At 40.0% G+C, this 72089-nt stretch overlaps 1 protein-coding gene across 2 annotated transcripts; it reads right to left on the bottom strand.

The window, feature by feature from the left end:
- Positions 1–26362: 26362 nt before the first annotated feature.
- ANKRD10 (ankyrin repeat domain 10) lies at positions 26363–63820 on the bottom strand. 2 transcript variants are annotated; one of them, XM_082278559.1, is made up of 6 exons: positions 63527–63820; positions 57508–57660; positions 49237–49328; positions 34494–34729; positions 30906–31001; positions 26363–28021 (listed from the first exon to the last, which is right to left on the bottom strand). In XM_082278559.1, the coding sequence occupies exons 1-6, from the start codon at positions 63725–63727 to the stop codon at positions 27537–27539; spliced, it is 1263 nt and encodes a 420-aa protein (XP_082134685.1). In that variant the 5' UTR covers positions 63728–63820; the 3' UTR covers positions 26363–27536. The 2 variants fall into 2 exon arrangements, with proteins under 2 accessions (XP_082134685.1, XP_082134686.1); XM_082278560.1 differs by having other exon boundaries at positions 26363–28003.
- Positions 63821–72089: the final 8269 nt, after the last annotated feature.

Genomic DNA, 72089 nt, shown 5'->3' with positions numbered 1-72089 from the left:
TAAACGTTAGCAAGGCTTTTAATGTTGTCTCCCATCATATTCATGCATCTAAATTTGGAATTTGTAGTCTGAATGGGTGCGAATCTAGACAGGTAAGCAGCTCTTTGGATGGCTGGGCTCAGAGGACCATGGTTAATGGGTCATATACCTTCTTCCTGGGAGCCGGTCACGAGTGGAGCGCTGCAGGTCTGTCCTGTGACCTGTCCTGTTTGACACCATTACCCTGGAGGAAGTGATGAAGAGCCCTTTACCTTGACAAGGCTGCCAGTGTCACCGAGCTGGAATGGTGGTACCATCAATAGGCTCGATGCTGCCATCCAGAGGGACCTGGACAGGCCGGCGTGGGCGTCAGGCAGGAATCTTGCACAGTTCAACAAGGACAGCTGAATTTACGCGGCTCTCCAGAAGTCCACAGGGAAACACGTGCTAACTCTTATTTCAGAGATAAGAATCCATTGAAGCACTGGAGACAAGCTTGTTATTTCATCCGTGGGGATCAGCACCATAAAGAAAAAGCAAATAAGCAGAGTAACCCCATTAGCCCACGCTTAAATGATCCTGACACAAGTTTACAGCTCTGCAAAATGCCTTGTTTGGTTTTTCCCTTGGACAAAGATATTCCATGGTGATTTCTGTCAAATACAAATGGATGAAAATATATCACCAGCTTTTCTAAACCTTTTCCTTAATTGGGATGAGGGAGAAGGGAATCCCTGGATTATGTAATTCATTATGTAAGTATTTATGTTTTAGTTTTGCTGTGCCTCAGGCAAGTTCACAGCTCCCCACATCTTGTTTATGATAAATTTTAGACAAATTTAAAACTTGACAACTATTTCAGGCTGCTGTATTTTTGTTACTACTTCAGCACCTGGAAGTGAACATAGCTGTTTGAAATGCTCACAGTGGCAACAAGAAGTCCCATGCCAGAAGACTACTTCTGAGTTTCTTAAATAAAATTCCACAGCAATGGGATTTTCTGAGCTTAGCCATCCATATGACTGGAGCAACATGGTACTTGTCTGGTCTTGGAGTGGTGTTTTCATCATTGCAATTTTCTTTCTATATATCCTGTAACTTAGGAAACAGGAGATTTCCAGTGAAGATACCATATTTATCAGAAAGGAAGGTGAAATTTTTCATGAAAAGGGTGAGAGAAGAAAGCATAGAATTGCACACAGGCCTATATTGTGGATTGTGAGCTGATGCCTCTGCCACCCTGCCCTCTGTGCAAGGTGTGAATTCCCAGCCTGGAATGGCTGTGCTGGCTGCCTCTGTGATTTCTGGAGGTGTGTGGTGGGCACAGCAGCACCACCACACCTACCCAAACTACGGTGATGTTATAGGCTACAGGAAGAAATGAAATTTTTCCAATGGAGCTGAACCTGGTCCAAGAGACATCTATGGGACGCCACTTGCTTAAGTGCACAAGGCTTCATGTCCTGGGACCTGAAAGACTCAAGCACTGGTGATGCATGTCCACTTTTGTGTTCCAAAGTGTGTCTGAGAAGTTGGGGAGGGGGTCCCATACAACAGGTTTATTTAGGTGCACAGTTGTGTTTGGGACTGGTTTGGGAAATAGTCCTCTGTAGCAGCAAGATGTTCCTGGACATTATGTCTCACTTTTGCTTCAGGATGCCAGAAGAGAGGTGCAAGTGTCTGGCAAAGTCATGGAGCAGGAGACTTTAATCCTGTTGCAAAAGTAGCAGCTTTGAGCCTTGTGGAGGGTTAGCATGAGCCAAGGATGGAATGAGCAAGTCCCTGTCCCTTTGTACGCCCTGGAAGGACATGGGGCAGGGTGCTCCAGAGGGTCATGGGGTCATGTCCAGCCCCAGACAGCATGTAGACCTTCAAGGGATGTTTTTCTTGATTGTGGTAGTGTGCCTGTGAAGCCACAGTTTATTGGTTTGCTGCAACTTATCTGCTTTATGCTAACAGAGAGCTGTTTCTGCAAATTTTGAATTTATTTAGCCCAAAGCAAGACCAGCTAGTTCTCTTGTGTGTACTGGAAGCCTACTGTAAGAATCAAGAGTGAAGATGAACATAAATGAACCCAAAGAACAGATGCTGCCGTAGAAGACTGGGAATTGGGACTAAACTGTCATTCACATGCACAAGCACAATTCCTACTGATTTCATATCTTACATCTCTACTATCTACACACACAGTGTCTTGTCACCCTGTCGTTGCTATCCTTTCCATCTTCTGTGACCAAATTTGCTGTCAAATAAATTCCTACAGTTTTCACCAAAGCCAACTGGAATTTACAATATGTTTTATATTATATTGTAAGTAGAAGTCTTGTTTTCACAAGGTTCAGTACAACTGGGAATTCATTTTGTTGTATTAGCATATCTTGATTTTTCACAATGCAAATGTTGCTGGGCTTTTATGAGATTGGACACATTAAATTGCTCCTTATGATTCCCTCTGTCATCATGAAATGTCTTGCTCACAATAACTGGGTAAGTGCAGATTTTCTAATCATACTATGGGGAAAGTAAAAGAAATCTGCTAAACAGACCAACAAGGAAAATAAATTGGTGTCTGTAAGTTGAAATTGCTTGTTAAAATGTTAAAAATATTTATGTAATAGGATGGTGGCACTTTGAAAATGTGACTGTTTACAAAAGGACAGAAGCAGAGATTGAAGTAATATGGATAGAAACCTTGAGACACTCATATCAAAACACTTCTCTGCTCCTGTGTCCTGTTACCCACTCGAGCAAAGACCTGTCTGCATTCACCTGCCTTACATCAGATCCACTTCCAGGATCAGCATCAACACCTCTCCAGTTATCACCATGTTGTGATCCAAGACCTAAATTTCCACCCTGAAAGACCAGACACTGACCTGACCTGAGCCATGCTGCTCAGGGAATCCCACACCTTTTCCCATGATGCCATCCAGGGAATGGCAGCTACCCCTCTGCTGAAGTTTGCAGCTCAAAGCCAGACCTCTGTCCAGAGCAGATTTACCTGCAGTCCATGCTGGGCCCATGGAAGTCCCCATTCACACACAAAGAGAGTCTGGAGACACCCAAAAGGAAAAGCTTTTGGCTGCCCCCAGTCCCTTCCCATGGGGCCACCCACGCTCTGCTTTGCAGGAGCCAGATGAGTAAGGGTAGGTGAGGCATGGTGACTATGAGCTCTATTACACATTTTCTTGTCACTTCCCCAGCAGACCCTGTGTTTATCTTGCAGATGATGAGCTGATCCTTTTGGCAAGACAGTGAAGGAATGGCATCAGGAGCTAGGGTAGTAGCACTAGCGTGGTCTCTCCTCCCCATGGTGCAGGAATGAGATCTACAAGGGTTATGTCTTGCTCAGCCTTAAGGGAGATATGAAATAAAAGAGACAGCTAGCAGCTAGTAGCAGAGAAGGAGAAGGAAACAAAGGGAGATTTAAAAAAAGGTCTCTGTGAGTGGAAAGTTGACACCAGGATGCTGGTGTCATGTGGGATCTCTGCAACCTGGGATAACCATTGATCCAAATGAGTACATGTACTGACTGGAGCCTGGTTCAGCTGGGCAGTGCAACTGGTAAGCTAATTAATTGCAGGCCAGCTTTCCATGATGTAGTTGTTGGCTACTGTTGTAGACACATAAATTTTTTGTACAGGGATTTTTGTTTAGGTTTTTTTTTTGTCTGTACTAGGTATTATGTAAGTTTTTTCTCTCTTAGAAATAAGCAAATCAGCAAACATGCAGTATTAGAAAGGGTGCTTTAATAGAATGTGAATAGGTCAAGGTTTAAATGAACCGGTCCCCCTTTGAACACTGATGTTCTCAGTCCATCTTTGCTCAAGCAGCTTCTCACACTAAGTCTTCTCTGAAAAGTGCTTGGAAAATAAAATTTTAAAAATAGCACCAGTTGGAAAAATTGAAATCTGTATTTTTAGAAGAGCTGAAAAATATCAATACTTGCTTTTAAAGACCAACAAGTTGTTATTTGAGAATTTCCAGTGTGGTCTGCAAAAACAAGTTTGTCACACCATCCCTATGTGAAAGTGAAGGCTGAAGGAGACAGGAGGTATCAATGGGTTCAAGTGTCACAGCAAGCTGATGGAAAGCATGGATGGAGCAAACTGGGAACTTGTAGCACGTTCTGAGGAGGGCAGAGCAGAAGGTGACATTTTGGCAGCCAATGTATCTTTAAATGGGGCTGTGGTTACTATTCCTCTTTATCTTAAGGTTGGCTAAATTTCAACTCTGTTTTTTTATTATTTAAAACACTGTTTAGCAATCAGGACACTTATGGACAGGGGTGGCTGGCAGCCCTAGGGAGCGATGCCCTGTCTGGGGACAGTTTCTCCATGCACACTGCCCAGCCTTACCCATACAGGCAGACATCACCTGCCCTCCTCATGTGGCTGTGGCTCTCCTGCAAGGAGTGATGCTGCAGTAGGGGGCACCTGGGAGAAACCACACGCTGCTGGGCTCTGGGTCTTGGGTTATTTGTCATCTTGCCTGAAGCCTGAGCTGCCAGTCCCTACTCGGACACCTCCGTAGCTTCACTTTTGTTTCTGCTCCTATGAAGCCTTTTATTTGCCTCTTTCATATTCTTGAGAAAGTGGCTAAATTAGAATAGATTCAGTAAATTGCACGGATAATGTGCAGCTTCAGTGACATGGCCTGAAGCTTTTATTGGCAACTGTTGTATCTTACTGCAAATTCTCTTTTGCACATTATTCCTCCCCACTAGGTTATGGAGAGGTTATTGCTGAGGCAATAATTTTCTCATGTACTTGTTTGTGATTTTGTTCTTTCAGCTCATAGGAGAGAGAAAATCACTGTCCCAAAAGGATGTTCAGAGCCAAGTGCCCAGCTTGAAAGTGTGATGCAATTTTGGTATGGGGAGAGTGTGAAGCAGGAATTGCCAGGTGAAATTCCCCTATCTGTGCTGTGCAGAATTCATAGCCCGAGGGATTTCCCTCAACATTACCTTTAATCAGCAAGAATTTTTCAATCCCTTGCTTTCTGCATTAGCAGCACATGGACAGGTGTTTGGTGTTCGACCATGACTGCAAACAGTGACCACTAGGTGCAATCCTGCTGTTTGCTCATGCTGAGGAGGATGGCAGAGCTGATTCCTGCTTCCCCTCAGGTTACTTCATGTCTCTGACCACACTGGGAGCACAGCCAACAGTAGGCAAGAAAAAAGTACTGCCAGCTCAAGATATATATACTTCCCAGTTTTTATATGGTAGAGTAATGTAAAAAAGACTTTTGACCGGAGATCTACATTTTCAAGAGTGGCTACAAGCTTGGGGATGTAGTTTTGCAGGATGGTCAGAGCAGAGCTGTGCGTCTCAGAGCTGGGATCACACCTTCTAGCAACCAAGCAGCACAAGTCTCTGCTCACATTTAAAGTTCCTTTACTATATCAAAAGACATCCAGAATTTTTTCTAGGTGTCTCTGAGTTATGCCAAAGCTGCCAGTACCTTCACTGGACCCAGTCACCTGGTCCACCTTGCACCTCCTCAGTGGATTTAATCTCAAGAGGCTTTTCCAGCCTTAATGAATCTGTAATCCTTATTTTATTCCTCAGTTTGATGAGCCCTGACATCCTTCCAGGGTGACAATCCTGAGCACTTAACAAATACATTTCGCCAGGACACTTGGTGAAGAGGGTCTCGTGTGTGTGTGTCTGCTCAGGGCAGGAGGGAAAAGATGTCCTCAAGGATGGCATGTCAGATGCTTCCTTGAATGGCAAATTACAATATTATCTAATGCTTATTAATGTTCTAGGTACAACAAAATAAATTGACTAATCTATCCATCTATTCTCTGATGAAAAGCTACTTGTTTGGACTGGCCTCATTTTCTCTTTGTCTGCAGCTCTCTGATCACATCCTACTTAATTTCCTCTTCCATCGAGACACCACACATCCAAATGTGAGTGTTGTTACCATGTTCCGCCTAATTAGTTATAATCATCCTTGTTGAGGGAGGCTGAATTCAGAAAAGTCCAGTAAAAACTGATTATTTTACCCCTCCCCCACGATTAGCCTTGACTGTCAGGCTAGTTTTTGTTTTTACAGTGCCAACCACAGCTGGTAAAATTTCCGTAGCTCAAAGGCCGTCAGTAGGGACAGCCAGCATGGAAAGCATTTGACAGCTTCTGAAGGAGGGTGAAGACGAGCTTGGGCACCATCCTCCAGCTGGAAGAAGACAGCAGAGACCTTGGACCAAAGCTTAGTATATGGTGTACTCCTTCCAGAGTGGTGTTATGGAATTTTATTTACAGTACCTCAGGGGTTGCACTGCCCACCTGTGGGAAACCATGCCACCAGAGATTTTAGGAGCTTCCAGACAAAGAGGTGCCTGGCTGGATGTTCTTACAACTGTTGCTTTCATGTGGAATTTTCTTGCACTGATATATTCCTTCCTTTCTTGGTTTCTAAGTTGTTGCCCCTCCTGAAAATATTTTTGCAGAGGTTTACACCCTGGTCTTGATGGAGCCTTTTCTGTACCTATGCAACCAGACCTCCACATGAGCAAGGAGCCCACACCAGGCTGGCATGGAGCTGCTGACCCTGTGGGCAGACACACCATGGATTTTTGCCCTTGGATCCCACTGTGAAACCAGGCTGATAGCCAGGCATCCTACTGATAGATGTTTTCTTGTAGAAACAGCACATTGTCTGATACATAACTGCACCCTTTGACCTCATGCATCCAATGTGTGATTGTGCCCTGGGTTGATACAGCAGCTGATCCAGCTCCAGGTGGATCCAGTGCTGCTCCTCAGGAAGGCACACTGAAGCCAGCATCCCCTGCTTAATGCTCTCAGGCACATGGTGTGATTCTTCATGCTGTCTTATGTAAGGACAGGATTTAGACTTATGATCCTTGTGGGCCCCTTCCAGCTCAGTGTATTCTATGATTCTGTGATTCACTTCTGAGGCTTTGGACACTTAAGAAGCATTGGACTTACAGGGCAAGGCAGCAGCAACTCTGCTGGCTGTGCAAGGCAATGACACGTGTGCAAACTGAGGGTCACATTGTAAAGACTTTTCCTGGGATTCAGGAAAGCTTTGTAAATGAACCATAGAGAAAAATGACTAATTTTTCAGAGCTCACTGTATATAAAGATGACATTTACCCAGAGAAGACCTCTTTCCACAGCATACAGACGTCTGGAATACACTGTTAGATTGATCCCTTGTAGCTGAAAATTACCATTAATGTTCAATGCCACACAGACATCTTAAATTATTAATGGAATTCCTGCCTGAGGGTAAACATTGTAGATTCACATTCTGAGATCTTCTAAGAGCTCTCTGATTGCTCACAACTAGGGCTGTTAAATACAGTTATTTGCTTTATACATCTTAAATGGATCAATATCAACTGAAGAAATATCAGGGGGATGGAGAGGGAGAGTAAAGGAGTAGGAGTAAATCTACCATCAATATCCCTTGTGTCTTAAGGGACTTTTAAATCTGACTTGAGGTTTTGTCCCTTAACTCCTGTGGAGCAGTTTGGGAACCAGCCCCAGACCTGCACACTGCGCTGATATTCATGGATGTCTCACGGGCTGTTTTCCGGGGTACCAAGAGTCTGCAGTTTATGAAGGGGGAAGAAGAAGACCACGCATCCACACATGGCCCTGGCAGCAGGGATGCTGTCCTGGCGAGTCCCATAGCTCTTGGTCACCCAGAGAAATTATCTTTGTGCTTTCCTCTCCTTATGGGAAGTTATATTTTAGTCCTGGATATGAATAGCTTGTTTCTAAAAAGACACACCACTAGAGAAGGCACACAGGGCTTCAATCTGCTCTTTGCCTTCATGCTACACCTTTATTGGGCAGCTGTTTCCACTACTGTTGATCTTTCTACTCCTGCCCCTTTGCCAGCTTCTTAAAGCCAACTGCCACAGGGGAAAGGTCAGGCTGAGGTGGAAGAAGCTGCTTTGCCTCCTTTCCAGGCTCCTGTTTCTCCTGTTCCTCCTTTTGCAGCTGTCTTGGGGTAAGGTTTCGTAAGACAGCCCCCTGCTGCCAGAAGGGGGTGGTTCCCATCCCAGCCCCTGGCCGAAGTTCCTACCACCGCCTCTGCCAGGGATGTCATGCACCAGGTTCCTCTCTGAGCAAAAGCAGTGGCCAGGTTTTGCCATTTTGGTAGGTGAATGGGCACAGGAGAGGGTCTAAGTAGGTGCTAGGCATGCAAGGGAAGTGGTGGGAGTAGTGGGGCCAGCACAAGTGGGACCGACTCCCTTTTCTCAGCCATGGGCAGCTCTGCCGGCTCAGCTGGGCATCCAGCTTCAGCTGCAAGCAGCAGCTCAGCTTTCTTTCTGCAAGTGCTTCCCAGGTGCCAGCTCTCTCGAAGCAGAAGGGAAGAGCCCTCGGGTTCAGGCAGACACACGCTGTGTGCTGTGTGAGGGTGCCAGGTGCCCATGCTCGCAGGAGAAATGCCAAGGAGAATTTCAAGCCCTCCCTTTTGGCAGGACGGTGCTATTTGCTATTACAGACTCAGTCACGCAAAAAGAGGAAAGCTTCTCCACACAAAACTGGCACAGAAGCAGAGTGCTGAAGCTTTGAAAAATACTTTTCTTATGTCTGGACCCTGAAGTATTCATTTTAATTCTTGTAAGCAAAATAACTTTCTCTCCAGGGAAAAGAGAGACCTACCCAGCTGTTTTCTTTTTAATCCAGGCTAAACCTGTGAAGGCACTGGCATATCCTTTCTCATATGAAGATCCATCCTGGCTGGATTAACTCATACCATTTCTATCTATTCCATTCAATCCACACATTTCTCCATGCAACCCTGCTGCCCTCTGACTTCCCAACAACGTCAGAAAACTTCAGCACTGAAGTGAGGAAAATGGTGATTTAGTATGGCCTGTAGGAAAAAGGAGAAAAGATTCTTCTAACACTGTGGAGAGAACTGTTGTTACATTTGATGCCCCATTTGCCACAAACAATATCTTAATACAAGCATGTTTCACAATATGTTAATCTTAAATCAAGCATGTAATTATTAAGACTGATGTAGCACACCTAGAATCACAGCACAGTAATTAGTCCTCAGAGTGTCATTAGCTTAGAGCATTTTAAAATGAATGGTGACATTCAGAGATATCATAGGGTATGTTCACAATTCCCAAACAGTAAATCAGGTAATTTCATTCATCCCAGTGTCAGGAAACCTGTGGTCTGCTAAAGTACACACAAATGTATTTAGGATTTGAAAATGAGAATTAATTAATAAGACACTTGGGTCTGGAAAGATTGGATGGAATTTCAAAGTTAACATTTGAACCATACATTAAGTGGATCCTGCGTCACTTTGCAGTGTGGTCTACACATGGTGAGCAAGTACAGTGTAAGGCTCAGAGGTAATCAAACAAAAAAAATTTAAACCCCCTCCAACAACAACATTGCTTTTGATGGAATGACTTCTCAAAATTTTTAGGAGGTTAAATATCACACTGACAAAGCCTGATCATTCCAAGCTCCCCAGGAACCAACACCATAAGGAATATTGATACCACAACATGTTTTTGAAGACTGAAAACTCAAATCTGACCCCTGAAGATGTATTTAGCTAGACTTGACATTCAGGCCCAGAAGGCCATGCCAAGTCTTTTGAAAGTCCAGGACGTCGTTTTCAGCCGGCTGTTCCTTCATTACAAATGCACAAATGCCATTCAAAGTTGACCTAGAAAGAATTACATGACACTAATATTGCAACATGAACCCACCTCCAGGAGATGTTGCGAAGCTCTGATTTTCTCTACTACATTGTAGTAGTAAAGCTGAAGTTCAGAAGGGGCAGTGCAGAATTTTGTTAGCACTGGAGTGCAAAAGCTATCTGACATAAGGCAGGAAAATCCAAAGCTGTGATATTTCTGCAGTCTACCAGGGCTTCTAAAATAACTACCCCAAATCCCCCCAAATGCTCAAGCACTTTGAGTGTATCACAGTCCCTAGTGTGGATATCAAGGTCAGCAAGGTCAGGCTAGTAACCACCATAAAGTCAGAGGTATTGCAAACACTTTTCCGACATGCACGTGGTCCAAATCCTTCAGTGGCATAAATCAACCTGAGTAGAGTCAAGGAGGTAATAAATGGTCTCCTTAAATGACAAAGCCCTCCGTGGCAAGTCACTCTCCATCAGAGGCATTTCCAAGGGCCAAGGGCTGGCTGCCAGGACTTCTTTGCTAGGCAATGCCTGAGCAGAGGGCGAACAGAGTTTGTGGGTGAAGGCACTGCACACGCAGGTTCAGGCATTGAAGTCCTCCATGTGTATCAGGACTCCCATTTCATGTGCCCCTCACTTATTTATTACTCACTGAGCATTGAGCATACTCTTCTCAGCTGTGGAAAAGCTGCAGATTTTTGCCAAAGACACTGTTAGAGAAAATATTTCTCCTTTGGCTATCACTTGATATTACTAGCTCTTACACTTGCCAGATGACTTATGAGAGAAACATCACTGTGCCTGGCATCCTCCAACACACTTGCTGAACTGTATGCACTGTTAGCCTGTCCCAAGGCATCCTGTTCAGCAATTTGCTATTTCTGTAAGGAACATCATCACCTCCTGGCTTGCTTTGAGATCACTTTATTGCTAGACAAGACTCAAAATGGAAATAAACCAGGTTTATTTTTATTTATTTTAAAGTAAAATGTTAAACAAGTGTAAAGTGCTAGCCTGCTTACTAAAGACTATACCTGCTGCCCATCCTGTGTTTTAGCTGCTCTTTTCTCTTTAACTGCTCCCCCCGCTTGGCACAGCTTTACTTCAAACAATATATTTTTAGCAAGGAATCCTTTTCTTAACTTTTTTATTCCTGTTTGCACGGGGACATTTTATGTTTTCTCTTGAAGTACCAAAGCATGTGGCTTTACAAAAGTGGAGTACCTCCATGTTGTGTTGATATGTTGTTACTAATTAAGTATCTTTTAAATGTGAGCTGTTTGAGTAGAGAGTCCTTGATCTCCCAGTTTTTCATCTATTTACCCTTTCTCTTGAGTGTCAAGCAATTTGCAACCATCAGCTGACTTCCTAACATTTTACAAATCACACATACAGAAGGAGCCCTTGGGGACAGCACTTTTTTGTCTTCTCAGAGATGATGGGAACCTTTTCGTGAGCTGCATGAAAATTTGCCACTTACAGAGTCTAAAATGCCTGACTTTGACACACTTCTATTAGTGTGGTTCGTGTGGTGCCCTCAGTATCTGCAGGGGCTGCATATGACTGTGGTGTCACAGATGTCTGACCCAACAGGCCAAGTGCCAGGGGATTCTCTGGCAGAGCACTGGTGTTTAAGTTTTGTGAGAGAAGCACACTTCAGGAGAAAGTAGAGAAACTAATGGAGTCACCAACACAATGAGCCTCATTGTTTCATTTCAGCTTTTTTGTCACCAGTCTGATCTTGATCTCCCTTGGCAATTTTTTCGGATTTCTCCTTCTGAAATTGGTGCAATAATAGGCTAGTGAAGACCTAACTGGTGAGTTGTATTACTCCAGCCCTGACCTTTAAAATTCAATGCTAACATGGTTTGAGGCTAGTGAACAAAAAAAGTAAAACTATTTTTTATTTAAAGGGATTTTTGTCCCTCTTGCACAATAATCATTCCCGCTAAAGTAATAAAAATTGAAGGATCTGCAGACCTCTGTCTTATATCGAGTACTGAGTTCAGAATTGAGTTCTCTAGCCCTCGGATTAGGCTGTAGGAGAAACAACAGGCAAAAAAACCCAGGAGTGGGCAAGCTGGTCTGTCTGTGCTGTTACAGACACAGGGTTAACAGTAGTTTCCTTACTCACTTGGTAGCTTCATCCAAGTGAGAGTAGCTCAAGAAATGCCTCATGCTTCAAGTGTTCCCCCAGCACTGGACATGCAAGACCAGGTATGGGCCACAGACACGTTTTCTGTCTCAGTGCTGCACACCAGCTGGGTCCAGGAGCAAGCGGTGTGTGATGTGTACAGGATGGAGATGCCATATTTGCTCTGGGCTGGAAACACCTAGAGGTCCTGCCTTATGGAAAGCTGGTCTCCACGCCCTGTGGTGAGTCAAGAGCTGGAGGAACAGGACCATTGGTATCTGTGTCCTGCACATCCTGCCTGAAGAAGCAAGGGGTTCCTCCCTTTATCCTGACAGCCCAGGAGGCATACGAGGGAGGTGGGCTTGCAGGAGAGTCCATTTAGTGGGTAATGTGCTTCTCCGGGTTCCACCCCATCTCTGATCAGGCTGCCCTTGGACCAGTGACACTGCGAAGCTGTGGCAGACATTTCTGAGCAGTCCCCTCTCACGTCTGTCTCAGCTCTCTCTCGTGCGTTTCTTAGGCCACAGCTGCAGAAAGGATGGGGGTCTGACTGACTTTGTGTGTGCACAAACACGAGCTTCTGTGGCATGTCTGCCCTCACAGGGTGCTCTGTGCTGCCGTGGAACCAGTGCACTGTCCTCCCTCAAGTGCCACCTTTGGGGTTTCACAGCAGAAGACTGGCAAGGCCACCACAGGTTATTGGGGCTGACAGTGTAGAGGTGTTGTGGCTCTAAGGGGGATGGCCTCAGCTCCAGCATTTCCAACTCTCCATCTCCCTTGACTCCCCCAGTCCTCCTGCTCTGCTCATAAAGAGGAATCACCTGTCAGGCTGATGACCCTCAGGGTGATAACCACACAGTCCTGACCCGTGTCAGTGACCAGCTGTTGCCGTCTTCTTTGGGCTTTCAGGGCTTTTCTAGGTGAGTTCTCCTGATGGCTTTCCATTAAAACACGCACAGTCTCCCTGTTAAGACAATCTCCCCAGGTGTAAAAGCATTTCTCAAATGTTACAGCAAAAGGCATACAGGTGACACATTTACACCAGGTCCACTTCATTTCAGGAAGGTTATGGAAAAATGCTGGGTTTGCTCCAGGCAGAGGCTCTTCCTCTTTCCTAACAAAGCTGTAACTCTGCCTGCAAAGAGGCATGTGGTGAGGCTGGCTGTGGTGCCTCCCGGTACAGAACTGGGCAGCCCGGAGTCTCCACAAAGCAGGAGGAATGGTCCTCCTCTCTCAGGGATGAGACTGTTTCCCCTTGCAGACCCAGCGAGCAGGAGCCCACCCCTTCTCAGCTGCGATAACCGTGTGGCTGCACAGCCTGTAGCTCACTCAGGCACAGCTTTCTCAAAGGAGGCTTTGTCCTGCCTGAAGGGAAATGCCCAGCTCTCCTCCTAGCAGGGCCACTGATGTAATACCACTTACCTATCCTGGTAGAAGTGACCTTCTGCTAAATATTTGTTTAGAGCTTGCATTATTTGAGAAGGGCCAGCTCCATGTAGTTTCCTACCTAACAACTGGTGCAGATTTTAGATTGTGGCCACCTTCTGGTGCAGACTGACCATTTTCTGAAAGGTCAGTTCAGGCCAGTGGACAATGCTGCCCTTCCTCCTCTATGCCCCTTTATCTAAGATCTTTGAGGAAACAAGGATACAGAAAAGCTTTAACAGTACCTTTAGAAGTAGGGATATAAAAGTAGAGATAAATAAGCAGCTGAAGAGAGGATATGGGTGAAGTCTGAGAGAAATTTGTGTTGTGACCTACATTATTCAAAATACTTGCAAGTGATGTAGGAAGGAAAGCATCCATCATGAGGTGGGAGGGTTTGTTGGTCAGACAGTCATGGGTTTGTTCAGGTTGGAAAAGACATTTCAGGTCATTGAGCCCACCTGTTAAAGCAGCACGCCATGTCCACCACTAAACCATGTCCCTAAGGCCACATCTGCAAAATTAACCTGACGTATCTGAACTGTGACCAGCTGCAGTTGGTTGCAGAAGAGCTCATGGTACCAATTAACTGGAAATAAAGGCAGAGGTGAAAGCTGCTTTACTGCATTCACGATAGGTCACATAAGGAAAACAATCTTAACTATGTACACACAGGTATTGGTGGGCTCTCTATCTCCTCTAAACGCGTAAGAATTATCTGGTAGTGCCTTGAGAACACCATTTCAGTGTTAAGTAGTAGAGAGACTCTTGGTAAATACTAGGAAAATAAGGGAGCACAAATCAGCATGCATCGTTACACTGTAAATTTATGATGCATCCTCTTTTCATATGCTGTCATCTCATCTCAAAAGGTTATCATGGAAATGGAAAAGAAGTACAGGAAATAACAAGAATTTGCAGTATAGATCCACTTCAAAAAAGTACTGAACAGAACGTGATTCTTCTGCTTGGGAATTGGATGATTAGAGAAAGTCATGAGGAGAAATATGATGTTTCTCTACAAAATTGTGTGCTGCATAAGAAAATTTATTCACTGCTTCTCACAGAACTGTGGGTCACCAAATGAAGCCACCAGAGACAGCAAATGAAAAGGAGCACTTTTTCATGAAAATTGAATTTTCACGAAATACTGGTTTTTTTTGAGCTCATTGGCAAAGGATGTTCTAGTAGTCAAAATTATGAGGAGGTTCAAAAGTAATGAGACAAACTGATGGAGAGGAGGAAGTCAAGAGATATGGAAAACTGGTGTGCAGAGACACACTCTGGACCAGCGAGCTGAGCAGGAGCTGATAGCAAAGCCAGGCAGCAGCATCGGGGGCTGCCACAGCAGGAGCACAATGAGGAGCTTTGGGCAGGTCCCCTGTGGCCAGCACTTGTTGTCAGAGCACATCTGGGCAGCAGCAGTTTGGTGCCCCAGCGCAGAAAGACGTCGATAACCCGGCGTGAGGTCACCCCTGCAGTGCTCAGGGCTGGAGCTGGCCCCTGAGCAGAGGCTGGGCTGGTCCAGCCTGGGCAGAGACGGCCTCGGGGGCACCGCACAGACAGCCCGGAGCCCGTGCGGAGGGGAGCGAGAGGAGGCAGCCAGGCCCTTCACAGCCAGCGTGGACAAGGCACGGCAGCAGGGACTGGAATGAGAGGGCTTCAGGCTGGGCGCTGAAACCTTTTCCGTGAGGACAAGCAGGTCCTGCACGGGGAGGCTGGGCAGGCTCCATCCTTGGGGGATTATGAAACCTGGCTGGGCAAAGCCCTGAGCAACCTGGTCTGACCTCACAGCTGGCCCTGCTTGGAGCAGTGGTGCATGAGGCACCTCCTGAGGTCCCCTCCAGCCTGAATTTCCCAGTGATCCTATCCTCTTATCCTCTGATTCTCTAATCCTAATTCCTTTAGGGAGAAATTGTCAGAGGTCAGAAAGATATATGGGGGAAAATATTACACTGAACAAGATTCCCCTGATTTGAACTCAATGTATCTGTTTATTTTTAATGTGTTTGTACAAAGAAGTAAATGTAGACAGTAAGAAAAAAAAAGTAAATTTTATAAAAAATGGAGCACAATTCTGGGCATAATAGAGCACATGAGGAGAAGCCCTGAAGCCTGACAGTGACCTGAGCCTTATGACAGTATGAAACTGTAACTGCAGTTGATTCATGTCTACCCTACGGAGCTATTTCAAGGAAGAGAAAGTAGTTTAAGGCATCCACTCTGTCTTGTACATCTTCAGCTGGTTCCTTTTGCAAGTTCCTATTACTCAGCCAATCAATCACTCCTGCCCTGTGGCTGCAGAGGTGTCAATGAAAGCCTTCAGTACCCTACATGGTCCTGAATGCACTCAGTGGTGTGTCAGGCAGAGATAAAAACAAGCTCAGACCTGTGTTCCTAGGCTGAGTTTGCAGGTTTTGTGGCTGAGAAGATGTAGCACAGGTGTTTTCCAGAGTGACCCGAGCTACTGGATCTGTAGTGCAGAAAACACAGAGGTGTTTTTCACTTAATTTCACACAAGGCCATTTTTCACCTGATTTCAGCCCATGTTTTGGTACTGAGTGAATTCCTGAAAGGATTGCAAGTGGAAACTACAGTGAAAGAGCTGTTGGTCTCTTGGAAGTCCCAGGGTGATGTTTCACAAATGTCCATGGTGCTGGGAGGCTGCAGCTCACCTGGTGCAGAACAGTTGCTGTATGGACTGCGGGGTGGGAACAGTGTGAGAGACATTCCCAGCCATTTCTTGGTTACAGAGAAATCTCTGTGGTGTTCAGCAACATCCATCTTCTTATCTTTATATCTTTTTAGCTTTTTATAGGAAGGACAAATCAACTCCTCCATCAAGTACTAGGCAGATGCTGGCAAACTGTTGTTTTGAGATAGATGTGTGTTCATGAGTCATTTCATGATGCATATTCATTTTACCCTCAGGTAAATTTTACGCACAAGTGGGCTTTCCTGGGCAGAGAAGAAAACCTTGGTGACATTGCATCTGAAATCTAGACCTAGCACTGCCATCACAGAATCACAGAGTCACAGAATGGGTCAGGTTAGAAGGGACCACAGTGGTCATCTCATCCAACCTCCCTGCTCAAGCAGGGCCATCCCAGACCACATGGCACAGGAGTGCATCCAGGCAGTTCTTGAATATCTCCAGTGAGGGAAACTCCACAACCTCTCTGGGCAATCTGCTCCTGTGCACCATCACCTTCATGTAAATAATTTCTTCCTTCTGTTCAGGTGGAACTTCCTGTGCACCAGTTTGTGCCCATTGCCTCTTGCTTGGCACTGCTGAGCAGAGCCTGGTCCATCCTCTGACACCCTCCCTTCAGATACTGACAGAGATTGATGAGGTCACCTCTCAGTTGTCTCTTCTTGAGGCCGAACAGGCCCAGCTCCCTCAGCCTTTCCTCATAAGAGAGAGATGCTCCTGTCCCTTAATCGATTATCTCTGTAGTCCTCCACTGGACCCACTCCCGGAGCCCCATGTCTCCTTTGTACTGAGGACCCCAGACTGGGACACCATTGGTTGCATCCTAATCAATGCCTTGTTCCACTTTGTGTAAGAGCTGAGGAACAGGCTTAAAGCATCATATTTTTCTATCCCTGAACAGCAATGCCTGATTTCCTAGGGCAAGACATCACCCTTTCAAATTAATTGATATAGATATTTCCAAAGTTTGATGCTACAAATCAAGCAAGAAATTAATTTCAGAGTGCAGGAGCCCTATACTTTCTTTCCCTCTCAAATCAGTTGAGCTTCACTCAACAAGTTTCTCTTCTTTTCAATTACAGTTCTCCTGTGGTAGAAAATAAATTTGTTTCAAACGCACACGTTTCTCTTCTTTTCAATTACAGTACTCTCTCAAGTAATTTAATTTCTTTCAAGTCTTCAATTCACATACAACTTTCTCCCCAGAAAATGTATACACCTGGTAACAAAAATGCATTTCAGGCTCTATTTTTCTATAGAGGTTTTAGAAGCTGGGTTTTGTCTCCATTACTTTTGAATTGACTAAGGCAGTTCGGCAAGAGATACTCATAACACATGAAAGCTACACAAGCGGGCTTTTGTATGGGTCATCTCCTTTGGTTCCAGCAGCTGCCATAGTCCAGCCACAGGTGGGACTGGAGTGCTGAATGTCAGAGTTCAAAACCTTACTTCAATAAAAATTTATTCACTTTAATTTGCAGCAGTAGCTGGTGTGGTAGTGAAACCCAAGAAGGGCTCATCATTAGCTGCTGTGGGCTGATATTTATCTCCATCTCGTCTTCACCGAGTAATAGAAGATGTGGAGAAGGACAGGGCTTACGATGAACATGAGGTACGGACAGAGGGCTGAAGGAACTGCAGGTCAATGACTTCCTTGGAGCTGAGGCTGTGATGATCTGTACAGTCTCTGGTTGCTCTGGGACAGGTGTCATGAAAGACTGGAGGACAACGCAATCTGCCAGTACTTGCACTCTATCCCTCCTGAGAATAAACACAGGACTGAGGTGACCATTTGGCTATAGTGTTCCACATGTGCAACACCATATATTCAAAAGGGGAAAGGTGGCGAAAAATGCCCATAAATTCATTACAACAAGCACTGATTTAAACTGCCCATGTAACAATAAGGGGTTCAGGGACTGAGGTGGTACATGGCCCTCACTTAGCGTAGCAGAGATATGTGATTGGACTCTGGGATATTTGTTAATTCAGCCAGTTGAGTCAGTAGCTTACTGAACAGGCAAGAATATTTCTCTGATGCTTTACTACAGCCACCTGTCAGAGGATGGGTAGAGCAGTCAGTAATCCACAGAGATCCCCAAGGAGCTTTCTGCTGCCTTTGTTCGCTTAATCACGGCAGAGAGTAACAATGATTCAGGCTTTCATTAGAGCTGTATGAGGGTTATGAAAGTGAGAGACAGCTCTCCTGAGTCAGCTCTCCTGAGCTCCAGTGATCTATCTCTACAGCTTGCACGTGGGGACCGAGCTGCTGTGGTGTTTTCACTGCTCCTGCCCATCCCATCCCCTGGCAGGTCACCAAGCAGGCAGGATCGCTCCTCCCATGATGCTGGGCAGGTCAACCTCAATGCCTGTGGCTTCTGTCTTCAGACTCCTTAGCTAATAGTGGTTTATTTCTCTCTGGATTTGGCTTTTATTGTGCGCCCCAATTGACACTTGCTGTTTTTATCTATTGAGTCTGTATTTGATGAGATTCTGTCTTTTTTTGTTCTTTCCTTTTTTTGTTGTTGTTGTTTTGTTTGTTTGTTTGTTTGCTTGGGTTTTTATTGATAGTTTCTCTCTCCCCATTTCACTTTGGTTTCAGATCATTCAGTAACTTCCTAGTTCTATAGCTCTGACCCAGGATCTGGCATAGTACTCAGTCTGTCTCTTTGCATATACAATACCATTTCTTTCCTTACAAAGGCTTGTTTTCCTAACAACTAAATTGTGCAGAGAGGCCCATATGTTTCCACAGCCCATGTGTTCTAAAGCATAGCAAATCACTATTTGGAAAAAGTGCTCTGCAGTCCCTTGTGCAAGCCAAAACACACTCCTTGGCATGATGTCTTTCCCATTTACGGTACAAAGCAGTCTCAGGGAGAAGGTTCTCAAGAGGGCACCAGAGCTGATGTGCACAGCAGAAATACAGGTGCAACAAGAGACCAACTCAACCAGTACACTCAACGTGTAACAATCTGCAAGACAGAAACCTCCCACATTTTAGATGCTACACAAGGCACATGCTGAGCTCCCCTTCCTGCAATGTGCAATGATTAGACTCCTTTAGAGGTTCCTAAGTACACTGAAACCCACCTCTAGCCATTTGGAGCAGACAAGGGATTGTGTGGGAGCGCATGAAATGTTTGCTGGGGCTTCATTAAATGCCTTCCCCACTTTGCTTTTGTCCTTTCCCATTTTCATTCTGTGTCAAACATCAGTTCACACAACTGTCTCTCAATTTACTCCCCTCGCCATTTGAGAGGGGACTTTGTTCTCACTGCACCAGCACACCTCCTTGAAAGCCTCGGTAGTGGAAATCACGGGAGTAACTGGAGCTTGCTTTTGATCTGCCACAAAAAACCACCTACTCTCTCCTGGCAGCCGTGGCTTCTGCTGGGTAGGGGAGCTGCCCCTTGTTAGCAGCCCCAGGCAGGGTGAGGGAACATCTGCTTGCTGCAGGCAACGGTGACGAAGGAGCTGTGCTGCATCTTGCTAGGAAGAGCCAATGGTTCTGCTCACCTTTGGGTTCAGACACAGGGAAGGGACAGAGGAACAAAGCAGCTGTTGGAAGGGTTCTTCCAGCCTCTTAGCTGGTTGTCCTCTATTTCAGTCCTGTTTGATCCAGTTAATCCTTTTCAGGTGGGAAACTGGATGTGGAATCTGCTTCTCACTCCAGTCTTCCTGTAGCGTTTAGGCTTCCACAAAGCAAGGAAGCCCTTTCCAGGACTGAGACCTCCTTCCCATCCTTCCTCCTCCTGTGAGCTATGCACCTCCATCGCTGCAGTTTGATATCCTATGTATTGTTTTTCCTTGTTTTGGTTTGGGTTTTTTTTCCTAGCAGATTTGGAATAATCAGTTTTGGTTTCTCTCTCTCCCTCACTTTGCTGGTGCCTCTTCACTTTCAGTTCTAGGGTATTGCCCGAGCTCTGCACACCCTCAGGGAGAAGCAGAGAATCCAGGGTGGGGTGAGAGCAGAGCTGGAAATAGTGTAATGATGGGTGGGGAATCCTACACATTTGTGTTGACTGAGAAGCCAGAAGGGGGTCTTAAAATGAAATCTGAGGTAAAGAAAGGATTTTTTTCAGACTGACACATTACAGGAGCAGAATGTGGAGGAAGACTGTTCTTAAATGTATAATAAATCAAACTTTTCTAGCAAATAATCACAGTGGGACACAATCTGTAACATTCAGAGTATCTGATATTTTCAAACAGGTTCCTATGGGAGAACATGTAGAAGAGGAGAAACGGTATCTCAGTGTTACTGCCACTCCATGTTGGAGCTGCTGTTTTCTGAACTTCTTTCAGGATGAAAAGAGGCAACCATGCTCATGTTTGCTGTCTTCAGTCTCACACTGGCCAGCTGACCTGTCCAAGAGGTCACCTGTGCATAACTCAGTTCTTTCACTCTGCAAATTGAGTTCAAGGGATGATCTTATTCTCCAGTCTCTGGATTCAGCAGGATCATTCCCTCAGCTGTTCTGCCTTTTACTATTGGGGTCATGACAAGCTTAACCTCAGGCAGACTACCAAAGACCCAATAAATAGGGCTTGTTATTTTGGGCTTGGTGCCACGCTAACCTGGTTATAGAGCTATCCAGCTGGCACACATCTGGCTGGGGCTGCACAGTGCTGGTCAGAGCAGCTTATCAACAGCGTGTTGCAGCCAATGTGCCCACCCAGTCTGTGCCATTCCCAGCAGGGCAGGCATGGCTCCAGGGACTGGGAGGGCTGCTGGTCCTGGTGTGGAGAGTGATCTGCCGGGGGTGAGGGCCACTCTGCCACTGCTGGTTTACTTCTATCTGGAACCTTGCATCCTCCACCCCTTTGCCCCTGCAGGCCACATGACAGGTCTGGCACAACAATTCTACCCTGCTGATGGGCAGGGGCTGCCCGTGTTAGGAAAAGCTGGATTTGCAGACACCCTGAAAATGTAAAGGTGGGTGCTGCCACTGTAGTTCAGATCCTTGTTCCTTTTCACATCAGCATGGATAATGGTGATTCTTTAGCTCTAAAACAGCAGCTGGAATACTCCTACCTCCTGTAAAATTGCCATCTACCAGATGTACAGGACAACAGCCCCATTGATGGAGGCAGCACTGCTCATGTAGAAAATCACTGTGCATTCAAAAAAGGGGTGATCAACAACGTTGTACTTGATCACTGTCACAATGCCAACCTGTACCTGCAGGATGATGCTCCAAGATGAAGAGTGAAGATCTATCTGGCAAATGGTGACAGTTAAAGTGTAACAGCGTCCAATCCATCAGCTAATGGAAAACACATCTGTGATTTATCAAGACTAGAATTTCAGCTGAAAATGCAGACTTGAAATATTAGTATGAATATAGTCCGATAAATAAATCCCTAGGCATTTTATCAGATGTGTTGTATATAAAAAAATCCTAAGAATTTTTCACTTCCTGGAATTTATAGGATTTTCTGGTTGGACATCTTAGAGTAGGAAGAATTGCTTGACCTCAGGAACTACCATTTAAGTAAGTGCTTCTCTACATCATGCATATACTTTTTGCTTGGTTCTTCTTACACTGTGTACCTACTTGACTTTCATAATTTTTCTTTTTGGTACTGATTTTTAGAAAATATTTGTATTATACTGTATGTCAAATATAAAGTAGAATAAACTCAGGTTCCAAGCTACATAGCTAATATTACTGACACTTGATTCAACTCCCAACACCTTTTAGAACAATGAGAATAAAATAAAAAAAACAAATCTCCACTTCTCCTCCCCATACAAGACCTGGCAAAAACTGCAGACACTAAGAAGTTTGTGGTTGCCACAGGAGAGCACAAGTATCTTTGGTGAGATTGAGCTGCCAGCTAGCACTTACAAAAAGCGCTTGACCTTTCAGTGACATCGAAAGGAGAACTCTACTAATACATGGTATTTCCTCTGTAGTAAGGTTACATCCTGCCTTTGAAGCGAAAGAAACTCAGACAAACTTATCTTTCTCCTTTAGCTCACAGTTATAGCTGGCAAGAAGAAATGTAATTAAGACTACGCAAATTAGTTTTGCGTTCAGCTTCAAGTACTTGGTTATTTCCCTTGTGGAACACTGCTCAGATCAGTGATGGAGCCAGGGCACTTGTCCTCAGTGTCAAATATGTGTCTCCCCTGATTGCACTTCAGTCAGTTGAGGCTAATTCCTACTGCTTTGGAAATGGTTATCAAGTCCTGTATGTGCAGCTCCATCTCAAGGAAACAAAGAGAAGTTACTCAGTAACACTTTTTGGTAAGAGAGATGATGCCCAGCTTTCATTCTCATACCACAGGTAACAGTCATTATCCTTTCTGGGGGGTGGGGTACGACGTGAGTGTGGCAAAGCTTTCAAATTGGGTATTAATAATGTTCATAACAGAGCCAAGTAGGTAGCTCTTTTATAATTCATTGCAGTGTATTAAAAAAATTTTACAGCCAGATATGCTTTTAAAAGAAACCATCTGCCTTAAACCAGAGTTCTTTTGATCCTTGCCTGTGAACAACTAGGCACCAATATGAGACAGGAAACTCTGGGAAAGGAAGGAGAGGTGTGAAATGTCTGGGAGTCATTAAGCAGTGCAGCAGAAATGTAGTTGCCAGTTGCCAGGAATAGTAAATCCTGCTTACACAAGGCTCTTTTTTTCCCCCCCTTTTCCCTGATTCAGCTGGGTCTCAAGGATTTCCTGCTCTGTGAATCTGCATTCCCCAGTCCAGCAGCAGCAGCAAAAGGGATGCTCCCAGGGTACCACCTTCCACTCCTGCCTCTTATGCTTCAGCCTAATTGCTGCACAGCACTGTCCAGCACAGGAAGATGCCACTTCCATTCCTTTTTGTCCGTGTAGGACACCCACAACATTGCCCCATCCCCAGGCTACCTGACCCCAAACACGGCATCCAGGACTTCCACCCCCTGCAACATCAAGAAATTAATTTTAGCTGTACCTTGACACGAAGTCATATTTGGGATTTAGGGGCAAATAACAACAGCAACAACAAAAAACCACAAAACACCCCAAACTTAAAAAATCACTTATTAGAGCGGCAGAGAAGGTATGGGATTTTTTGTCACAAAGCCCCCTAAAAGCACAATTTAAAAGAATTTCACCAGGTTAGTAACCAGCCTGGAGAAAACAGATCAGGGTTTGAATACACTAGTGGGAAGTTGCAGCATGTGTCACATGTAATGGCACAGCAAGGGAGGAGTGGTCCAGCTACTTCACCCTCTGCTGCTGCTGCCCCACATTCCCAAACCAGGGGACATAAAGGACATACTGCACTGGCTGTGTCAGCATGGAAACACAAACTGGGCAGTTCTGTGCCGGAGGAAGATGGTTTTTCACTGGCTGGGAGAGAGTGGCAGTACACAAAACAGGTGGAGGTGTGTGCAAGGCTGTAGTTCAGAGTGTGTGCTACTGATAACAGCTGTACTGTAGGTCGGCTCTAGTGTGGGGGACAGCAAGGAATCCTTTTCCATCTAGGTGTGTTTTGTGCTCAGGACTTATTTCCATGTGTTGTGAGGCGGCTCTTTTGGATGTATTACATTTGTAAATCGGAATGCCAAGAAGCTCCGTAGTGATTTGTAACTTGGATATAAAGACGAAGGTGAGGTTCAATTTCAGACTGCAGGAGGATGAGAGTTTGTTAAAGCAGTGAAATACACAGTATTACAGAGTGTCTTTTGCTAGCTTACAGAACGAGAGCCTGATCAAGCACCAGGATTTGATCAGTAAGATACAAGACTAGCAATCAGGAAAGTTCAAAGGGTGTGAAAGTATTTGGCTCTTGAAGCCAAGCAGCATCTCATCGTAATCTAATACGTATCTCAAATGAAAGCCTTCTTTCTTCACTGTTAGAAGTTTGGACTAGATTTTATTTGGAATCGGGGGATTGTTAAAAATATTAAAGATTGTAGCTACGTAAGAAGTAGTGTAACACTTCCCTTTCCCTCTTGCAATGCTGCTAATTTTAACTACTCAGTCAGAAGTACTCTGTATCAAAACACCGCCGGAATTTGTACTGACTTGTATTTCTGCCAAAACTCTGCAAATGGTTTTGAAAAACAAAATAGGAAAGGAGCTACACTGAGGGGGAATTAGGGCAAAAACATCTGCATCAGCCAGAAAGAAATAAACTGAAAGTTCATACAAAACAGAGTCAAAGAGATAATGAGGAAGATGGTGAGAATAACTGGTTAGTGAATTCCATATGACATTCGCAGTGGTGCTATCGAGTTACATCTGGCAGATAGAAAGAAAACTTTGTTTTGGACAGCCATTTCCAGAACCAAGATAACAGTAAGACAAAGCAACATCTAAAACAATGTTCGCTTGATGAAAGCCTTGAAAATTCTAGACTTGGACAAAAGGCCCAAGTATGAACAGTCCTTCAATACTACCACCCTTGCCAGACAAAAAGCCTGTGAGACTTTAACTGCAGGTGTTTAAAACCCAGCAGTCTTTTCAGGAATTGCAAAGCACAGCTTAATGGCTCAGCACTGTTGTCAGCAGAATCTGAGACTTGGTAACTCAGGCCTGAGGAGGGTTTGCGAGCTCTGCTAGGCTTCTCCGACTACCTCAGCTGGTCTAGCACAGCAACCCCAAGGAAGTCTTCTGTATTTTAACAGCAAGATATTTAAAAACAAGGCCTCAGCATCATCAACAGGTACATGTGCCTGCCCACGGCAGGGGATTGGACGTAAATGACTTTTAAGGTCACTTCTAACCCAGGCCGTTCTATGATTCTGTGATACAGAAAGATGCAGCCACACCTGGCAGAACTCATTCTGTGCTTGACAATTCTTTACTTGGCAGTTCAGCACAGAAGTGCAGCTGGATCTGCTGAGCTCATTACTTTTATAACTTCATTGCTCATATGTATCTCAAATTACAGGACAAACTGAAAACCAGAAAATTCCAAGTAAGCATGAGAAAATTTTTTACTGTGAGTGTGGTATGGGCTCTCAACAGCAGCATACACTTGGGTATGTATTCACCAACCTCAACCACATGGGGATTCTGTGATTCCCTATTTCATGTTCTATTGAAAATTTATGGGATAATTTTAAAAAAAGACTTTAGATGGCCTTTGCAGTAAGTAAATACATTGTCTCGAAGAGCACCTGCAAAAATGCCATCCTGGAATTCTTATCCTTATTTGATGTTTTAAAATTGAGACACCTCAGCTCTTACCTGAGTCATACTCTGTCACAGAGTTCTACTTTTGCAACATTAACTGTAGATGAAGACACACCCAGGGGACACACACAGTGCATCTACATCTTACGGCCCTCACTGGTCTTCTCCACTTAATCATAATTTACCAGTTGATTTAATGGGGCCTGACAACAGATACAGACCTTGGAATCTGTCTATCAGCACGTGGCTGAACACACAGGTACGCAAGTGCTTTTTAAAATAAAGCTGCAAGTTCTCCCTTTGAATTTGAAGTACAATGTCTTCCAAGGTATTTTTAGGTGAAAACATGTGAAGAGCAAGTGCATGAAAACCAAATGTACACAGATTTTATAAATCTTGCCTTATGAACAGAGTATAAATCTTACCATGCTAAAATTATGTACCTAACATTACACCTTCATATGCCAATTTAGTTGTACCCCAAGCGAGCCCTCTAGGGATCAGTTTACAGCCATGAAGGGAAGATGGCAGCGCTTACTATGAGTTCCTTTGATTTATTTGAAAAAATACAAGAAAGCATGTGGAGCAAACTCAGCAAATACTAAGATCCCCAAACCCAAATTCTACAGCAAATGAGAGTTGCTGTCTTGTGCCAGTTCAATGGCAATGGCACATGCTCCTCTGGGCACTACACCAGCAAATTAAACCATCTAAAAACAGGGCCTGGGTGCAGTCGTCCAAGCACAAGCAAGTGGTTAATATGCATGCCAGAGATCTCATCTCAGGTGACACTCAGCTTTCACTAACGGTCTTTTTTTCTTTTGTCTCCAGAAGGCACAGAGGAGTTTTGCTGGTCTGGCCAACAATCTGCAAAAGAATTGGTCAATTTTCCTGTCAGTGCTACTTTCAACCTGAATACACTGTGAGCATCTTGTGTATAGTGAACCACATGGAGTGTAAAGGCTATTTCAAACACTGACTTCTCTGCAGTCAGTAGCATTTTGCTTAAAAATGTTTGAATGAGACTATACAAATTTTATTTTTTATTTATAGACAGGCAATATTTTAACCCAGTATTTTTTGAGCTGAAGGCTGATATGACTGTCATACACCAAATATCCAGTTTGTGTTTCTGTAATTCAGTCAAGGACAACTTGTTGGGCTGTTTCCATTTGCTTTCATATACTGACAAAGAGAAATTCCACAGCAGCACTGAGAAAGATTATGAGAATTGTGACATGTAACTTATTTAACGCTTTCTTGACTTGCCGCTAAATAATAACATCTGAACAAAATATTCAGATACAATGTAATATGTTTATTTTTTTTTAAAATCCAATTTGTAAAGGTCCCTTTTTAAACAAAACAAGAACAAAAAAATCAACACAATTCAGAGGGCTTATCTCATTTATCATATTCTTCCCCACTCTTCACTTATAACACAAGCAGCAACTTATAGTATTAGTGCTCATATAGTGCACTTATATGAATTTTGATTTGTGTATTAAGCATTAAATACAATGTATTTTCTGTGAGCATAGCCCAGAGTACACAACATTACATTTTCAAAGCATATGTTAAAAAAAAAGACAATAAATGTATATCCAAGACAGTCAAACTCAAATATTTTGACTTGGCAAATTCTATAACGAGTAACAGCAATTTTCAACTGCGTACAAAGCAGAACAGTGCCAACATGCCTCCAGTCTGCGAGCTATGGTAAAATATCAAGCACACACATAAAGGAGAGAAGCCAAAGAAACCCACCACAGAGCTAACCTGAGGCACACCCAACTGCGACCAAACAAAGGCAGCCCACTTTCCCACTCTGTAATGCAAAGAGCCCAACAACAACAGAAAGCACTTCTACGCTACAGAAAGTGAAACAGCAACTTCTTCCAAATTTGTCTCTGCATTTTTAAACAAACTTGTTTGTAAAATTTAAAGATGAACATCTAATTATACCAAACAAATGTACAAACTATAAAGTCAGAGAAGCTCCAGAAGATTGCCACTTTCAACCTTGCATAGTGAGAGCTGGCATTGATATTGCTACCATAGCTTCAGCAGAAGATACGGAAAAGAAAAATCTTTACCTCTAAGTGATGCACATACATAACATTTTCTTCACAAAATTCAGTTAAACTTAATAAAAGGGAAACAGCTCTAAAAAGGGAAAGATAGTGTTCACAAGCTTAGGAAAAAAATACAAAACCGGAACATTCCATAATAAAAAAATGAAAACAATAAACATTCCATCATGACAGCACCTATTTTATCACTAAATAAGCCCCATACATGCAACAAACTACAACTATTGTATAAGGCTGTCAAATTAAAGGTTTACTTTTTATATAAACAAAGTGTAAAAATAGCAACAAGTTGCAATCTTCAAATTTAATGCTATGTGAGGATTCTGTCCCCCTAGTATCATTTGGTAGCAATTTCAATATGCATTTGATATAAATGTCATTCACCTAGGAACCGTGGTACAAATACATTGTGCCTAGGACAGTATTGTCATATCTCTGCTCGACCTTGACAGAATTGGAATGCTCAACAACACTACTGAGTTCGGGGATGCTCTCAGCAGTATCCCCAAAACCATGATAGTGTCCATAGTGCAAAGTATCTCCAGGGTCTTCCACCCATGAGGGCCGGTTAGAAACACAGCTACTCGGGCTTCCATTCAGGTGGAGAGATCCACACATATCGGTGGAATTACTCATGGCTTTTTCCGGTTCCTCGGTGCCGTTACTGGCATGAATTCGATGCCTACTGGGAGAAGTTACTCCAGGAATGACTCCGTTAGGTGTTAATGCTAAGCACTCCTCACGCCTGGCATCCATCCCACTGAGCTGTTGTGCGGCGGTGAAATCCAAATGTCCATTGATGGCACATCCATTTGTCAGTGCATTCAATATGGAGCTACTGCTATTCATATCTGCATTAAGAAATACACCTGTCACCAACAATTAAGAATAGATTGAAATACATCAAAATGTCTCCACTATACTTCACTTACTTAAAAAATGCTTCCATACACAACTTTGAAAATAAAACTATCCTTTCTTTATAACAATGCAGGTAGTTCCAAGTAATGAGATCTGACCAGTAAGTTTGTGGCTTGGATTGTTATGTTGAAAATGCAACTATCTATCTACATCTGTTTTGAAAATAAGCCTATGTTAGTCTTTGCAAAGACAATGTGAAATTCTCCGATTTTTTTTTTTTTTTCATTTAACTGTATGAAATAAGTGCAGCAGACAACATTCTGGGCAGTGTATTCAAGGGTGGAATAAAAGGCATCTTTCCACCTTAACTGTAATGCCCTCTTGGGATGGAAGATTATGTACATACAAGAAGTGAGTATCTGTGAGAGGGTGAAGAGTTGTTTTTTTTTTTCATTTTTCAGCTGTGATTTAACTGTGGCTTTTTTTTCTTTTTAGTTGTAACTCTCACAGTACAGTATGCACTGAAGTAAGACAAACAGAGAAATGGTACATTGGGGTGCTAATATAAAATGTTTTTAAGTTCCTTTATTCAGAAAGTACTTCAATGTACCTAGCAGCTTGCTAGATAACATACTGGGCAGGTTTGTATTTAATTCTACATTTATAATAGCATGTGTACAATCCACATGCAAAATGCCATACAATAGCAACAGCAGAGTGCACAGAAGACTAAAAAATACTAGTAGTAGGAAACAAAATTCTAAAAATGTGCATGCAAAAATCACTGACAACTGTTTTGAAACAACTTCCCCTTTGACGTTAATAATTAGTACAATAGGTTTTGTTTCCATGAACAGATTTCATCAGTCTGTCTGAAATGCATGTTTTTGCAGTGGTACTCAAAAGTACTAGCACAAAAAATGCATGATATGTTCCACCTTAAAAATATAATTTATGTCTATATTGGTAAAGATGAACAAGGCAAACATAGCAACTACAGAGCTATGTGGTGACATTTAAAGATTTTACATTCTGTGATTATCCTTGGATACAGGCACATATGTTTATGTCTCCATGAACGCATAAACCCATGTGCAAAACAGGATTGCATTTACTGCGTGTATACAAATTAATTCAGTTAATTTAGTCTGTTGGCAACTTCCCACATTTGTAAAACACTGGGTTCCCATTTAAGTGACATGTAATGAGTACCACTGTCTGACAAGGAAAAATCTGGAGTTTTGGTTCTCTCTCAGTCTTTTGCATGGCTATTATTTGAAATACAAATTACAGCACTGATACTCCACAGACACCAATACGTAACACAAGAAATGTGTCCAATTTGTAACTCCCTGGATGCACTAACTGGAGTTTCCTGTTTAGTCCCTACATCAGTTAAAATAACCACATCAGCTAAACTCGCTAACCATGAATTCTCATTAAAAGTGGAAAAAAACCCCCACAAACCCATCAAGACTTCAAAGTTAATACTTCAGTGATGAAAACGCACAGAAGGAGTTTCATATTGTGTTTATTAACTGAAAAGTGCAAAATTTTAACTGTTTAAAAATAAACCCTTATAGGCTGGTTTTGCCAAATCAAATTTAATAAATCTGGCACTTCTATTAGTTAATATGCAAAAGTAGGTAACGAATAGTTCTAGTGATAATTATAGAATGTTATCATTGGTTAAAAATGAGCACCTATAGTAATAGAGTAATAGAGTATATTTATGAAAAAAAAATTTTTTTCATAAATAAGAACACTTAGTAATTATCACTGGAAAATATCATAGTCTACTTCTAAAGTATTGATTATATATATGCATATATATTTATTCCTAATATATTAAAATCTATTAATTATCATTCCCTTTGTTGAATTGGATCTGTGGTAAAAGCATAAACATACTTCTGGCAGAAAAAAATTGATAAATAGGAAATTCATTTCTGAATGTAGTAACGCACTATTGTAGTAACACCATGTCTTAACCACAAAGTGCAAAAAAAGCTGACCCCAGACAGTTTAAATCAAACTCTATACACATCCTGGGGTTACCAAAAGCATCTTGATTAAGCAGCCCTTAAAAAATCTAGAGCATTAATATTGACCAATCCTAGTAACATTTTTGACTGTTTCATGATGATTGGTACAAAACACAAAATCTGTTTTCCAAGGTACACTAGTTCCAAATAGTAAGGTTAAAACTGTGATGTCTAATCTTCAATTTACATTAAAAAATCCCGTAGCAGGATCCTGCACTTATGTCATTGTGTCTGAACAAATTCTGAACACAGGATATATGTCCAGACTATTCTCTGTAGTATTTGTTGCACTGTTTTGAATATAGTTTTGTCACAACACGTTATTTTCAAAGCCAGGATGTTTCCCTATCAAGTCTTCTTACTATCTACTCAATCAAAATTAAATGAATAATTTAACTTATTTCTGAACTTCCTTTAACCCAAAATTATAGTAACTAGAAGCAAGGCACAACGTAATACAAGCCTCAGGTTAAAAGTGAACAGCCATCATGGACTTCTGTTTACCTGAAATATTAAGAAATGACTAATAAACTTCTCTTTCACCATTACAATACATTGCATGAAACAGCTAATTTTCAATACCTACTAATCCCCCAATATAATGGGTGTTAACAGCAATACAATAGTTTTCAAGACTCCAGACAACAATGTGCAAAAATAAAGGACTAAGTTTTATACTTAAATTAAAAATAAAACGCATATTGATTCTTGCAACGACAAGGAGTTTGCATTGCAGAAACAGTGTATATTTCAATTTCTTTTGGTCCAACAGAAGTACTCTCCTGTTGTTTGGTGTCTTCAACCATTTGAATGTTGTTGTAGTTAACAGGAAACTGTCCACTCCCACCTGATACAACAGCAAACTCTCTATCAACGTGCATATTGTCAGCATCGTCCTCAACTCCTCCATTCAGCATGGGTATTAAGCCATCGAAACTGTAAGCTGACAAAAAGAGAGTCATGTTTAGCCATTAGTTCCCACTTGAAAACTCAGCCAACAAAAAGATGAGTACTTCCATTACTAAAGCAAAAGAGAGAATTACCAGGGTACCTATTAGACTTTGCACCCACATATCAAAGTTCCTAGTCTGATGTACAAATAGGTTAATAAATAGAAATTTAAGTTACTCATATTTAGGCTTTACAGGTGATGTGCCCAACTCACATTTGCCTACTGTAAGTCTAAACTGCTCTCTTTTTCACTCCCAAGGGTCAGGTCCCAGTAACCCACCCTTATCCATACCAGACTGCTCCAGGGATCTCTTCATAGAGCTGAACAAGCAGATCTGTCTTCTGAGAGAAGCTGACAAGTGGTTAGACTGCTGGAGGGAATGCTTTAATAAGCACGATGGGCTTGACTTCACTACTGCTTCTTGTATCTACCCAGAGCACTGCTCCAGTATCATTCCAGCAGGCCCTGCCCGGCTCTCACGCTGACATTAACACGCTTTCCTGCACACACTGCACACACTCGTAATACTATGTTATAAATGCCTGCTTTGGTGGACTACAATTCAGCTCCCATTACCTTGGGCACGACCAAAATTTTCATAAAACACTCATTTTTAAAGAACCTTAAGCTCTGAAGTGTTCCAGGGCCAAGGAGATCACTGAGGGCCTAAATCACGTCAGGGCCCTTGGATCAGCAGGCTTCAAATTACCCTAAACCAGGAAGGGAAAGACATTTTCTTTTAGTTACCTAGACGAATATGAAAGTGCAGTTTCATTTTGCTCACTTCCAGGGTGCAATTCCAGGAATGCCCTCCATCACACCTCACACAGAACACCCAAAGCATCTGTGCTGAGGCTCGTGACACTGAGACACTGGTTGTGAGCAGCACACACAGCACAGGGCACAAGTCAACCTGCTGAGGGCTGGACTAGAGGGGCCAGGATCAGGACTGACATGAATACAGCTGTGTGTCCAGTTGGCCCAGTGTGCATCATCATCATCACCATCTCTGAACCTGTGCACCACCCTCTGCTGACCCGCCCAGGAAGCAGGATGAAATTTCTGGAATTGATTTCAGAAAAATGAACATAAAATCCAGTTTATGTTTTTAAGTCAAAATTAAAAGTTATTTGGCATATATCCTGAGAGTGCTCACCAATTTACTTCTGTTAATTACACTTGAGTAATTAGTTTTTATCACAGTGTACAGTGTATCAGCATTGCCTAATTTTGAGGTTTAAGCCTTTTTTTAATACTATGGACTTGTTAGGAGATAGACCTGTGTGCATATAAACAATTGCAAGTAATGTTTATCCACTGCCCAGTTTAGTTATTCCAGGGCACAGCACACCTTAAGCATTTATCTTCTCTCAACTCTAGTGCTTACAGGTTCTTGTAAGGGACGTATGTTGTCACAGCAAGTAGTTTTTTTCAAAGCACTGAATTGTTCTGATTTGGGGTACGGGCATCAAAATCTGACTCCTCCCTGCAAATACAGGTTGCCTTCACTCTCTGAACATCTGGAATCTCCTGTGCAAATAGTCTTTGAAGGACAACAGACCAGTGTGGTTTTAGTAAGTTTAAAATTAACACAAAATTGGGCTTATTCTTTACAAAGGCCAGCTAAGCACAAAGATGTACTGGTACCACCTCATTACTCAGCTCTGTTGTTTACCAAAAAGCCTCAGGAACAGTGACTCATTCTCAGTGCAACAGACTTTTTACATCGATGCAATAGTTATTACTGATGCTGATGTCTCTGAGGGCAAACACGTCAGATTAGAAACTGCAGCTTCCGCAGCTGGGATGCGTCTCTTAGTTACTCCAAACACCTTCAAGCAAAAGCAGCAAAGCTTTTGCATTTGTTTGTGAAGGTCTTAAGAAGTCATACTGGTAACACTTTCAAAAATTACCTACTCCAATTCCTTTTCCAACATTTCTGTAATTGCTCAGGAGCACTCATTCACTTCAAGCATTGTCCATTTGCTCAATCTAATTTAGGTACTGGACCAGCTCTGTACAGTGAAAGGTAATGCAGATACTGCTACTTCATGGCAAAAGAGAGAACATGTGTAGCCCAGTGCCACCCCTCCAGACTGTGGGGAAATGCTGCCTATCGACTGAAAGAGACAGCTGCTTAGGAACATTCAGATGGAGCAGCTCTTCAAAATGCAAGATAAATTAACCTGACTTCAGGTAGTGCCTCCTGGTAGCAGATCAATGGACTGAAAACATCTTTCTGTAGTTGTTATGGGCACTTGTATACCGGGCAAGTTCTCTTATCCTATGTAGCGACCTGGGAAATACTTACTCCTGAAGTCTTGTATTTAACTGCACAGGGACTCTTCTCCATAATGAAATTTATCATTTAGACTAGCTACATGAAGCAACATATCCTGTTTATGACTGGCAATGGAGTACCCAGTTACAGTCTCTGATCCTGCTATAGGCAAAATGGTGTCTGGGTAGCAAGTACTGAACAAATACTAGAGAAGATATCAATGTGATTTAAGTTACCCAGGTCATATTTAAAAACATGGTTTAGGTCTCAATTGCCCTTGCTATCTGGAATTAAGCACTGTTTAAGCCCATTCTATTTGGCTCACTGAAAGTCACATATGTTAGAAAGTGTCTTCAATGAAGACCTACGAAGTCCCTTTCCTGATGCTAAAGAAAAGCATCCTTTAGCATCATTAGGAAAAAGGAGGTTTGAGTTCAGAATTACTCCCTTGTTTTTAATAAGAATTTAGTGGGATGACCAATAGAAAGGAAGAAGATAATTCTCCTTAATCATTTTACTCAAGGTGTTCCTAAGATGTAAAAAACCATTTCTACGTAGAGCTACCAAAAGGTATCTTTAGGTTCTACTACTCCATTATTCCTGGCAAAGAAGCAGTATCCTCAATTCAAGGCTGGATAGGAAACCTTAAGGTTCATTCTAGTCTAACACCCTTCTGGTAAGATAGCAGTTCCCCTTGGAAAACAATCCTGGAAACTTAAAGAATGTTAACTTACAGACATAACCCCTCTAGATTTGAGAAACCTTTCTGCATTCAATTTCTTCCATCCACCCTACCTAGCAGTTTCTGAACTGTGAATTAATCCCTGAAGAGAAAATTATCAGAACATCTGGGCATCTCTGTGAATCCATGGAATGTTATTTGACCCTCCTAAAGCTGAAGAAACTGAGGAAGGAGTAGAAGCTAATTTCAGCTCCTACTCCTCTGCGTAAATATTCTTGGCATCATACAGCTTTAACACTTTCTGGAAATAGAAATTTCTGAACATGCCAAGATGATGATAGCAAAAACTGGGATCTTGCAGCATGGAATAATTGCACTAATCTGCTTCTTGTATTAATATGTAATTTAGATATGTGAGTTTGTCAATAATACTCAACATCCACTCCAAAAGGCTTTAAAATGTTTATTTTCCTTTCTCAGCAACAGTATCAACCCATCCCTTTTACCTCTGGGGTCTCACCTTCTGTTCTAGCCTTCTTTACTCCAGCAGACTCCGTATCTTCAAAGGATCTCTTTCGACTTGTCCCACCACTGAATGGATTGGGACCTGCATTCTGATGAACCCCATTTAAGGTGCCATTGCTATAGAAACGATTCAGGTGACAGTTCTGGAGGTTCAAGAGAAACTGGGCACATTCTTGGAAGCCCTGGGTATGTGCAAGGTCTGCTGCTGTCAGGCCACTGGCATTTCTCAAGCTGTACAATACAAAGAAACTGGATTACACTCATTCATCAGGCTAGCTGGCTGCTGCTGCTGCCCTTACTGACTATCTATCTGCTGGTGATGAGAGAAAACATACACTTAGCAAATTTTCCATTAAGAAATTAGTTATCAATCTTAGTTTTATAACTAACTTAACTTTTTGCACATATATCTCACTTCTAAGCAAAATTTGGGAGACAATACACTTTTAAATAAAATCAATATACTATGTGCCTTAAACCATCTTCCTATTTAAACTTCTCAAAATGCTTTATTCTAAAATAGTCTGAAGTAGCTGACCTTTACATAAACTTCAGACTAATTTAAGTGTCGAATTTTACCATCTTCTGCAGTTTATTCTGAAATCTATTGCTTTAACTTGAGCAAGAGATCAAATACTCAAAACAAACTTAACATGACTTGGCAATTGTCCATGGCATTCTGGTTTCTAAGGTAACAACAACATCACCATTCTTCCTAACAACAAAATATATACATATATAGTAAAAGATAGATAGATAAAGATGCTATACTTAGGTATGCTTTGCTTATACTTTCGTTTCTGGTTTGTTTCTCATTTCAAAGTGTGTGACATCATAAGTACTAGGACTTGCTTTGGTAATTTCAACTAAGACTTTTCTGTGCACAAGAGAATGGCACTGGATTTTGCATATTCTAGTGCATCAAGGAGGTTAGGAATGAAATCAGGGAGGATATGTAGAGATGTAGAGGTTTAATTTGAGAAAGTGCTGTATCACATGCACTTACACAAACATACAGGATACCTTATGCTTAGCAATTTAGGCTAACTTCATAAGGAACAGCATAGAAGTGAAGACAAGAGGGCCAGGAATGACGAAACTAGATGGTGAAGCAAAAGATGCCAATTAATCTTTACTATTATTTTTCCAGACAGACATAACTAGTCAGAAAAATGGAATTTTTGTTTCTTGGCTTCAGTCGTTTTTCATTTTTTTCATTACTTAAAAATCCAGAAACAGAACAGCTAACAGAATAAGAATTCAGAAGATTGATAGACCTGATTCTCTTGAAACTCCAGCTCATGAGAAGAAATCAAGGAACAAAGCCCAGATTTGCTTCCTAGGTCACTGTAACTTACTTGCTATAAGAAAATCTTTAGAAACTATTACAGCAAGACTACTTCCATAAATTGCTAAGTCAAAATACTACAGTCACAAAACCCACAACCTAAACCAGGGTAATTTCATTCTATATTACACTATTCTAAGTCACTATTTACTTGGACCTCTAGTGAAAATCCACAGAACACCAGTCAAGAGCAGTCTAGAAAGTAAGACTTCAGAACACTGAAAAACCTAGTTAGTCAAAAGAAGTGAAACTTCGAGGTGGTGGTATCAGTCAGAAGAGCTGCAAAGTGAATAATCTGTTCTGTGCATCCAGTGCAGGCAGTATACAAATGGGATTAATATGAACAAAGGATAATTAAAGTTAGCATCAGGAAAAAGTTTCAGAGTATGAAAGTTGCTGAATCTTGAGAGGGGTCTCTTCCCCTCATTTTAAGAGTGGTCTATGATATCAGAAATTCTACAGTCAAATCTTTCCCCTGCTGAACTGGATGACCTGCTGAAGTTGCTGCTAAGCAACATCTGATACTCCTTTAGTAATTCTAATTTACTTGTGCAGCGTAAGGATGTAGAACAATGAAACTACAGCTTAGGAAATAGAAATTTTAACAGATCTGTTCTGGTCAAAAAGAAAAGCTCAGTTCTCCGATACCTTTCTTAAATTTGCGAGCCCCAAAAGAACAGTAACAGAAATCTAAGTAATAGCAAAATAAATAAAGTTACGCAAAGATAAAAATGACAAAACCAATACAGTATTGAATGGCCACCTAATTTAATAGAAGTTCAAGGAGTCAGTAATTCTATTATTTAGCAAGTACTACTGAACACTAACTCTGCTTTGAAAAGTTGACTGTAAAAGACTACAGTAAGTCACCATTTTCCAAAGGAACATCAATATAAGATGCCAGAGGCATTTGGAGATGTATCAACAAAGATCAAAGCGTGTAAAGCTACACAACCAAACTCTGGGAAAGAAAAACTAGATTTCCCAGAAATGAAAAAAGTTTGCCAAATTTTAAAATGCAATGATCTTCGCTATTCAAAGGTCTCTCCCATTCCTACCTCTTCCTGAACAAATTACTCTAAACAAGTAAACAAAGATGTGCTTCTTCTACAGAAATATTCTGGAAGCACTGCATAGGTTTCCAAGGGACTCAAGACTATTGGATATGTTTAGAAACACCCCTCTTAAATGTGCGAATCTGAATTTAGCCTATCAAGTTAGCAATGAAAAAAAAAAGAAAAGAAGTTTAATAAAATAAAAGAAGATTATAGGCTCTAGATCACTAGAAACTTTTTGCACAAATGTTATGGAAGATAACACAGTTGTTAAGTTCTCCCTGCTCACTTACGGTGGGAACACTAATTTGAGTATCTTTTTTATATCCATTTGTCAATTAATCAAAGCATGATTATTGGACTTTCATATACTTTCAAATTTCCATTAAACTGGCTTGCATTCCAGTATTAACAGGAAGAAGAAAAAGAAAAGCTGACAAACTTTGCAGAAACCTTCTGTCACTTTCTCAAAAGCAGGCTAGAAAGATAAAAAAGACCTACTTCTTTAGCTGATTTTTCTAGCTTTTTCTAGGAAGAAAAAATCTGTCAGTGGGAACACAAAAGGCAGCAAGAGCTAGCTGTGCTGTATCAGCCTATCATAACAAAATGCAAGCAATCAAAAAAAAAAAAAAAGGCTAATGTAAGTAGGAACAAAATAGGAAAGAAAATGCTCTTAACAGGTATCACAGAGTTTTACCAGACTGGAATAGTTTTATGTATTTTCAAAGTAATTTAGACATATTGTCAGATTCTGAGTCTGTAACAGAAAAAGTGTCATACAGTCCTTCCAGAAACCCAGGAGTACTTGAATAAATTAAAAAGCTGGATAGCTACTAGACCATTCTTTAAAAGTGTTAATCTGGACTTGGAGTAGAACCACCCTGTTATAGCTGTAATTACAAGGAACTGAGAATACATCTAATACTAAACCTGCAGTGTATGATCTACCTCAAATGCTGCCCATGTCTGACAGTGAAGCGTCTGCCTCAGCTTATCCCAGGAGCTAAGAATTTAAGTGTCATTACTGTAGACAGACTAGATTATATAGATGAAAATAGAAATGGTTCACTGTTCCAACCACACATAAGACTTAAGAGGAGTTCAACCTCTGATGTGCAACCCCTAGGTCAGCCCTTGGTTATGAACTGCAATTATATGTGAACTGACTATCAAGTTAAAAGGAGGAGAAATAGTATGTGATTCATTTGCTACAAAGTGTCAAATGGCTATGACATGAAAGAAAATGAAACAAAAATCAACAAGGAGAAAACTCACAGATAATCACTATATTCAAGTAAATTTTCAGCTATTTCAGTTATTGTGTCCCTTGAAAGGTACTTCATTTATCGTACCTGCTGACATAAAGGAAAAATATTGTTAAAGGATATTATAACTGAAAGTAACTTCAAGACCTGGGCTGTGAAAGAAAAACACTGGAAAAAAAAGTAAACCAGTGGACAGCATGGACAGAATTACCTCAATGTTATGTGTCTTGAAAAAAACCAATCTTTTCCACCCATCCTCCACTTATTAAAAAAGTTAAAAGTCCCTTTGGTACCAGCTTTGATCTTTTATCCTAAACATCTTGAAATACTGGAAGCTCCAAAGAAACTCAAAACACACTGATATTAAATCTTCAGGCAAACTGTCCTTTTGTTACTGCTAATCATACAGCAAATATGACAGCTCTGTTTCTGCAACTGCATTACTCAGAATTAAAAAATGAGTACAGAAAGTTCTAGCAGGTTTTACATTTTGTTTTGTAGGGGCTTTTGTTGTTGTTAGCTCTTTTTTAAAAACTTCTTGTTTCATGACATAGATGCCAAACTTAAGGACAAACTTATGTTTCTATTCAAGGTTTGTCTCTAGGCTAGGCTTCTAACTGAAACAAGCCAAAGAACAAGTTACAAACACTGCATTTTTCAAATGAATTCCTTATGAAGGAAAAAGCCAGCAGCAAGGAAGGTGTGTAAGGATGGAACGAAGACATAAATAAGAAAAGCAGAGTAAGTCCTGAAAAGTGATGTGTTTTATGTTTCGTCAGCCTTTATTACACAGTATTCATTGACTTAGTGCAGAATTTTCTAAAGGGTGGCATAGAATTTTTTGGAGCACTGCTGTCTGATTTGACAGTAACTTTCTCTCTCCAGTAAAAAAGAAAAAAGTCAAAAACTAAAGACAACTCTGAAGGTCACTCCAGCTGCAGGAACGGGTTGAAAAACTGAAGAAAGGACACTGAAAACAGAAGCTCTGAAAATATAATTCCTTTTTTGGCGCCTGCTCCAGACAGGAACATACATGAAAGCACGAACTGACAAACAGAAGAAAAATTCCTTACTTAACATTGCCCAGGGCTAAAGGCAGCTGTCCGAAAATCAGTTCACTCCACGTTTAGAAAACACATACCTTGCATCCTTTCCAAGGCAATTCAAGTATTTGAAAAATGACTGAGTCCTCTTCAGGTTTTTTTCACTTAGCAGCATTTTAAAATTTTTTTGCTATACAGTTTATCCACTGTTTCCATTATTACTAGAAATGAATTTAAATCATGAAGCACGGTATTATTTACCCTCAGCCTTCTTGTAGGCTAAAATCCAGGAGATGGGAATAAAAACATCTTGTTTTCTTCAAAGTACAGAAGTATAAGATGCTAACTCCAAGGCAAAAGAAGAAAGCCAAATGTAAGGAAGAATATATTTTCATATTATGAAGTTATTCTAGACAGAAAAAATCCACAAGAAAAGCTGGTGAAATTCTGAATAGGGATGAGTACGTGATCGTGAAGTTTCTTGACATATGACACTTGCATTGTTCTGTAGTGACAGGTGTTTTATAAATAAACTCAAAATGCACACTGATATATTGAGTTAATGCTCTGACTTTTGCATATGCATTTATTCACAGACCTACAGTGCTTAAAACAACACTTAAAACATGTTTTTCTTCTTCTGTCAAGTGATATCCACAGGCAGTCTTCAAAACCGACTAATCTTGGCATGAAGAGGACTTTTTTAGTATCCATTTTTCTCCCTCTGGTTGACATCATCTGAACTCCCATTCTAAATGCCCAGTTCATCTGAGAGTCCTGGTATCCAGTTAAAGCAGCTATAAAGAGGACACTGATGAAGCATGAGTTTAGGTATTTCCTTCTTCTGAAATGCTTTTTCAAAAACGTTGGCTGTTAGTGTAATTCAATTGTGGCTCAAAACCAAGAGACAAGTGCATTATCTGGCCAAACAGGATTGGTGTACAGAAACATGAAGTTAACTTTCAGATTCGCTTTATTTAGAAGGAAATGTTTATTATTTCAATCTAATTTAAGAAGTTTACTAAAGGAAGGAAAAAATTTAAGGCAAGCTTTTAAAAAATATTCAAGATATTTCCACTATGGTTAAGCCATAGAAAGTAAAAAAGAAAGAAACCAACTCAAAATCTAGAATTGATTAAAAATGATTTTGTGCAAGGAAGATTTACTTCAGCGTGACTTACAAAATTTACTCTTTGAAAGATCTGTGGAAAGAAAACAAAGACTTGTGCTTCTCATATAGAATTATAAATGCTATTGAATTTACTTTAAAAAAAATTGCTTCTAAGTTGCTTGTTAATTTTTCATATTCATTGGCAGAAAAAAGGCAAGTAGATTTCTACGTCTTTTTAACATAGAAATACACTATCTTCAACTTATAATGTCACATACCTTGAAAAACAAGACAAACATTTGCTACAAAAAGTCAGCAATAATCTTTTTGAAAATCATATATGAAAAAAAAATCTCCTAAATGCTTAATTTGAAATAGTGATTACAGCACCTACAGCTTACTGTGTTTTTGTTAATGCCATGCGACAATCTAAGAAAATAAACCACAGTTTTCGTATATCAATGTAAAATCTGTTAAAAATTACTGATCTCAACTTATCTATTGTTAGTTTACAAATAAAAATGTAGATAATTGTAAATTAGGGTAAGCAAAGCATGCAAATCTATAGATTCTATATCTGAATTCCTAGATTAGCATTAAAACCAATCACCGCAACAAATACCTCAACAGTATGCCTTGTGTGCAGAAAGGAAGCGATACTGAACATTCAATGCCACAACTGTAAGGTTTTCGGAGAAGCACCTGTGGCAGTTTCAGCAGTTTCTATATGGAATGCTCCCCCTTTCTAGGATTACTTGAAAAAATCAAGTCAATTCGAATTACGTAGCTGTAAAACATTGACATGTGTAGTTTTTACAGTTTCAGAATCTTCTGTTTGATTTAAACGGGCAATGGTGCATAAACAGGAAACTTATATCATAAGGGATCACATATTTGCAGGCAACATTAAGATTAAAAGTACATTAACATACATAAAGTGCAGTAGCACATTATTCAATATGTAAGCCATTGTCATGTGACCACCTTAACAACAAGATACTAAGCCTTTTATGCCTTTAAAAGCATTATAACTTTCATCCTGAAACCAATTTTTCAGTTCTTCACTGAAATTTATATAGAATGGATTAAAGTTACTGGTCAACTCATGGCTTCAATTACTTTAAATTTAGTAGGCTGTATCTCAAAAGAATTAGTAGCTATTCCTATACAAAAATTAGCAGATACAAGGATTAAAACAAAACAAAAGAAGAAAGAGAAAAAAAAAGATCAGAACACTAAAATGCCCACAGTGAGAAAAATTGTTTCCTATATAAACAGTAGTATACTAGTCTAAAATTTCTAAAGCAAAATTATTTTAAAATACTAAACTTTAAGTGTTTTAACCCTTTGGTGTCCAAATACGGAAGTTATAAAATTGTTTCAAACTTTTTTTTTCCAGATACCAAGAGAAAAATAATCTTAACTAAACAAATGTGTGTTACTGCTGGGGACAGCTATACAAATTCATGCTAGAATTACATACTGGGCATCTACAAAAGCACAAGTTGGTGCCAAGTTTTTATTTCACAACAAAGCATTTGGCAGCTGAAATTATTTTACACTTTTAAAACCAGTGGTAGAGTTCCTGTGAACATCGTCCAAAATCATAACATGAGAAACATACTGGACAGAAGGACTCTGCTTTGTGAAGCCACTTTTTCCACATAAAAATCAAGGTTCACTATGAATTATGCAGCTGTAATTAGCTCCTAGATACTTCAACTCCTGACTGAGCAAACATTGGCAGAAGAAAGAACTCATTAACCATGATAGGCGATGTTGCAATTACCACAAACATCACCATCAGGATTTTTTGTTGTACCTGTATTCCTGTTTATATGCTTTACTAAAGACTTCAAACAGTGCACTTCATTTTCAGCATCTTTTGTAAAAAATATTTGCATTTCCAAGTAAACTTTTCCCTGAACAAGATAGGCCTGACTTGGCATGGTACGAGCAACAATATTTTTAAATTCGTATTTCATTATTTAAGAAGTGATTCCTAAAAACCCTTCACAAAGGGAAGGTATGGAAGACCATGGTGACTCTTGGAACAGTCTGATTGCAATACAGCATAACAGGAAAGACCTTTCCTATTAAAATGAAAATATTTCCTAGATCACTAGCAAAATGAAATTCCGAATAAGTGTCTTTACAGTACTGCAGCCACTTTAAATACATAGAGAATGTAAGAGTTACTTCGCCAGCCTTATGGCAATGAGAACTATCACTGCTGTTGCTTTCACGTTTCTAGAAACAGAGCAAGAATTGCAAATAAAGTTGCTAACACTGAAGAAAGTGTAATGGATAACTACTGAGGACAGGTTCAGTGCAAACTCTGACTTGAAAAGACAAAACAGCTTGCAACACAAGAGTTCTACCAAGAGGATTCTAGTAGCAAATAATATGACATTATTTCTCCTCAACATAGCAACTGAAACCCAAAGATAGCTTAGAATTAGAGAAATGAAGGAAGCAAGTTTCTCTCCAATGTGCCAAACTTGGAAGAAAGTTCAAGCTATTCAGTACAAAAAGCATGGACAGTGGAAGTTTGGAAAGAAAACTTAAGTAAAGAGGCAAATTAATTTTAAGGCATTTTTGTGCCAAAAGCAGGGAAAAAAAAAAATCAAGAAAAGGACTGTAAGTATAAGATGGTTTCATTATTTTCCCATAATGGGCACAGAGAGGGACACTATCAAACTACACTTTTTTTTTTGGTGTCAAAAATAACTTGATGCGTTTACTCAAGCAAACAAAATCTTTTGGATTAAGGAACTGCTGAAGTGCATAAAACCAGTTTAAATGCACTTCACAAAAAAGTTTTTCCAACTCAGATAAATTTTCTTATAAAGGGAGAAAAATCTATCTCATACAAGCATAATCAAGCAAAACAGAATGAAGCTGAAGAGTGATATTTTCTCTAAGTTATAATTATCAAAGCTCTTCCATGGTTTGTTAAGCCTCCATGCAATGATATACATCTTGTAACCAGTAGTTCCTGACACATATTAGAAAACTCTTCTGACCAACCTGAACATGTTCTGGGCTATGCCACAACTACCTCCTGGTTTTTTTTGTCCAGATGCTACTAGGTACTACTTGACCTATGAACAACTATACTGAAAAGACACCAACTAGATCAGCAAACAAAACCGAATCAACACAGCAGGCTAGAGCACACATTGCAATAAACAATCCTCTCATCACATATCTAGTCAAAAACTACTGCCTGATCAAGCACAGAACCCCTACAGATCACCACCACTGACATCTGGACTAACCGTCGGAATGAATCAGACTATTATATTTGGGATATAATTGTTTCTTTCACTGTATTTAACTCTGGCCAAGCTCCACTTTGTAACATTTTGGTTTCTCCACCTGACTTAACTGTACCCAAGCTTCTGTTGCTGGAATAGCAACAGAATAGCTTATTTTGCAGGAGAAAAAAAAAAAAAAAAAAGAGAGAACAAAAAAATCTCTATCTGAAGGGAAAATGCACACATTAATGTGAACATTAGCACAATATCTTAAGTGAAGACAGATCAATCCCAACAAAAACCCCCAAACATTCCTGTCAGAAATCTGAGCTATCTGCATATAAAAGTCTTGGCAACACTTTCGTATTCTTTACCCAGCTCTCTTAGACTGAAGAAAAGCCAAGAAACCAGTGCTATAAGGCTTCTCACTAATGAATAAGCTACCCTATCAACCTCACATGTATCTTGTGAACTTCCTCTTTATGCTCCAGAAAGGTCGTAAGTATCACTGCTTTAATGATGGATTTTACTTTACTCATAAAAAGCAGAACCTCTCATATTCTGCTCTATTTTCAAACTGATGTCAGTAATCACAGTTGTTATTCCACCTCCAATAATCTGCATTCAAACTGAACAGGAATTCAGTGGTACGAGTTTGCCTCAGCTTCCTGCAATTATTTGGAATGACTGTATCCATGAAAACAACCCTTTTCTACACTGGTTTACTCTAAGACTGAGCCTCTCTCATTTTTTATCAGGTACCCACGCATATACATTCTGCTTTGGTATTTCCAGATCTTTTCTTCAGACTAAGTCCAAACTACTGCCTTACTTCATAACCACAAGCTCCTACAAACCACCTCAAGCACTTCTACAACCATAGCAACCAAACAGGAAACCAAACATGGAAGAAATTACCAAGCTTTACTTGCAGGTTTTTTCTGAAGGAGATTTAGTATTTTACCACTGAAATGTACATGCCACTTTGAATTTGCCGTTCCATAAGAATTTATATTAAATGAGAAAGGCAGAATAAATTCCAACATGTGTATCCTCTACACTGAAAAATGGTCAATGCAAGAGTACTACAGTGATGGCCCTTAAAATGCTTGTTACATACAATTAAACAAGAACTGCCACATTTTTTCCCTTAACTATACAGCAATGGCTAATAATGCAGCAATAGCAATTAATCCAGCAGTTTAACTGCTATCTGGAGGCAATCAGGTTTACAAAAAAGAATGCATATGAAGTGTTCTGAGTTTGGAAACAGATTATACAAACATTAATATACTAATTAACAGATAAGAACCTCTCTGTTGAAAAAGCACCTAAATCCAAATGATCAGTAAGAACCTGAAGCATTATTCTCAAGATGAGGTTAATTTAATGACTGTAGGAAAGAAGTGGTTCTTCTACACTGAATCCATGCCATTATACAGCTTCTGAAGTAAAAAGATGAACAGTCGCGGCACTTCACAAGTAGGTAAACACCTGAAATGGACTGCAGTTCAGTATTACAAGTTTGGTAGTTAAGTTTGCTAGGCAAGAAAAATAAGCACACATTACAAACCCTCAGCTCCTAAGACTTTAAGAAACCAGGAAGATATCCAGAAACTAAGGCAGGAGATTTCTGAACCCTGAGATCCTTCAAGAGAACAGGCCATGTAAGCTTCCCCTCCAGTCTGAAAAGGAACCGAGGGTTTGCATCACAAAGGAATGGCCAGTTTCTGTGCTGGCCAATTTCTGTGTTGTCATCAAAATGACACATCACTCCTCTTCTGTCTCTTCACTGGAGGTGACTGATTTTCAGAAAGTCAAGAAATCTCAAAAGTACGAGAAGAGTAAAAGCTGAGCTAGCAGAAGAATGGTCACTTGAAATAGAAATATATTACAAGAATTTCACAAAGGGCTAATGTAGCAGCACTAAAAAAACCCACAGTGTACAGACTTCTGTTACGAAGGATGGAGAGCAGTTGTGAAGAAAAAAGAAATTCATGTTGCCTTTTTAAACAACACAAGGCAGTTTGTAACAGATGAATTTGAAAAGAAATAAAATTAAGTCCCTGTCAAAGAATGAGAATAAAAGTCTTGCTGAAAAACTTAATATCAGCGATAGGACACTTCTGGCATTGAATTTACACACTCAGATGAATGCCAGACAGCTTTAATGAGAAAGTGGCTGAAGTGTCTGCCTGAACGAAATCAACATCACAGCATGAATCTGTCATCTGGTAGAAACAGATGTACTGGTATATTTATCCCAGCATGTCAGTTCTTCTACTCAAACCTCAATACCAGAGTATATTAAACTAGAAAGGAAATTATATCTTTAGGGTCTCATAACATTCTGCCATGGTATACAACCCAATTTTATCTAAAACCTGAAGATTTCTGGCAGGCAAATAAAAAGTTTTTCTACACTACTATTCAAATATCATGATCAATAAAACTCTTAAGCAAACAAGAATTTAAGCTCAATTGGATGGGTGCAGACCAAGCCACACACACCCCATTCCACAAGTTACACCTCTCTCTATCCCAGGATAATATAGTGTTTGAAACTTCCCTCTTAGCTCTAAATCAAGACATTAAGGAATACACAACTGCTTAAATTACAGTTGCAGAAGAATTTTTATTCAGAAATAAGTGGACACAATGCACAAGTGCACCACATGCAAATGGACATGAAACAAAGAGGTTCAAGCCAGGATAATCAACGCTTGCATTTGCTTCTTTTTTTTTTTTTTTTTTTATTCAACAGTGTCCTGTGTTTACAGATGAATTTTGTGTTTTTACATATGCTGTGATACAATCTATGTAACTACAATAATACACAGCATTTACGTAACAGTGCAAAAAAGCAAAACAAAACATGGCACCAAGAAGGCTTTTCCTCCACAAAGAGCTGTGAACACTTGTCTGTCACCAAGATAAATAATACACAATTAACCATACAGAAATTGCATAAATATGCCTTTTAGTGAAAATCCAGCAGTTATTATGGATACTTTAAAAGGTACTATCCACATTAAAAAGTCAGTTACACAGCAAACCTTTTCACTCATATGAGGACATTGTGACCACCTGCTTCCCCCTCTTCAAGGGTCCATGAATACCATAGTTAGTGGAGCAACCATTTTTATGGCTGTAGGACATACTGTGCACAGAATATGCTTCAGCTAAAATGAGAAGGTAAATACCACAAAAAAAATCAAAATATTTTCACTAGGGTACAATTATTATTTTTTAATATTAAAAATTTACACAGGAATAGAGACCCAAATTCTCTCTCATCAATTAGGAAAACAATGCAACAGCTTAATGAGATTTACAGACTGAAACATACTGTTTTTCTCTGTAAAAGCAAAACACTAACAAGCCTGAAATATAGTAAACTCGAAAAATTCAAGTGAGGCTACTTTATTAAAACTAAAATTCTTACTTTGATCCTTAACTTGACTATTATCAATATTCTTTGGCTTTCAATATAACCAAAGAAGGGAATAAAGTAGAAACGTGGTAAACACTAATAACAAGATTACACTAGCCCAAGTTACTTCATTTTAACAGCAGTATCTCAATAACCACTCATTAACAAAAATACATTTCTTGCAATATTACATTACTGGTTACTAGTGCTTGTGTAATAATGAAATCTTAGCATCCCTGTTCTACTTGCTATAAAAAACTAGGGGTGATACCTTTCTGGACTTATAAATATCATGTATAAGTAGTATATTTGACTACTTGAAGTCACAAAGGGTATTCCATTCATCTTTATGAAACTAGACTTGAATACCATGAACTATACGAAGAAATAAAGAAAAAAACAGATTAGAAGATCTAATCCCAGTAAAAATAAAAAGCACTTACTCATCCTCAGTACATATCAGCACTTCAGTTCTAGTTAGTGCTTAGTTCTGTATTTCATAAAATTCTTGCCTTGGTCTTATACAGTCAATTGTCATATCAGTTAATATATACAAATTAGAACTCAAATATATGGCTAAACCCCCTCTCCTTTTCTTCTAACTGAAGCCATAAAATAAAGGAATCAAAACTTTCAGAGCATCTCCATTTTCAAGTTTTTACAAAAACCAGGGAATCGCCATAACCATTAATAGGGGCCAGCTTTCAAAACCAGATGACCCAAAATTAACCAGTGTCAAAAGCATATATGGATTTGGCCTAATTTAACATACTGAACCTGGAAACTGGACTCAAAGGAAAAAATCCTCACCCCTATCAGTCAATAGCTAACTCCCTCAGGTAACAAGGTCAAGTCTTTATCCTCTAAATGATTAAACATGGGTTGCTCCACAAGCCTATTGCATTTGCATCCCTGACTTTACCATTCCCATGATAGGACCTGATGTTTAATTACCTATAAAACTTGTGACAAGTCTACTAAAACATAGATGGAATTCAAAGTTAGAAAACTGAGAATTCAAAGTATTTCCCATTCACTAAACTGCTACAAATCTACACTGCTACTCCTGCAAATAGCTTTGGTCAAAGACAGATATCACCCATTTCACATTGTTTATGCAGTTCCACAACTTCTCTTTTGGTTGGCTGCTTTGCAAAAACCACAAGATTACATACTAATTGATGATGATAATTAAGGTTTGCTCAATTCCACAGTAAATTTAATTCCAAGTTTATCTTTAAAATATCCAAAAGTGAGTGAAAAAATGGGAAGTTATACATTTATGACTGGTTTAATGGGCTTGTCAATAACTGAGACAGCTTATTTTGTTTTTCTATGAAGCAATCTCTTCATACAAAGCAAGTTGTTCACCACTGTTAACTTAAAAGGTAATATATTTCCCAAATACTCTATGATACCACTAAATAAGTTAAATTCTATGTTAAATTTATCAAGGCAGCATTACAAAAACAGTAAGATGGAAACCAAAGGGTAAAACAAGAAATTAACTACATGATCTTATTTCACTTACAATTTCAAAGTTTCATATTGCAGGTTAAAATACAGTAACTAGTTACCATTTAAGATAATAAAGCTAGTTCTAATTAAAACAAATTGCTAAAGTATTGATATTATTTATAAGCCATAGAGCTTATACTCAACATTTCTAGGTGAAAACTGCATCCATTTTGTCCATGCTGTAAGTTGCAAAAGTTTGTGAGCTTTTCTGAATGTTTTTGCAGTACATAAACCTTTAAAGAAAAAAGTTAACAAGGCAAATACACAATACACTAACAAACAGTATTAAACTAATGCTGAAGAGTGTGTGAATTGCTGTTTTGCACTTGATGTTGCTTTTGCATTGTTTTCTATATTTATTCACCAGTGCAAGGTGTAGATTTCTTGTAAAAAATAACTACATACTGAATAAAGTGTACAGTTTGGGGTCATCTGACAGAAGCATGATAAATATTTTAACATATCAGATATAAGTGCAATACTTATGTAGCACAATGGTATCATTTAAGGAAAATAAACTTTACTACTAGACATGCTAAGCATCTTAGGTTTCATTACAGTTGAACATGTCTAGCTGTCATTATTATTTTGATCATGTGTCTGCTGTTTTGACTTTTCTTTCTGAAATTAGTACCTATGTTTACCAATCTAAGTTAGTCAGCTACACACACAACAATCAACAACAAAAAAAAATACCTCACTTACTCTATTTGCGCACCATGAGCCACAAGGGCACTTATGGAATCCATACTACCAGACCGTGCTGCTTTATGAATAGGAGTTTCACCAACATAATCCTGCAAAGACAAACTACATTTTGTCAAGCATAATCTTTTTAAAAATTAAAATCTTGTAATTACATTACTGACTTTAATTAAGAAAGCAGATATATAAAAGCAGCATTTATTACTAGCTAGCAAAGACATCAGGTACTTTATCATTACTTTAAAGTCTGTGGTTGGCTGTCAGGTACACTAGGCATTTAGCAAGAAATAATGCTAAAGGCATTTAACTCACATGGTAAGCCTTATCCAATAACTAGGCAATCAGCAGACTCATATTCAGCAAAACTGGTTAACCCTCCCAACATATACCACCATAACACATTACTTATTCTAACACCTTCATTTCCTGGCACTTTTGTTCCCCAATACATTGGGCTGAGCAAGTCCTCTTGAACCTGAGAGCAGCAAGGCTGAATCTGTGGGACTATGCTGGTTTCAGATCTTGCTGACACATTGACTCAGTCCTTGAGTGTTGCACCATCAGTACTCGGCAGGAGAGGAGCACATACACAGAGCTCTGCTGTAACAGAGGTGTGCCCCGTGTTTATAGGACAGGCCAGATCTCTCCCAACTCAAACACATTGATTCACATCCTATATACTTGTCTTTTTAAATTTTCTTTGTCCATTCATATTCCATTATTAATCAGCACATCAAATAATTTAATTTTTTTGCATAATGTGCAAACATACACGGGGTAGTATATTGCTTTTCAGGCAACTCCTCCCCACTAGCTGTCTTAGGTAACAGAGAGAATCTACATCTATTTTACAAATCCAAGCAAGCAGCAGGTAAATTCATGCATCATGATCTACAGGCTGTAGAGGAAATTCAGTACTTGCAATTAACCATCAGTATTAAGAATCACAAAGAATCTGTAATGAAACATTGCCTTGGAGTACAAGTAAATGTTGTTACTAGTTTGTTAATGTGATTCAGTCCTCAACACTTCCAGTGTAGCAAGGGTTTTTTTTTTGTTTGTTTCATTTTCTTCCCCCTTCTCTTTCTCTCCAAACTTTTGATGGACTTCACTAGTCTGTTCCAGATATTAAACATGTTCTAACTGTATGTGCCTCAGTTTAGTTTCCCTGTTCCTTTTATTAAAATATCAACACTAGCTACTAAATTTAACACAGCACCTTTACTGATTCACCAGTGTTTACACGCAACCTATCTCCGCACTTCATCTCTACTTGAAATGTGAATATATTCAAAATGTTATCATACTACCTAGAAGCTACTAAGTGTCCTAAATTGTCTGCCAAGCTGTTGAGAAATTTAATCCTATCTTTTAGACCATGTAAGTATAACTTGAAAGTGAATTTTGGATTATGAGGTATGTATTCTCAATTTTCTACTTGACAATTTTATTTCATGGTAAAATATCTTTACAAGAAGTTACAAATTCACTGAGGGTAAACCAGCTTACCAGTGCTTAAGACATATATTCAACCAAACACTGAACTACCTAGCCACCCAGGAGGGAACAATAATGGCACCAAAGTTTACTTTCTTATAAACTAAGGAAAATTGTTGAAGCTGACAAAGTTTGGAGACAGAAAAGAGCAGCAAATGCCTTAGAGATTAGAAAAGGGCTTTACAGCCTTTCTTCCAAAGTGGATGCCCTCAGCTGATGAATAGAAGACTGCTTTCCAACGAAGTTTATGCAATTTTTTCTATTTATAACTCTCCCTGAAGTAACAGGAAGAGAGAGAAGTTTAAGAGGATACAATTTTGTTAACTATCATACATGGAAATTCATTTGACACTAATTTATCCAGAAAAAAATTCTTCTTTGTGTAATAAATTTTTTAATCATAGAAGCTGTTTTCAATTCATCATTCTGTTACAGTTTCCTCCCCTCCCCCCTTTTGTTAAAGTGGTGAAAGTATAGAAAGTAAGTGATTTGCCTCTTTTGGTCAGCATTAGTATCTACAAGGTCAACCCTAAGTTAAAAGATAATAACTCAATATGAAGCTCAGTTTAGGGTTAGTTGGCCATGCATATGACAAAGATAACAAAATCTCCCTAGCCCATAAACCTGGCACACTGCCCACAGTAGGACCTAGAGAACTAAATTATGATGTCTTGCTGTGGGGAAACACAAAAAGGATGAGAGAAGACCTTTGCAAAAGGACTCCTTACCACTGCATTAGAAGAATGAGCTAAGCTTATAGCAGCTACCACTTCCATCACCAAACAGAAGAGGTTAGTATTTCAGAAGAGAATATATATCTTGAGAAGGGCTCCTTTTAATCACTGGCCCAGGAAAGCATGTGACTAAAGCTAAGGAATTCAGAAAATACTTAGAAAATGCCAGAATACATAGATTTAGATTTTTATGGCATTCCTTTTAATTACAGCACTTAAATTTCAGTCACCATTACTATCACGTTGCTTTGAAATTCTCTTAAGGGGCCAAATATATTTGCACTGAAACAGTTTCCTAGCTCCCCTCAGAAATTCTCTCTGGATTATGAGCTAGACTGAAAGGAAAAAAAAAAAATCCCACTGAAAGATGGCTTTTAAATTTACTTATTTTTCAATGCATCCAAAACCATGCACACAGAAAAAACAAAAAGTACTCTGAATCTCAGAACAATTCTGTTTTGATTCAACAGCTGGAATGAATGTGACCAACAGAAAAACAAAGTAACATTTTTTTTCAAGAAGCTTCTGAGAGCTGTTCAGGGTCTAGCCCGCCAACACATTTTCATGTGTAAGACACCTCTTCCCTAACCCTTTTTAGCTATGTGGAGCAAAGGAAGTTATTTTATTTTGAGAGGCTCTACAAATTCCTGATTATCCTTGATAACACCTCATAATCCTTTAAATTGTTCACACTTCCCATCTGTGCTTGTGCCTTTTGTAGTAATATGCCAGGAAAGGAAGCATCAATAACTTGTACTGGCCTTTCACAACTAGAGCAGAACTTGTCCCTCTGTTGCAACACTGCACCAACAGCCCAAACTTGTCTCACAATCTAGAGGACGCATTATAAATAAATTAGTAGGAACTCAAATTAAGTATCATTAATTTAGCATTCAAGATAATACATTTGATTGCTTCTGTGGCTACTAAATATTTTGTGCTCAGTGCTCTTGAAGAAATGGCAAAAAATTCATGAAGCATCACAGACACATTTAGTTTTTGCAACTCACTGCTGAATGCCTTCCTCCTACCCCTTGGAAAGAATCGCTACCCCTTTCACACAGACAAGGGCAGTCCTCTCTAGCTTGCGGTCATGACTAGATTACCTTTGACTCTTATTCCATTTTACTGAATAAACATCTAGCTTCCTTTCTTATTCTCTTTTTATTTATGTGGCTGAAGAGTCTTTTGCTTTTTGGCTTTAATCAGTAAATCTATCTCAGCTTGATTAATCAGTTTGCAGTTCCTCACTATGCTGCTTAACCTCAAAAGACATTTCCTCTATTGATTAAAGACTCTGCTCAAACTCCCTTCCAAGGCCTCTTTCATGCATGGCTATTTTTTCAATTCAGTCTAAAGCAATTTTTTACTCTGTCTGTCTTTTTGGGACCCCAAGTTCTGTTGGCTTGAGGATAGTCCAGTTGAATTCAGAGTACATTTCCTATTTCATTCTCCAACTTCCAAGTCCCTGGATATGATTCAATTGATTTCACTCACTGGTACCTTTACATTCCTTCCATTTATCAAAAAAACAAAACAAAACAAAACCAACCCAAAAAAAACCCCAAAAGACAAAACAACACAGCCAAAACAACAACAACAACAAAACATCCCAAAACCAAAAAAAAACCCCAAACACCCAACCAAAACCAACTTACTTACAGGTATTTATTTTTAAGATAAAAAGCTCCCACACACACTTACACTGAAAGCTTTGAACTGTGTGTACTGTTTTGGCTGGGACAGAGTTAATTTTCTTCATAGCACCTGGTAAGATGTTTTGGATTTGTGACCAGCAAAGTGTTTTTAAATACACCAATGTTCTAGCTAGGAGTGTGCTGGGATGTGGCACAGCCGGAACCACTGACCCAAATGGACCAGAGGATTATCCCATACATCATGCTCAGCAAGTAAAACTGGGGCAGGGGGAGAAGTTTGCCAGGATGTTTCCTTTTTCACCTGTTAAACTGCCTTTATTTCAACCCATGAGCTCTCACACTTCCCTTCTGATTCTCACCCTCACCTCACTCGGTGGGGGGAACAAGGAAGTAGCTGTGTGCGGTACTTATGTGTCTACTGGGGTTAAACCTCAGCACTATGCAAACACTTCCGAAATACTTCTAGTATTGACACCTGACTAAGACACAGAAGCCCTATTTTACTTGATAAGAAATATAAACGAACTCCATTCCTTAACTCAACTGACTGAATTTCAAGCTCTATTACATGATCACATTTCCAAACACTACTCATTTCTCACATTTCTTAGAACCAGTACCCTAACCCTTTCAGAAGCTAGGAAGTAGAAACTAAAGAACATTGAGTACTTTTCCTCCTTTGCTAAAAAGGCTTCTGAGTGCACATGAGAACTGATGGAATCTTTTGATCTGGATTTAGTCCTAATTGTTGATTAAAATAAAAACTGTAATATACTAAAAGTATGTTTTCTTCCTCCCCACCAAGGTTATCAGCCTGTTCACAGTTCTTGCTACTATGGGCAGTCTAACCATCCTAAAACTATCTGCCACCACTGCCAGGTGATGGTAACTGACTGCATGAATAATAAGTTGCATCCCCTGCAAGGGTGCAGTATTTCTTTTCCCTCCTCTTTATGACAGGCCACACAACAATTATTTTGGCCAATCAACAAAGGCAACATACAACAGAAATGTTTAATAGCCTGAGGCTAGAGGGGAAATATATTTAAATGAAGTTAATAGTTTTCTAAATCAGAAAGTACTTGTTATTATCTGACATTAATATGTACACCAGACCAGAATCAATCTGTGCTGTGACAAGGATAAACATCAGAAAAAAATCCTCAGGAAAAGTAGCAGAATAATTGCTTTGCACTGTTACAGTGAACTAGAGCAGGCAGGCAGCCAGCCAAATGCAGGTCCTGAGTCACATTACTAAGAACTATTAGCAGGCACTGCCCGCTGAGGTAAAAAAAAAAAAGAAAAATCAGAAACAGTACAACACTCTCTTGAATCCACTGCTGGGTAGAAACAGACAGACCATTGCTTGGCACTTCATCTTTCCTCCTGTGCATTTCTATATGGCAATCCTGGGGGGAAAGAACTGCCCACTGATGAGAGAGAGATATGATTCTAGCCAGCACATACAGTTATATAAGAGGCTGGGCATCACAGGATATACTCACAGAATTTATTTGGGGAGCAAAGTACAGTTGGGACAAGCAGTTTTCAGCATTTGTCCTTCATTGCTGTTGCCTGAGAAGTGTCCTGGGCAACTGTCACCAGCAACGAGATAAGACATTTTAAAGTTTTCCTAAACTTCAGGGCAGGCAGCATGAGCTACAATACAATACCTCAGGGCAGATATGAGAAAGCATGCATGCAAATTCTACTGAGTACCGGAGGTTTACAGTAAAACTCAGAGACTCGAGTGGATTCCTTTTCAGAAGCTATCCTTTTCTTTTTCCAGAAGTGAAGGGTTAGTCTGTAGCCAATGACCAGAAGTCAGTTTGGAAGGAAAAGTTTACTAGTTTAAATATCAAGCATTCCCAGATCTTTCTCAGCATGTGTTTTGTATCCAGTGTCCATGGAACACTTGTCCTCACACAAGCATTAGCCAGTGACTATGTCTGTTTGGAGTACAGCATCAGTCAGCGAGCTGGAAGGAATAAACAAAATACACATCAGGAAATAGTGCTCCAAAAGCTCAAAAGTGTGGGTGGAAGCCCTAGATGATCACCTAAAAGTGCTGGCAAGTTAAATAAGGAACCGAGGTCATTTAAGGAGTTCATATCAAACAAGAACAGTAGAATTTGACTGCAATTCAATAAACAGCTGAGGGAAGTGGGGAGAGCAAAGCATGCACTGTGCTTTACATAGCCATTTATGAAACATTCCAACTACCTGTGGGATAAGTTTTCTGCTTTAGTTATCACCAAGGCACACTGCCTAGCTTTCAGTGCCTGTGCATTTGAAAATTGATGTGTGACTGACCAGTTGCATCCTAAGAACTTAAGAGACTATTTTGTTTCCACTACCATTTCAATTAACCAGAGGTATCTTATTTTATCACTGAACTGAGTCTAAAATATCTCTTGTAATATGTTCAATTAGTATTTTGTGGGGACAAAAAAAAAGTTACTATTCATGTGTAACTTGAGCCCACCATGGAATACATACACAGCACCCACAGTGTCAACCCTCAGTGTACCCATCTATATTGTATCTGTGGTCTATCATTACCTGCCCTTAGAAGTCTATAGGATACTATCACCACTATCTGAAAACTTGACAATGTGGAGGACCATTTGCTCTGGCAACAAGCCATCAACATAGACTCCTGAGTCACTGGCTGCCTTAGTGACTTCTTTAAGCTGGATGAGTCTCCTGCCCATTTTTAACACTGCGTATTATACTCCTTGTGCTTTCTTTTAGTCATCTGCATGCTGCCCTCAGCCCATGGAGAGACCTCTCCACACTCTTCTCCTCTTCTTCTGGGAGCTAGCTGCTACTTTCTTCTTTGCTACAACCTCCCTCATCTACTACATGTGATTTTTTCCCCCTCATCATGTTCCAGGACATCAAGCTTGTTCTTCAACTCCATTTCAACCTCACTGGTCAGTTCTTCTCTTTATCCTCATAGCTGGAAACTTTCATTCTTCTCATTCATTCACTTTCATTCATTCTTCTCTTCTCATTTAGCAGTTATTTGTGTATCTTTATTCTGTGCATGCCATGTTTCCTCTCTAATCACCGTTTCTTTACATTCTTACCTGGTCTCCAGATGCATTTATAGTTCTTGTATTTTCTCTTCTGAAGATTCTACCACTATGCAGCAATAACTTATTGCATAAGTTACTTTTGTCAGGTATCAAGGAGAAGATGCGATCTATAGCCTCTGCATCCAGTCACCTTCATTGTTTCTACAATTCTCCTGGTGTCTCACAGCTGTTCTCAATGCACCAGACTTCTTTTCTGAAAACTCAACACAAACTTCCCCATTTCTTATTTTTGCACAGCTTAAAAAAAAAAAGAACCAAACTCTAGAAATGCAAATGTTTAAGTTCTTCAGCAGACTTAGCTTAACTCTACTGCATATAAAACACAGTCTGGCCATTTAATATTTTAAGGAAAGTATGATGCAAGGTTTAACAGGCCAGACATTTTATGGAACCTGTGCTTTATCACAGCTTTTAATAACAGCATATGCTGTAGTATTAATTACTCTCATAGAATATTAAAAATACTTTTGATTACCATTAAAAAGGACGTTATGTATGCCCAGCATACACAACAGATTCATTCAGTACTTCAAACATTTTCTTCAAAAACATGATAGATTTTAAGCATTGATTCTGTTACTGTACCAGAGTACAACAGTCCTTTGCAGGAATTTTGCTATATTAATGCACTCTCTGCTACCAAATAAATTACATACAGTAAAACTAATGAAAATTATAGTAAAAAGAAAGCAAAAAAAAATTTTTAATCACCCATTCTTAGTAAAGTACATGTTTCTGATCTGTGTTCAGAAAGTTACTAGAAAAGCTTTAGAAATAATCTAAAAGGAAAACATAAAACCAGATGCACCTTGAAATAAATCAAGGCAGCCCTTACTAGTTATATGTACGAGTAAATCATGAAGCACCACAAAGGTCTCATGGCTCTGTGGGTAACTGTAAATTTTTCAATTCTTAGCATATTTAGTAAGCATTGTGCTCCTCACCAGTCTTTTTCTTGCCCCTACAGCAGCACTACAATATCAGAGTATTTGCTAATGCTGCCAACACCAAAGCAACATTACCATTTTGTTCAAGAAGTAGCGAGATGTCAATTCCTAAAACAAATGTCCTCCAAACCCCTAGGGGCTTAAAGAACATTTATTAGTCCTATCTCTACTGCCATGTAAAATGTCTATAACTGATCATTAAGTTATCTGACTTCAGCTGATGTCAAAAAGAAAGTATCTGTATGTTAATGTAAGGATCATACATGTCATAAAAAGGGACCAAGACACTCCTTCCAAAACTATATGCATACGTGAAATAAACATGAATCCATACCTGTTTGTTTATGTTGGCCCCCACTTGAATCAACCAATTCAGGCACTGTGGATGTCCTCCAAAAGCAGCAATGTGGGCTGGTGTTTGAGCAAAACGTGTTGTACTGGCATTTACTGAAGCTCCAGCTCTTACTAACTGCATTAGGCACTCCAGCTTTAAAGACATGAGGGAAAATAAAACCAAAAATGTTACACAGATGTGCTATGACAATTAGCATGTGCTAAATAAATATATAAAACCTAAAAAAGCTAAACTTTCTAGTAAGACCACATAAATGAAAAACAAGACAGAATATGAAATCTGGGATTTCCTCCCTCCTCCTTCACTTCTCCCTCATTTAGTCATAGACTATACCTGAAAAGCACTTAATTCTCACCGCCAAAACTGAATTTCACCTTTATTTTCAGGAAAGAGGAAAACAGGACATAAATACTTCAATCCTAACTACAAGAGATATCCAATTCACTTTTGTTAAGAGGGTGGGAGGGCAGGAAAGAAAAAGAGGGGGTTGTGATCCAGCAAACATGATACTAACCAGATATTATTAGATAACATTTGCAAAAAAAAAAGTGTTCTTAGGAGATACATAGATGCACTCATACTCGCAGGAGAGTTTATAGAAAGCTAAATCAGAAGAACATAAGATTTTTCATTTCATTAATGTATTCCTGGAGTGACAGAAGATTGGTAAAGAAAAGTAATACTTAACAATATCTATAATATGCTAAATCTATAAAAGGAATAAATTAATTTCAACACTTTCTTGTTATTACAGATGAGGAACTGATCAAAACAAAACAGGTTGCATGTTTGTGGCAATAAAAGCCCTTTTTGTTGTAAAAAATTGCATTATTTTGTCAAACTATATTCCACCTTTTTTTCTAACACACTTACCAGAAGTGTCAGATAACCAGATACTATTTTTAAATGTTCATAACTTCTCATTTGTAGAAACTAGGCAAACCACAGCTATGATGACCTCAACTTTCAAAAATAGTCAAAACAACACTTCTTTCCTGTCACACAGTAACACTGTCTTCTTGTTCACAGGAAAAGGAACTCACTACACTGAAATAAACAATTTAGTCTAGGCATCCATTTGTTGTGGGTAGAAAACAAATACCACTGCACACAAACGCAACAGCGAAACAAAGACCCTCACACTGGCTCAGGCACTGGTCCATATGTAACAAATCTATGGGTCTCTCAGTGTCTCACAGTTACAGAAAACATCAGCCACACCACAGCTGTGGAATAGTCTGTCCATAAAGGGACAATTAAAAATGTAGGCTGGCAGCTTGACTCAGATAGAAGCATCAACACCAGGATTGTAACATTCTTCTCTGCTGCTGTATGTCAGCCTTTCTTTCTCCCTCTCTCAATCTGTAAATTCCTGATCTTGCTGAATTATACACGAGACAAAAGTACCAACCACTGTAATAAAGTATTTTATATTAGTTTTGCGAACACATTGTGAACTTCATTTGTTTCCTTCCCTCATATAATTCAAACAAACATATATGAACCTTGTCCTTCTGGATATGCAGAAGTAAGTTTTTTGGACTGTAATGGAGTTAAGGCTGGAGACAGTTGTACCATGAACTCACTAACTGCATGAAGTAAAGGTGAGGATACCTGGAATGTTGCATATTAATGATTCTAGCTCCATAAACATCAACATTGCCAAAGTACCTTTTCAAAAGAAAACAAACACTTTTGTTGGAAAAAAGAATTACATCAAATAACTGGTGTAAGAAAAATTTTAAGTTTAAAATTTATTTTAAACTCCAACACTAGACTACTGAACTACATTTTGTATTTGCCAATATTAGACTTTCCTTGACGTTCACGTTAGCACCTGTAATATTGCTGTCAATCCTTAGTGATTATTAATTAAATTGTAACATTGTAATTATTAACAAGTCATGTGAAAGAAACTACCTCTCCAGCTACAGCAAGAGGTTCATCTGTGGTAACTGAAAGCAAATATAAATTTCAGCCAGTTTATAGAACAATAGACTTTTAATAGAGTTAATTTGAAAACACTTCCAGACAAGGATTACAACTTCAGGAAAGAATAGTATTTCCTGCACAGGCACCAGGCTGAAAGAATTCCATAATTAGACAGGCATTACAGCCCATCAACAAAAACACAGAAACTGATTCACCAGCACTATCCTGCACTGTTTAAATCTGTTTTATAAGATGGCTACACACTATGATTATCCATACAACTTCATTTTTAAACATTGGTTTTTCTTTTTCTTTGCATACTCTGACTTTAGAGTCATAGGGCTTTAACAATGAATACAACATTTCATCCCATTAAAAGCTTGAGTATGGATCTTCTGTATCATGTCTGTCAGAAAAACCTGCTTCTTCCAACATTATGGGAGAAGGAGGTGAATTACATCCATGAACAGGAAAAGTCAACATGACAAAAAACAGTATCTCATTTGATCATTTATGCTTGAGATCAGGACACACAAGTCCACTTTCATCAAATAACCTAAATTTAATACAGTGGATATTTTCCAACCTAAAGCAGAGGTTAAATTGATTTAGTGAAGAAAGACAGGCCTCCACATAGGCCACAACACTGGCAAAAATACCAAGGAAGAGACAGGCATTTTTATCTCTACTACTTTTGTTCCAAAAGAGACAGACTATATTTACTACTATTTTGGTTCCTATAATGTAAACAATCAAATAGCAAAAAACAAAAGCCAGAGAAGAGCACAAGCAAATAGATGTGGTCAGAGAAAATAAAAATTCACATACAAGTGATTAAAAAGATAATCAAGGTTAGTCCAAAACAAAGTGAATTAAAATTAAGACCCAAATCAATTTTTTAATGCAAGCCCTGTATTTTCTACCTCTCTGGTAGCTTTTTCAGATTGTTAACATTTTTATATTCTGACCCATCTTCTCAGAAATCTATGGAATACCAGGGTAATTTAGGGCATGATATAATTAACTCCAATTAAAATACAGAAACTCTAATGGTAATTAATTTACATCTCAGGAGACAAGCACTTTTCTGCAGTCAGAGAATGTCCTGAAAATGTGAACTCCACCACAGGTACTCAACATAGTAGCAAGTGCAAATTTACTTGCTATCTCTAAAAGGAGGTCTATGCTGTCATTAAACACCCAGATGTTACAACCAAAAACACAACCCATAATATCTATCACCTCCTATTGACTCTGCTGGTATTTTAAGTATTACTTGTAAGCTGTAGAAGTATGTTTTGGGATAAGTTATTCAAGAACTCTGTGTTTTCACTTTTGGCCATAAGAGACTCCATTTTTACTGGTACTGGTGTTACACCAGTATTCCCCCCCATAAGCCACCTTTCCTCTTTCACATATTCATTTATAACCAACTCGACCACTGCTACTACTTCCTTACTGAAGCATATCTACAACTGCATGCAAGAATGTAGTTCTACACAGCTTTACTGTAAAATTCTTTTGTACTGCCCTTTGATACAGGGAGGGCCATCTTCCATGTTCAACCTGTGCCACAGGTAAAAGGAAAGAAACCTCTCTTTGAAGTTCACCAAACCTGGACTCTTGCTGTGTGCACATGTGTACATGTATGAACTGGCTTAGACTTCACAGCTTAGAGTAGTTCCAGAAAGGACTTCTTCCAGAAGGGAACTAAATCAGTTTTGTCTTTTCAGCCTCCTACAGAGCTGCAGCGAGAACCAATACATGTCTGATGGACCATATTGCTAAATGGCCCTATATCATACAGACAGACATGAAGTTCTGTCATCACATAATTTCTTTGAGGAAAAGAAAAAAACCAAACAAGTGAAAATTCCACAAAATCTAGAAAAACAAAGAAGTGAAGAGGAAGAGTCCTGTTCAGTAACTGTCAATGAACAGTTCAAAAATTAACATTTGAAAACTGTGGTACTTTGAGAAACAGAAGAATTCTCCATTTTGTTTAGATGAATGTGAATTTGGGAAACAAAAAAGCCATAAATGTGAATGTAAGACCCGCATCTGAGCAGCTCTTGTGTCACTGCTGGCAACACTTTGTTGACTAGTGAAAGGTAAAAGTGTAACAATGCCACATAAACACAAAGCCAGCCAGGTTTGGGATCCAATTACACTACTCTTAACTTTTTCAGTGTGTTGTGCAGTCTTTGGCTCTGAGAAAGGAACACAACTAGACTATAACATAAGCAGATAACTTCCATAAATTGTTGCCTAGATCTGATGGCTTTCAGGAAAATACATATACACAAAATTCTATAAAACCCATTTATAGTCTATGTCACCTTTGCAAGTCTCATTTCATTTGTCAGATTCCCCCCCATACGTAACAATACCACCCATCAAATCTGCCCATACCTAAGAAGGAATATGGCAAATACAAGCACAACATGTTGCAGGCCAACTTGCTCCCTTTGTTTGCTGTTTCTGCAAGAGTCTCTTCAACAGAAACTGGAATGCACACAAAAGCTCACACAACCTAGGATGGTTAGCAGAAGGCTGAAGATGCTTACAGGAAAAAACAAAACACATACACTATCCAAAATCTATATCAAACAGTCCAATATCCACTACTTTGCAAAAGCAAGACTGCCAGAAGCTCATACTGAAAAGAAATTCTTACAAGACAGAGAAAGGAAACAGAAGACTGTAAGGCCGATTAGTATCTTTGTATTTTCTACGAGTGTACTTTACAAGGAAAATAAAGGCACTCCACTTTTTTCGGAGTGCATATTATTAGTTTCTTTCTGAACAGATAAAAGGCTGTTCTACATTTTAGATTTTGTGGGTTTAGGGGTTTTTGTTTGTTTGTTTTAAGCCTGAAGACGACTTAGCTATGCTTCTAAAAGCTTCTCAAAGAAGCAACCGCAGGTAAGATCACATAACATATAGAAACCATCTCTTAATGTCCTTTTTTAAACCATGACAACTGCCTAAGTACAGCAATCTTCCTCTTCTGGCACACAACCAATAAACAAATAGAAGTATATGGGAAATGGGAGGGAGAACAAGAACAAAAGCCCGTCGAATTCTGAACCCAGACAAATGAATGAGGAAAAAACCCAGATCCCAACCCTCTAGGCTGGAATCCTTCATAGTCTGAGATACTCACTGCATCAGAAACAGGAAACGCATATATAAAAATCAAGAAATTAGAATACCACTCAAGACGTGAAGTTAGTGAAGCTACCTCTTATGTTTCGGTCTTTTCTGCAATGCAACGACGCCAGAGCAGAAAATTCCATACGTGTGAACCGCAATTTATTTTTCCGACTGAAGGCAACAGAGGAGCGCCTTATAGGCACAACAAGCACCTTCTGCCCGAACTCCTAACGAGCCGGTTGTCATAACACGGGCACCACAACACAGCGGTCTCCAGGTGCGGAGCCTGAGGACGATACGGATCGCGGACAGACCGCGCAGACAAAGCAGAAGCGCCCCGGGAGGGAGGGTCAGCAGGAAAGGAGGATCAGCCGCGGGGCGTGGAAGGGGTCGCGCCGCGGCGGTGCCTCCAGCTCGCATGGCCGGCGACCGCCGGGGGTGTCCAGAGGGGATCAGCTGCTCCTCGTCATTTGCTCCTGGTGCCGGCGGCCCGGGCGCCGTTTGGCAGCCCCGGTGCGAGGCGCGGGGCCGCCGCTGTCACCCGGGAAAGCAGCGGGGAGGGAGAGGTGCGGCTGCCGCCGGCAGTGGGGATGGCATGAGTGATGCGGAGACAGCAGGTGCCGCCAGCCCCGTGACCTGCGCCACCCACGCCTCGCTGACCGCGGGGGCAGGAACGGAGCCAAGGGCCACGGCTGTCCGCTCCCGTCCCGCCCGATTCCCTGAGGAGCGGCAGGAGGCGGCGAGGAAGTGGGGGGGGGGAGGGGGGGGCAGCGGCGCCTCCCAGCACAGCGCGCGCTAGGGGCAAAGATGGCGCCGCGTTGCGCGCGAGCGGGAATCGCCTTCTCCTTCCCCTTCTCCTTCCCGTACCCACCCCCGCTCCCGCCGCCGGCTGAGCCCAGCCAGGCCCCACCTTGCCGAAGTGCGCGGCCCAGTGGATGGGCGTCCAGCCATAGAAGGAATCCTCGGCCGCCAGGTCGGAGCGGGGCGAGCTCTGGAGCAGCGCGCACAGGGCGGGCAGGTCCCCATCGCGGCAGGCGCGGTGCAGGGGGAAGCGCAGGGTCAGCAGCTCCTCGCTAGAGAAGCCCGCCTCGGGGCCGGCTCCCAGCGACATGGCGAGCGGGAGAACGGCGAGAGGGAATGGGAAGGAATGGGGGAGGGAGAAGGGGGAAAAGGAGCGGGCGGGCGCGCGCTGCCCCGGCGGGAAGCGGCGGCGACTGCGGCTGGCGCGCGCGGCCCCGGCACAAAGGGAGCGGGCGGGGCCGCGCGCGACGCTCCGCCCCCCGGCGGGCGGGGCTGGGGGGCCCTGAGGGAGCCCGGACCGGGGTGGAGGGGTCGGCGCCGGGCGGGGCGCGGTGGGGAGAGTGCGGCCGCCCCCTCCCTGCCTCCCGTGCTCCTTCCTCCTCCGTCGTCTGCTCCTCCTTCTGCCCCTTCTTCCCTCTGTCGGTCTTTCTTCTCTCTCTCTCCGCACCCCCTCTTCCTTCCCTCACCGTTTCCTCCTCTCTTTCTTCTCGCTCCCTCTCCCTCTTTCTCTCTCCTCCCCTCCTTCCCTCCCTCCGCTCCCTCCATTCCGCTCTCCTTCTCTTCCGTTCTGCGCCCGGGTTTTCTGTTGTCCGAGGAGGCAGAGCTGCTCTCGCCGCCGCCTCGGGCCGGTGTGGCCGCAGCGGCCGGGGCGGGGCGGGAGCGGCCCGGGCCCGGCGGGAGCGCTTTGTGCTCCTCCGGCGCCGCGGGTGACAGGGACGGCCCGTGTGTCCGCAAGGAAAAGGTGCCGGCGACAGGGCTGTGCCGCGGCACCGGCCTTCGTGGTGTTTGTTCCCGTACACCATGGACGTGCTGTCAAGCCAGCTTCAGCACTCGGAGGTCACTATGGGTTTGTGCTGCTCAGTGGATTGCAAACCAAAGGATAACCCTGCCAGTGACTGGTTAAAATGACAATGCCAGATTTTAAATTGCAGCCAGAAACCAGTCCTTGAGTAATGGCTTCACAAAATGCTTAAGAAATTTCTGTTGGTTGCTCCTAATTGTTTTCTGTCCAAAGTATTTGTGAACGACTTTTTTTGACAGTGGTAAAATTTTATTGATGGTAATGAAGAGTAAAATTGTTTAAGTACGCTCATCTGTCCTTGAAAATCACAGAATCACAGAAGCATGGAATGGTTTTGGTTGGAAGGGACCTTCCAACCCCCCCTGCCACACCTTCCACTAGACCAGGTTGCTCAGGTCTCCATCCAACCCGGCCTTGAACAAGTCCAGGGGTATCCACAACTTCTCTGGGCATCAAGGGATATTCCTTTTTCAGTATACATTATTAAGCAATGCAAGCCAGGAATTATGTTCAGAGGCAAAGAAGGTACAAATAAATTTCTGTTAAAAGTATCAACTAACATAGGCATTTAAAAAGCTTTCCTTTAACATTAGGTTACATTGATCATTAAGGTATTGTGAAATATTTTTTTCTTAATATAGGACTTCTGACTTCTCAGAAATTGTGATTCCGTAAGCATTCTTCACATTTATTTGGCTTCTTTGCATTTGGGCATATATAAAGCTGTGTGTGTACAGTATCCAGTGCTCAGAGAGAAGGTTCCAGCACAAAGAAAAACACCTGCATGCAGAAGGAGCTGTACCTTGGCTTATAGCCCAGCATGAGACATCCCTCTGACATACGCTTCCTGGAGCAAGTACTCTTTTTGTACATATGTTAAATCGTAGAAAAGGAATTGGACAATCAGCATATGGGGCAAATTTTTAGCCTTCAAAAAGGTGATTAAGGAATTCATTCACTGTGGAAAGGCACTGATACAGAGTGGGTGTTTGGCTGGATTGTACTGCTCTCATGTAGAGAAGGTTCTTTCCAGAAAGCTGTTGGAACAGCAAACCGGTTAAAAGATTTGGCTTAAGATTTTCCTTAGAATATCACAAAGATGGCCTGAGCTAGAATCAGTGGATTTAGACTGTAAAAATCATAGAGAAATGAAACACCTTTTTAGTGTTCTCAAAGTTTTGTTTTGATCTGCACAGTCAAGTAATAACATACAGCTCTCTGTACTTAGGACTAGCAGCACAAGTCTGGTACCAAGAAATTTAACTCTAAATTCATAAAAATAATTAACTTGAAATGTAGCTATATTTTTATAGCTGTATCAAGTCAGAATATGAAGATGGAAATCTTGCGTTCAGAAACTTTTGTTTTAACCTTATGTCTTCTTATTTAAACTGTAGAGGTTTATTTCATTTTTTTTTTAATCTGCACAATGGGAATAATAAAATCCTGTCCTGGGTGGTGGTAAGCAACTCAATTGGTCAAACTGCTTTAGGGTAAAAAACATAACACTGTGATATGAATATACAGACGAGGGATTTCAACATGAGGCATTACTGCAGCTAATATTTGTATCCCCTATATGTTATTATATATTCACCAAAATAAAATATTGCTTCAGCTTCTAGAATGCTGCCAAGTTATAGGTCTCAGAATAACGTGCAAAGGAGGATGGATTACAAATCAGCCCTTTTATAGATGGTGACACTGAAGCACGGGAAAGCTAAATGCTTTGGCCAGGGGAGGGAGTACTTTCAGCTACAGCAACTTTCAGTTCAGTCCCTTATCCTTTGCTTTACAAAAACGTTCATTTTATGTTGGACCTGGCCTTTGTTTTCCCAAGCTCTAAAAGCTCATCATCCTATATGCACTTCCTATCCTGGGTTATGGGGATTTGTTCCCCATGTACAGGTAGGCAGATGCTAACACCTTATATCTGTATTCCTTGTTTGAGGATTAAATAATGCAAATCCTGTATGATGGAGCAGTTGAAAGAAAAAAGGAAAAAAACCAAAAAACAAAAAAAAACAAACCAAAACAAAAAACCCCCAAAACAAAGCACACAAAACCCAAAAAGAAACAAGGAAAAAGACAAACCAAAACAAAACCCCCCAACCTATACCACAGCTTATGTTCACAAAAATGGACCTTACCATGATGTTTGGTCTTAAAGAACACAGTTTCCCTGTTTAAAAAAAGCAATCTGTTTTTTGTAGTGTTGTGTATAAGCACTGACATAGTTGTTCGCATATTATTTATAACTATCATAAAAAGCAATAAGGAATGTGGGTTATAGTGAAGATGAGCAAAACTTGAAGATTCCTGACCTTGAGAAGAGTAAGATATTCAAGATTTGCATGTGTTTTTTATCTTACACAGGGAAATAGAAACTGCCACACCACACAAAAACAGGGGTCTGGCTAGTGCCCTTACGGACACTGACTTCATTTACCTTCTAGTAATTCCTACAAGATAGACAACTACCACTGCATTCTTTTTGGAAAGGGGGAAAAAGAATGCAGAGAGGGGAAGAGGCTTTAACAGTGATGTGCAGGAATTCTGCATGTAGGACTGAAAGCTGGTATATCTTGTTTCGTGACTAAATTCTTTGTTACGAGGTCAACCTTTTTTATTTCCATGCTAGTGATCTACACCAAAAGTTCCAAAATAGGCAAGCACAGTGTTCTCTATATGAGACTGATTCCTTAATCAGTCTGTAGTTGGCATATGACTTGTGAAATTGCATTTGTTTCTATTTTTTGAAATGTGAATCATTGTCCAGATAAAGGTAAAAACACCTATGTTTTGATATTCTGCATTTCCTTTGACTTCCTTAAAATATTTTGGCAATGGACTTTGAAAGTTAATTAGATTTAATAGAAATAGAATCTTTAACTAGTGTCATATCTCGTGAAACTAAGGATATGGAAATTCTGTTTTTTTTAACATTTCACTTCAATTACAATTTATTCTTTTGTATTTCTCTATCATTATTGTGGCTAGATTCTTTATAGAACAAGACAAATCTTAAAGAGATTTTTAACAATCTTGCTGTGCAAAAGATCAGATACATAAAATATAAATCTGTTTTGTAATTCTAACTTCTTTCTAGATGATAGATTTGGTTTCCCTGACCTGCTATTATGGTCTGTTTGCACATGGCATAATTCAAGAGATTGACAGTCATGGGTTAAACTGTGATTTACAAAGTTTTATGAAAAAAATGGGCACAGTAATACATACATACAGAAAGAACATTTTGTTTTTTTAGTATTTTCTGTTTTATATAAAGAAATGTTAGCACTTAATATGTTTTTTAAACGGAAGTCTTTATTGGAATGCAGTAAACAGTATTGTAAATGCCTACAGTATTATTTATTTTAAAAATACGTTCTTGATTTTTTTTTAATTACTCAGAGTTCATGTACTAAACTTAGAACACATTTTTGTATATTTGAAAAAAAGTAGTTATTTGCAGTCCTATTTGCATCAATTTCATCCTCAGTTCTATTCTTGGTCTTTTAAGGGAAGTGAGAAGCTTTGTTTCTGTTTCTGTTGGATCAAGGAGGTAGACTTCATATTTTGTTGGGGTGTTTAACAGAATTAAATTTCTCCTGAGAGAGAAACAGCAAAAGACACAGAAGAGCTTATAGGCAAAGTGGAGTGGAAGAAGAGATTGACTTTATTTTAACTAAGTTTGCTTTTATGTTCTCTTTTGGCTAATGGCACAGAAATAAAATGGTCTGTAAATGAGGACATCTTGAATATTCACTAGTCTAACAAGCATATATTTAAAAATTAAACATGTTATTTTAAACACGTGGTTTGTGAAAAAGGGCTTGCTGGGTTACTTAGCTGTAATGTACTTGTCTTCTCTGTGCCACTCCGATACAAATAAATTGTATTTGCCCATTTTTCTTTTCAGACAGGTTGAATATGGAGCATTTTGTAATAACAAGTACTGAACAAAGTCAGGGTTTTGTTTGTAAAATACTGTAGAATTTAATCAAATACAGAATTCATTCATATTGCTCTATTCTTGCTGTAACGAGCTTACACTGGTTAACACTTAGGGCTTTATTTAGTTGCCCATACATACATATCTAGTGCTATTTGAGGTACCCAAGAGTATTTGTCCCTGGTGTCAGCTGCTGCTGCAGAACAGGATCAGTTTACACAAGTTCTCTGTTGTGCCTGCACAGAGCTGACAGATATCTTGAGAGTCTGAAGGCTTCTTAGGCTAACACTTATCCATAAATGTTATTTGAATTTATGTGCCCAGTCACATAAGGAGTTCCTCAAATTTTGTCTGGTCCTGAATCCCATAAAACCTCTTGTCTTTGGAGGAGGTTGTCACAGAGTCGCTGTCCACATCCTACATTATACCTGAATCTACTGCTGGGTCTGTGGGTCATTGTAGTAGCTATTTGTGTTTCATTTTGTTTTCCTGTCTTTGAGGGTGATTCTCCAAAAGGACAAACTTATTCAGATGTTATTAATCTTCCTTTTTTCATTTTTTTCCCAAACCTCTCAGTGAACTGTGATGAAAATATGACATTTCTTTAGATGCCATGATTTTTTTTTTAGCAATGGTGGGAACTGTCCATCATTTTTCTAGTGTAAATAGAAACTGACTCATAATTTTCAGGGAGTAGTTCAAAGATTAGAATTACTTCCTATTTTTGGTTAAATTAAACCACAGCTGAGTGGTGCACCACTTGATGTATGTTGTTCTTATCTAGATTTTTGTCTGTCTTCACCTTTCTTGAGCAAAGACCAAGTGTTCTATTTAAATCACTCCTAAAACAAAATTGGAAATAAACACCTTTTTTTTTTTTTTCACATGGAAATTATTGGGTAAAACAGCTGAAACATTTTGTAAAAATTAATTTCATAAACTTAGAAACATTGGTGCTCAAGTGCTAAAACTGAGTGTGTATAGTATGTGAGGCCTCTGGAGGTACAAAGATCAGAAAATTAATAGCAGCAGTAGCTGCGAACATGGAAAAAAAAGTCATGAGTGGAAAAACAGTAAACTGAAAGTCCTTTATCCTCCTTTCCAGTCCTCAGTTCTCAGAGTTTTGTCTGGCAAGAAAAGCAGGGAATCTGTCTGACTTTCAAATAATTACTGATGTATTACTCTGTTGTAGGCTAGTAGCGAAGAGCAGCTGTGCCCTGTAGACAGAGCCAACTTCTCCCTTTCCCATCCCCCATTTCTAACTGCCTTCCCTGGAGAAAGCAATCTCACTGTTAAATAAACTAGGGTTGGGTTGCAAGACAAACCAAGAGTTCATTGGGAAAATATTTACTCATGCGTAAAGAAGCCCTTTTAAAAAACTTTGCTGCTTAGGAAACGATGCGATTTCATCGGTAATAAATAAAAACAGATTTGTTGCACTACAGTTGTAAAGCTGCCATCTTTTATGAGCCTGGGAAGAGTGACCTTTTTCATCATAAGGCTTTGTCAATTCTGCCTCCGTGCAACTCTTCTCTTCTCCATACGTATGAATCTGGGCCATGCTCAGCTGAGAGGTCTAGTCCTTAAAAGATAAGGGAGTTTATTATAGTTGTTGGCTTTTTGACAAACTACTTTTATTTCCCCCACATTCTTTATCAGTTTTAACTGAAAATTAACATTTATTGAGTGGCAAAATACCAGAATTGTGATTAAAAACAGTACTGTAAGAAATCAATACCAGCCCATTTTTATTTTCCATTTATGTTGAGTCTGAACCACTGTAATGAGAAGGTTCTTCAATGTCCTCATGTTCAAATTGTGTCCTGATTGTAAAAATAAAAATAAAGGAAAAAACCAAAGTTGACATTTAGGCTGAATATAAATCTGACTTGCTGAATACTTTCAGTAAGTAACTGCTATCTGAAACAGGATGGATCAATCATGTAATAATCTAGAAACCTTCACATGGGAAAGTATTTAATAAAGGTGAATCTGTCATTTCCACTTACAAAGAGAGGGAACAAAAATCCAGAGGAAGGTGAAGAATGTGAAACATCTGTGTCTGAGCCTAGCAAGTATCCTTGAAACCTGCACCCTGTTCAGTGAGATCAGACGCTTGTATTTGAGGGTTTTAGTTCTTACTGCTTAAAAAGAGCATGCTCCTCCCCAAACTGTGATTTAATAAAGCAATTGTGGCACCACATTTTCATTGGAAGTTGGTGCCTGGTGTTTCGGTTGTTCAGGAAAAGGATTGAAAAAGACTGAACAGCCTGTGTCATCAGTAAAAGGTTTCTATTTCAGCTTGCATCATATGAAAGGAGCCATCTTGTGGTTGTCTCCTTTGCAAATAAAATGTTGCTGTAAGATTGCCTTGAAAAGCTGAAGTGAAGCATGTGTCTACGCCTCTACACCTGTGTGATGATTTTTCTTCTGTTGTTAGAAATGTTACCTTCCAAGTAACACTTGACCTTACAAATGTTTTTACTCAGATAATTTTTTTCTATCAGGTTCTAGTTCTACCAAATCTTCAGAATTAAAATAGCATGTCTGTCTGTTCATTCAGGAATAAACTAGATGTGTTCAATCTGCATTTCAGTGCTAGTCAATATTTGCTAGTCCTCTGACCTCTGTTCAGACTTTAATCTGCACTCTAAATTTTGCTTTAAACTACAATCAACTGCATATCCTCTGAAATATGACCCTTAGTAGAAATATTTGTGATGCTAAATTATATATATATATATGTATATATGTATATACATATATATATATGTAATCTTCATTGAAATGTGCTCTCTGGGAACTGTCTGCATTCCAGGCATGAGGCATCCTCATCCTTTGCTCCTGGACTTCAAACTTGTCTTAGGGAGCCAACATTTAGACGATACATCAGTCAGATTTCTTTACCTCTTTGCTGATGCACAATGTCACTTACCAGTTTTAGAGTTTGATAAATCCACGCAATCCTGAGTAGATGAGCAAATTTATTTTATGTAGATTAGCTCACTGATGCTTGTATCAATTTATTTAAATATATTTTTAAAAATCCCCACCAATTAACCTTAGTTAAACCATATAAACACAAGCTTCAGTCATAAAGTTTAAAGTTAAATTTCCCTAATAACTTTGAATAAGGGTATGTATGATTCAGCTTGGGTAGCCATCTGCCTACTGCAGTTGTTAGTTCCAGGCCAAGGATCACCATAACTTGCTGAAAGTATAGAAAAATGTTACAGATTTGTATTTGATTGCTTTTTTAAATTGATTGGAAGACAAAAATACATGGAATCCATAGTTTTTGGTATTTGTGCACATACTGCAAGTAACAGATAAGCAAAGTCTTGCTTTAGAATGTGCCATTTGAGGTTTATTATATTCCTTAGAGTTGAAGAAAAGATTACTCTAGGAAAATGCAAATCTTGAATTGGGGTTTGAAGTGAGTCTAATACTTACTCTTGCTGAAATGGAAGGTAGACTTTGAGAAAAGGAGAGACAGGATTAGTGATAGTTTTTACTGCATATGGATTGGAAAGACATTGTAAAAACTGTATTTTGGGAAAGTATTTGACACATTGGATTAAAATTAGACCTGATAAAATTTTCAATCAGAGAATACCATTTACTTTTTTACTAAAAATATATGTGGGGTCCTTCAGAATATGTTTTCTTTGTTAAGTATAACATTTTTTGATGAAA

Source organism: Coloeus monedula, assembly GCF_965178545.1.
Source record: "Coloeus monedula genome assembly, chromosome: 3".
NCBI classification, from domain to species: domain Eukaryota; kingdom Metazoa; phylum Chordata; class Aves; order Passeriformes; family Corvidae; genus Coloeus; species Coloeus monedula.
Note: the sequence above shows the minus strand (reverse complement) of the source record. Positions and strands in the feature narration are given on the sequence as shown.

Excerpts from the sequence above, each read along its gene's own strand:
- ANKRD10 (XM_082278559.1), bottom strand. The coding sequence starts at position 63,727 with ATGTCGCTGGGAGCCGGCCCCGAGGCGGGCTTCTCTAGCGAGGAGCTG. Across the intron at positions 31,002-34,493 it reads AAAGAAGGCTAGAACAGAAG|CTTACAGTTTCGATGGCTTA; the intron begins GTGAGACCCCAG and ends TCTTTTTGTCAG. Across the intron at positions 28,022-30,905 it reads AGAGTTTGCTGTTGTATCAG|GTGTATTTCTTAATGCAGAT; the intron begins GTGGGAGTGGAC and ends TGTTGGTGACAG.